At 36.2% G+C, this 65,209-nt stretch overlaps 7 protein-coding genes across 26 annotated transcripts in view; 4 read left to right on the top strand and 3 right to left on the bottom strand.

The window, feature by feature from the left end:
* Nucleotides 1–4,908: 4,908 nt before the first annotated feature.
* On the top strand, nucleotides 4,909–22,186 carry LOC147507091 (mitogen-activated protein kinase kinase SIPKK-like). Of its 2 annotated transcripts, XM_086599824.1 has the most exons (9): nucleotides 4,909–5,100; nucleotides 5,193–5,277; nucleotides 10,981–11,115; nucleotides 19,521–19,745; nucleotides 19,840–20,022; nucleotides 20,161–20,384; nucleotides 20,941–20,986; nucleotides 21,345–21,445; nucleotides 21,778–22,186. In XM_086599824.1, coding segments are annotated over exons 1-9 (1,083 nt in total). In that variant the 5' UTR covers nucleotides 4,909–5,017; the 3' UTR covers nucleotides 21,779–22,186. The 2 variants fall into 2 exon arrangements, with proteins under 2 accessions (XP_086455950.1, XP_086455951.1); XM_086599825.1 differs by lacking the exons at nucleotides 20,941–20,986; nucleotides 21,345–21,445; nucleotides 21,778–22,186 and having other exon boundaries at nucleotides 4,940–5,100; nucleotides 20,161–20,388.
* A 2,453-nt stretch (nucleotides 22,187–24,639) lies between these two features.
* On the bottom strand, nucleotides 24,640–28,708 carry LOC147507090 (CRM-domain containing factor CFM3, chloroplastic/mitochondrial-like). The gene is given in 10 exon segments (XM_086599823.1): nucleotides 24,640–24,861; nucleotides 24,942–25,025; nucleotides 25,113–25,172; nucleotides 25,284–25,576; nucleotides 25,669–25,825; nucleotides 25,937–26,287; nucleotides 26,702–26,832; nucleotides 26,920–27,397; nucleotides 27,595–27,722; nucleotides 27,725–28,708. Coding segments are annotated over 10 exon segments (2,694 nt in total). The 5' UTR covers nucleotides 28,656–28,708; the 3' UTR covers nucleotides 24,640–24,780.
* Nucleotides 28,709–28,879: 171 nt separating this feature from the next.
* Nucleotides 28,880–33,356, bottom strand: LOC147507089 (LOB domain-containing protein 19-like). The gene is made up of 2 exons (XM_086599829.1): nucleotides 32,023–33,356; nucleotides 28,880–29,281 (listed from the first exon to the last, which is right to left on the bottom strand). Exons 1-2 carry the CDS (start codon nucleotides 32,601–32,603, stop codon nucleotides 29,155–29,157), a joined length of 708 nt encoding a protein of 235 aa, XP_086455955.1. The 5' UTR covers nucleotides 32,604–33,356; the 3' UTR covers nucleotides 28,880–29,154.
* An 876-nt stretch (nucleotides 33,357–34,232) lies between these two features.
* On the bottom strand, nucleotides 34,233–39,116 carry LOC147507088 (basic helix-loop-helix (bHLH) DNA-binding family protein). Of its 2 annotated transcripts, XR_015217539.1 has the most exons (9): nucleotides 38,577–39,116; nucleotides 38,368–38,487; nucleotides 38,146–38,251; nucleotides 38,034–38,048; nucleotides 37,871–37,933; nucleotides 37,086–37,766; nucleotides 36,376–36,756; nucleotides 35,800–35,892; nucleotides 34,233–34,773 (listed from the first exon to the last, which is right to left on the bottom strand). XR_015217539.1 is itself a non-coding variant. In XM_086599822.1 (8 exons), the coding sequence occupies exons 1-8, from the start codon at nucleotides 38,690–38,692 to the stop codon at nucleotides 34,705–34,707; spliced, it is 1,551 nt and encodes a 516-aa protein (XP_086455948.1). In that variant the 5' UTR covers nucleotides 38,693–39,116; the 3' UTR covers nucleotides 34,233–34,704. The 2 variants fall into 2 exon arrangements, 1 of the variants encoding a protein (XP_086455948.1); XM_086599822.1 differs by lacking the exon at nucleotides 35,800–35,892.
* Nucleotides 39,117–40,347: 1,231 nt separating this feature from the next.
* LOC147507087 (putative pentatricopeptide repeat-containing protein At1g17630) lies at nucleotides 40,348–51,337 on the top strand. Of its 18 annotated transcripts, none has more exons than XM_086599819.1 (6): nucleotides 40,348–41,435; nucleotides 41,613–43,327; nucleotides 43,417–43,498; nucleotides 43,869–45,288; nucleotides 48,778–48,835; nucleotides 49,081–51,337. In XM_086599819.1, exons 1-2 carry the CDS (start codon nucleotides 40,556–40,558, stop codon nucleotides 42,914–42,916), a joined length of 2,184 nt encoding a protein of 727 aa, XP_086455945.1. In that variant the 5' UTR covers nucleotides 40,348–40,555; the 3' UTR covers nucleotides 42,917–43,327; nucleotides 43,417–43,498; nucleotides 43,869–45,288; nucleotides 48,778–48,835; nucleotides 49,081–51,337. The 18 variants fall into 18 exon arrangements, with proteins under 18 accessions (XP_086455945.1, XP_086455929.1, XP_086455938.1 ...); XM_086599803.1 differs by having other exon boundaries at nucleotides 40,348–43,327; nucleotides 43,869–44,026; nucleotides 45,009–45,288; XM_086599812.1 differs by having other exon boundaries at nucleotides 40,348–43,327; nucleotides 43,869–44,026; nucleotides 50,897–51,337.
* A 287-nt stretch (nucleotides 51,338–51,624) lies between these two features.
* LOC147507086 (Metallo-hydrolase/oxidoreductase superfamily protein) lies at nucleotides 51,625–56,137 on the top strand. The gene is made up of 12 exons (XM_086599820.1): nucleotides 51,625–51,860; nucleotides 52,488–52,615; nucleotides 52,759–52,871; nucleotides 52,976–53,017; nucleotides 53,272–53,327; nucleotides 53,419–53,495; nucleotides 54,068–54,187; nucleotides 54,616–54,692; nucleotides 54,803–54,866; nucleotides 55,015–55,065; nucleotides 55,151–55,199; nucleotides 55,717–56,137. The coding sequence occupies exons 1-12, from the start codon at nucleotides 51,674–51,676 to the stop codon at nucleotides 55,833–55,835; spliced, it is 1,083 nt and encodes a 360-aa protein (XP_086455946.1). The 5' UTR covers nucleotides 51,625–51,673; the 3' UTR covers nucleotides 55,836–56,137.
* A 6,554-nt stretch (nucleotides 56,138–62,691) lies between these two features.
* Nucleotides 62,692–65,209, top strand: part of LOC147507085 (protein indeterminate-domain 7-like) — a 2,782-nt gene continuing 264 nt past the window's right edge. Inside the window, exons 1-3 of the mRNA XM_086599799.1 lie at nucleotides 62,692–63,371; nucleotides 63,501–63,897; nucleotides 64,207–65,209. The exon at nucleotides 64,207–65,209 is cut by the window's right edge and continues 264 nt beyond it. Coding sequence (XP_086455925.1) covers nucleotides 63,164–63,371; nucleotides 63,501–63,897; nucleotides 64,207–65,209 — 1,608 coding nt within the window. The 5' untranslated portion in view covers nucleotides 62,692–63,163. The remainder of the gene's footprint in view (nucleotides 63,372–63,500; nucleotides 63,898–64,206) is intronic.

Below are 65,209 nucleotides of genomic sequence, written 5' to 3'. Positions count from 1 at the left end.
AGGTAGCCTTTTCCTCAGCGCCACTATCAGCCTTAAGGTTAGCAGGCTCATCAACACGTAATGCATAATCCAAATCCATACATCCAAGAACGATTAGAACATGCTCTTTCCATTTTGTAAAGTTGGAACCAGTAAGAACTGGAATACTAGTTAAATTGGCAGATATAGAAGATGTATTCACTGAACATGATACAAAAGATAACTCACATTAATACATATGCCATTTTCTTTAATGCATAGACAATAATAAACTGTAATATTATCATTCATTCATTAGTCTAAATGAAAATTAATAATCAAATAGACAAATGACAAGAAAGAAAAACATTTATAAAACTTTAGTAGTGGGCCTTAATAAGAAACCTAACACACCGTTATAATTCAAGTCTTTGGACAAGCATTTAACGTGTAAGTGGTTTTCTCTAAACACATAAGGCTAATCGACATATGTAAAACAAAGTTAGGCTTGGCCAAACAATAAGTCTTCCTTAGGGCCGACTATTGAATGCATAAGTAACTCCTAAAATTATTTTACATATATTAATTACCTTATACCGTCACTAATCCGGCCAAAATAATAAACTTCCTTTGGGCCGATTATTATTTGCATGGATTAAGACGCAACCATATACAATCTAATAAACTTTACCATTAAACCCAAATAAATTTTCCATGAAAGAGGCCACTTAGGCAGCGTATCACGTTGAACTTACCCAAATTTCATAGTTTAGATTGCTAATTTTCAAATGTTTGGAACATGCTATTATTCAATTCTAATAATTTACTTGATAATAGTAGAAAAGAAAATTTCAATAGCAAAGCTCATAAATCCAAACATGATCAAACTGAAATTTAAGTCCATCTACTTTATTGGGTCCGAAAAACTCTTCAATTTGACTATTCATGCGCCCAAAACGGACTTAAAACGAGTTATATACAACGGAAATAAGGTAATTGGGCCCAAAAAATACTAAATAGGCCCAAAACCGGGTCAAACTAGATCCAGTCAGCATGAGTCGGACCCGGTCAGCACAAGTCAAACTTTGTTTGCAAAGTCAGACCTTGCATACATGGGCCAGACCCAAGACCAATCTAATTTATGGGTCGAGTTGGACTTTGGGCTATGGAGCATACTTTAATAAAACACAATCTCTCTTTTAGTGGGCTTTAAAAGAAAAAACCCAAAAAAAAAAAAATTTATGTGGGGATCGGTTTTAAAACTCACTTGCACCAGGTGAGTTGACTTTGAGAAAAGAAACTCATCGTCACTTTCAAAGAACAGAGTGCAAAAAAAACTTCATAGTTTTCCAACCCCAAACTGCCTCCATTAATCCCATCAACTGAACGATACAAAACAAGTTTCGACCGTCAGATGTCATCTCGACCATCACACAACCCACCACACCAAATTTCAGCCCCATTGGACACTGCATCTCCGAGATACATAGATTTTAAAAACGCCAGATTCAATATAAAAAACGAGTTTTTAATCACTTTTAACATCAGTTAACGACATGAATCTGAGATCAAAACCTACAAGCCACCGTACGGATTTAAAATATGGTATAAAGAGATCAATCCTGGAAAATCTCAGCACCATACATCCAAACCCGAAGGAGATCCAAAAGTCCAAACTTGACAGAAAATACAGTTTCGGGAATTTTCGATTTCAACCTTCGACGGCGATACCCACCATAACTGGCGATCAAAACCCATCATCCACCGTTGGATATGATCCTTAGATGATGAAGTATTGACTCCACAAATCCCGACCCCAGAAAAATCCGGTCGCCGGAATCCGACGGTTCAATAACGTTGAAACCGAAAAAAAAACTGATTTTTCTCAATTTTAATTTTAATTGTATAAGAAAATAAACCGTATGTTTTCTTAATGACTAACATGTCGGCGACTGATACCAATTGTTAAGATTTCTCTATAACCCAAAATCGCATGTCAATCAATAAAGAAAACTTAATTATAATAGGACATACCTGAAGCCATAGCGTTCATAAAGCAAGTCCTATAAGCAGCAGCGGAACGTTGTTGTCTTCCACTCCAAAACCCTTTTGTTTACCATTTCAAATGGAAAACTTATGAGAATCGAATGGGGTTTGGGGTGGGGACCTCAACTTATATATTATGGGTGTATTTCATTATGGCGAAATCATCACGATAATAGAAATCTGGCTTAAGCCCAAAAGTATCTGCGCAATTACTCATTTTATACACGCGTGTCATGACTTGACACGTGTGGTTTGATACATGTAAATGGCTTCGGTCATGTTACTTTTAAGATCCGCGGTTTAGTGAGTCTTCTCAATGTCACTTTCGGGCGTAGTTCGACAATTAACAATTGTGTAATGTGTATGATCTATGTAGGTACACCTTAAAGAGAAAAGTTCTAACACATCTATCTAATATTCTAATCTAAGTGATATCAAAACTTAGTTAGATTACCATAAAAAAAAAAAAAAAAAAAAACAAAAAAAAAAAAACAAAACAAAACAAAACAAAACAAAAACAAATTATAGTGCCCAATGAGATCAACTCTAACGAATACAAACCTTCGGTCTAATTATTAATCAACTAGTCCCATCTTACAAACTAACATTGAGGTTTATGCCAACATAGCCGATCTTAAAAAGTTAAGAAGAAAATACCACGTAATTGGAGAACATAGCCGATCTAAAGCCTAGGCCCAATTTCTTCTTCCCTTTTAAAAGTTAAAACCAAAAAACATAGCCGTTTTCGTCTTCCTTCATAAAACCCCAATGTCATTTCTTCTTAAACCCCGATCTCTCATTTATTCTTCTTAAACCTCAAATCTTCAGGTATGACAATTGCATGTGTCTATCACTTTGAGTGGGGTGTGTACATGGCTACAGACACTCAATTAACTGGCGAAGGAGTAAATGAGAAAAAACCATTCAAAAGACATAGACGACTTTGCATGGACAAAGAAAAGTTGATTCAACTCAATGCCATCACATATTTGCTCTTCACAAGCGACGAAATGTCCGGTAAGACAATTGTTAACGAAATGAGAAAACTGTCTCTATAATTTGGAAAACAACAATATCCATTTCATCGCTAGTAAATTAAGTAAAATTATGCTTCGAGAAATGCATGATTCCGAAATTATAGTTTCCGGGTTTTGTACAACCCAAGGTAGTAACCGCTCTCCGGTCGATAAACCATAATAGAGCCATCTCCTTTGGTTGTATAAAAATCAAAACTATAATTTCGAATCATGTTTTTAAACCAAGCATAATTTTACTATAATTTACTTGTACAAATAAAACTATATATTGTTGTTTTTTCAAATTATAGGGCAGTTTTCTTAATTGATTTACTAGCGATAAAATGGATATTGTTGTAATCTAAGTTTTTATATCACTTAGATTAGAATATTAGATAGATGGTCCTAGTGATAACTCTCGTACAATTTATATGAGGAAAAAAAAATCATACGTATACATATAATCTAACTTAAAAAAAAAAAAAAAAAAAAAAAAAAACAAACAAACAAAATAAAACTTTATGTATAAAGTCTAATAGTTTGACACTTTAGATACATCAAATGTTCTATTCCTTTCACCGTAAACCTATGATTACAATAAATAGCAAATAACAAAAGATTAGATACTATTTTATAAAAAATAAAAATCATACTTAACAACTTTCAAATCAGATATTACGGACACAAACATAGTCATAAAACCACATCATAGCGAGACTACATACTGAGCAATAATATATTAATATTGTTAGTCTATCAAATCAGGATAGACAATATTAAGCAACAATACGCTCCGGTAAGTACATTAAAGATCTAAAATAAAGGTATTGCATTCCATGTGTATCTAAACCACAATATTTTGTAAAACCTTTTGCGATTTGCGAAACTTAATGCGATTTGCAGAATTATTTTATCATACATCTTTACTACCTTAAAAATCTTGCTCCCACCTACAATCCAGTAAATTTATAATATAAAAAAAAAAAATGTGACTCTTGGTCACTTTTTGTGTCTCTATTGTGCCCTTATAATTTTGTTATAATTACGAGTTTACCCCAACACAATATAATACCCTTTAGAAATATTTATTATCTTGACCAACCCTAGTTTGTATTTCTAGAAGTCTAACTCTAACATTCTATATCAATGCGGAGTTCTCCTGATACAGAAAATTCATTTCTAATTATCGCAATACCCAAAGAAATTTTTATATTTTTTACATTTTGTTTTAATTTTTATTTATTACACCCATCATTAACCACATAATTGGTCAACAAATATTGCTTTTGTAAGAGGTTTCTTTCTTTCTATCGACTTATTACTTTCAATTATTTCATTGGCCATGGCCTTGCCAGTTTCGCACACACAAGATTATCTATCGACTCATGACTCTTTTTCTCCATGTGTGTTGACATTACTGATAATGAGCTGGCTTACTTAGAGTGCATTCATTTATTATCACCAACGTCTGTGAGTTAGATTTGGTATTTAAGCTCGTATTATGGTTTGAGTTAGTGATAAATAAATACTCAATGATGACATTATTTTTTTTTATCAGTAAAGATAAAATTTTATTAATATTAACGTATAAAAACTACCTTATAATAGAAATGAACTACACTAACTATCATCATCATCATGACATAAAGACGACAGATAGTCCGTCACACTTTGCCCCAGGAAAAAAGCGTTTGACATTTTTTTTGTTTATTGGAGTGTAGAGGTGACTCTGAACCCAAGTTTTCACCTTTCGATTTCAACATTTTGACAGAATAATAATATGTGGGAAGGAAGTCAAAGTCAAACTATCCATTGACCAATTGACCAACAATAACGCACGTGTTATTACTTTTTGGTCCAAAATTCCACAGAAGAAAAGTCGCGCGGGTAATAATAAAACCGACCAACCTCACCACACTCACTTTCATTTTTCAAACACAGAAAGAGAGAGAGAGAGAGAGAGAGAGAGAGAGAGAGATTTGAAGGTGTAGTTGGGTATGAAGAAGAAAGGGGGTTCATCAAATCGTAAGTTGAAACTTACTGTACCATCAACAGATGAAGATTCATTTGCCAAATTCCTGTATGTTTTATATATTTTTTTTTCCAAAGATCTGATGATATTTTGTTAATGTTATGTGATTTGAATTTTATGTTGTTGTTTAATGTGTTTAGGACTCAGAGTGGGACATTTAGAGATGGTGATCTACTTGTTAACAAAGATGGGGTTCGAATTGTTTCTCAAACTCAAGAAGAAGTTGTAAGATTTAACTTTTCATTTTTATTATCTATTCTCCTGCATTCATTTTTTTTTAGTTATGATTCACTATTTATGGAGATTATTACAACCGACCTATGGTTAACTAGGGTTAGTAACTAACTATGGTTATAACTCTCAAGTTGATGGTTGAAGTGAAATACTGGATTGGAAGACAAAGGAATTGCACTTACATTGTCACAGTATAGTAGTGGTAGTTCAGACAAGTAAATGTACAAATCTTTTAAGTAACTTACGTATCCAATATAGCTCGGTGGCAGTGTAAGCAAGAGATGTGTACTCAGATTCAGTAGAGGATCTTGATACTGTTGGCTGCTTCTTTGAACTCCAACTTATAGGGCTGTTTCCATAGAAAAATACAAAAACCACTTGTTTGTGAAAAGACACCCAGCCCAATCTGTATCAGAGTAAGCTGTGATGTGTTGTGGGCCCTTGTTGAGCATGATTCCATAATAGATAGTGCCTTTTAGGAATCTGAGAATTCTTTTCACTCGACTAGGTGAGTTGTTCTGGGAGCATCAATGAACTGGCATAATAAGTTGATTGCATAAGACAAATCTGGTCTTGTCCAAAGCAAATATTGCAGAGCACCAATAAGACTTCTATGTAGTGTAGGATCAGGTAATACATCACCATCTGTGTTATTCAACTCGAGTGTTGTTGAACATGGAGTTGTACAAGGCTTAGCATCTTCCATTGAACCTCTCTGTAGAACCTCTAAAGCATACTCGCTTTGTGATCCCTTTTTCAGACCATGCTCTAGGAGCTTGCTTTAGTCCATATAAAGACTTGTGAAGCTTGCACACATGATTGGGTTTGGTGGAATCAATAAACCCAGGAGGCTGCAACATATGCACTGTCTCTTTGAGATCACCATGGAGGAAAACATTGGAAACATCCAACTGTCTTAGTGACCAGTTTTACTGGATTGCTATAGCAAGAGTGAATTTGATAGTAGTAGAACTGGCAACTGGACTAAATGTTTCAGTAAAGTTAGCTCCAGGTTGCTAGTGGTAACCTTTTGCCACCAGTTGGGCTTTGTATATTTGTCTATAGAGCCATCACCCACTTGTTTCCTACAACATGGAAAGATGGATCATAGGGATCAAGAGTCCAGGTCTTTGTATTCATCAAAGGATTGTATTCTGTAGTCATGGCTGATCTCCAATCCGCATCCTTAATTGCCTGTGTATAACATGTTGGAACGGGCTTTTGTGGTTTTGTGTTGATTAGGTAGGCAGAGATTGGATGTTTAGTTGCTGAATACACCTTCTTGAAAATGCCTTGTTTTGACCTTGTAGTCATTGAGTGCACTGGTTGGATAGATGTTGTGTGCTGTTTTGAGCGTGTAATCAAAGAGTTACTGATCTCATTTAAAACAGGCTTGCCAAAAAAAAAAAACTTGGAGTTGGAGTGATGGTAGAAGTTGGATAGTTGTTATTACTTGAGTGCAGAGGAGGATCATTTGGTGAGGTTTGGTGAGGGATTGAATTTTCTGAAAAAGGAGTGGAACTTGACCTTTCTGAAAGATGAGGGGCTAAATTTTCTGACACATGAATACACTCTGAAGTAAGAAGGTTATGAGTGGCAGTAGAATGTAAGTGAGATGATTATGAATTATGGGAGAATATAAAGGAGGAATGTACAATTTTGTAGCAGATGGTAATGATGGTATAGATGTAGGAATTGTGTTTTTAAATGGGAAAGAGTTTTCATTGAAAATCACATGCCACACATGTATTATGCCTGTGTTAAGATCCAAGCATTGTTATCCTTTGTGATCTTGACTGTAGCCAAGAAACAAACATTCTTTATTTTTTGCTTGAAGTTTATTTGTAGTGTATGGCCGTAACCATGGAAAACATGAACAACCAAAAACTTTAAGAAATGAGTAGTTAGGAGACAAATGAAAAAGTTTCTGAAGAGGTGAATGATATGAAAGTGATTTTGTAGGTAATCTGTTGATCAAGTACACACTAGTTTGAAAAACGTGAACCCAATACCTAGGGGGAACGTTACTATGAGCAATGGGGGTTCTAGCCATTTCAATGAGATGTCTATGTTTTCTCTCAGCTATGCCATTTTGCTTGGGTGTGTGAGGACATGAGTATTGAGCTGAAATGCCATGAAGTTTAAGGTTGTTTTCTAGTTTAGTACTGGTGTACTCACCCCCTCCATTTGATCTTAGAGTTTTGATTTTGGAATTCAAAAAATTTTCAACATTTGCTTTAAAAGCTTGAAACACAATGAAGAAATCTGACTTGTGAAACAAATGAAATATCCAAGTAAATCTGGAAAAGTCATTTATAAAAGAGACATAGTAAAGATAACCAACATGAGATGGAATGGTAGAGGGACCCCATAGGTCAGTATGTAGCAACTCTAATGGTTGAGAAGTCACTATTTGAGACAAAGTGAAAGGTACTTTTGTACTCTTACCAAGAGTACAAGCTGTGCAATATACAATATTATTACACTTTGTAATAGGCAACTGAAAAGTAGAAATTATTCTACTTATGACATGGCTGGAGGGATGTCCAGCTCTTTGGTGCCATACTGATGCAGGAGCTTTTTCACCAACAAGAGCAGTGAATGAAGCTTTAAGAAATGAATGACTGGAATGTGCAGGAGATGATCTTGAACCATGATTGAATTGCATTGGATAGAGTCCATGTCTGTGGCTCCCTTGGAAAGTGATTTTCCCAGTTTGATTGTCCTTAACATAGAAATCAGTTGGAGTAGAGGTAAGAGAACAATTATTGCCTTTGGTGAATTTATGAACTGATAACAAATTTTGTGAAATGGCAGGTACATGCAATGTGAGAAAATGAGTGTAGTGTGTGCATAATTGAATTTCCAACATGAGATATACACAGACCTTTGCCATTACCAATTACCACTTAACCAGCATAATCATTTGCAGTGGAGAGATTGCTTAGATTTGGTGTTAAGTGATTTGTGGCGCCAGTATCAACAATCCAGTTAGTTCTATTTTCACTGTATGAATCATTAGTATCATGATGAGAATTGTAATTGGAGTTGTGAGGATTGAAATTGTTATCAGCATTGTTGCTGTTTGGTGTGTCAGCAGTGAAGTTTGCTTGAGGAGAGGATAACCTAGATGCCATAGCCTGAACCCTTAAAGTAGGAATTCTTCCCTGGTAGCTATAGTTCATGCGATTGTAGCAGTCGATAGCTACATGACCTTGTTTGTCACAAATCTGACGGGTTGGCCTTGATTGTGTCCAACTTACTGTTGAAGAGTTCTCCTTGAATTGACCATGTGATGCAGAATTTGAGCCAGAACCTCGTATTGGATTGAAATTTGAGTATGACCCTCTTCAATAGTTGTTATTTCTTCCAGAGTTATAATGTCATCCTCATCTTCCTCTGTTGGAATAACCACCCCTTCCTCGGTTGCTATTTCCATGATTATAGTTTACCTGTGTTGCATGGGTACTGGACGGAGTGTCTGGTTTGGACACGGGTACGACGATTTGGACACGGCGAGATCTGAGAATTAGGGTCTGTTTTGCTTGTGTCCGGGTGTCTGTGTCCGTGTCCGTGTCCGTACCAGTGTCCGCAGGACACGGGTACGAGATACAGAGGAAATTAGGGCGTACCCATGCAACAGAGTAGTTTACTGCAAATGCTTGTGGAGTGGTTTCAAGTAATGCTTGTTGTCTTGATAGAATGTTGATCTCCTCACTTAGTAACAATCCATATAGTTCAGCAAAGTTTACTTCTGTTTTGAGTCTTATAGAAGTGTTGAATGCATCATATTCATGAGACAGCCCATTTAAGACATGGTGCACTAAATCTCGATCATTAACAGGATTTCCAGCAGCCATAAGTGAATCAGCAATTTCTTTAACTTTTTGTAAGAAATCAAACATTGTAGAGTTACCTTTTGTGATGGATTGTAGTCTTGAGTTGAGTTGATGAATATGAGGCCTTGTAGAAGCAGAAAACCGTCTCTCTAACACGAGCCAGAGATCTCTATATGTAGAAGCTCTAATTACATAAAGGTGGAATGCTTTCTGAAATGGTTGCATTGAGCCAGATGCGTAGTGTTTGATCATTACGTTGCCAGTTAACAAAATCAGGATTGATCAATTTGTTTCAAGTCGAGTCGATGATAAATTGCGGTGGAGAAGCACTTGTTCCATCAATGAAACACATCAGATTGTTGCTTCGAAGAACAGGCATGAATAAAGATTTCCATAGTAAGAAATTTTCTTTTGTTAGTTTGATTGGGACAAAATGTGTGATGTTAATCGAATTCATTGTTGGAGATTGATTTGTAGAAGAAAAAGCTTGGGAGTGGGATTCTAAAGTCATTTTGATTTCAAAGTTTTGAAATCTTGTCTAGAATTTCGATGATTGATAGAAGATTTAGACAAGAATTGAAACGAACAGAGTGAGAAATTGGTTTAAAGAGAGAAGGATTGATTGAAAGAATTGAGAAATGAGAAGTAGAAATGAAGAAAACGTAGCTTGTTGAAGCTTAAAGTTCATCTCTAATGGCGGAAGTGAGCTTCTTTGAAGCTTTATTGGAGGATCAAGAAGCTTAAGAGCGAAGGCTCTAATACCATGAACAATTTCTAAATGAAATGAGTTTATTTACATGATCTCATTCTGTTACATGTTCTCTATTTATAGAGATTACAGCCGACCTATGGTTAACTAGAGTTAGTAACTAACTATGATTAATTACAGACAATTGTCAACTAGAGTTAGTTAAGTAACTGCTAATTTGTTATAACTAATTCTGCTGATGTGCCTTCTTTGTCTTGTGCTGACTTGGAGTATAACTCAGTAACTCTCTGATTATTTGGGACTTTGGGGTAGTAAAAAAGTTGCTTGTTATCTGATTTTGAATCATTATCATTGGTTTACCTTCCGCCAAATCACGTCCATATGGCCTGAAATCACTCTTTAGTACTGTCAAAAGATGATTATTGTTACCTGAATCAACCGAAGAGTCACCGAAGATGATGACTGCTGGAACTTTTGCTCTGATTTGAAAAATTAGTAATAAGAATTGGGTTAAAAAGAGCCATGGCATGGTGCAATAATGTGCCATATATATTTTGAAATCTCAAATGATATTTATGGAAGTAAATTTACTAGGAAATGCACTAAACTTTTCTTGCAATTCAATGCCATAATATATTTTTATGGCATTTTCCTTATGTGATCAAGGTTTTGCCGTGCTTGATAAACTAAAACAAAATGTGCTACTAAGGGAGTTTGTCTTTTGTAATACCTTTGTGACCAATGACTCCTCATTTGATAACATCATCACAGCAATTGTTACACACATTACTAATGTGTTTGCTTGATAGGAAATTTCTCCTGCAAAACATAATTCCATAAAGAAAAATATAACTGCTTTCAACGTGATTTTTTGGAACTAACGAGCAATTGTAGTAGTACCGAGCATGCACACCTCAAATAAATACTTAAGAGATTACTTATGTGATTAAGTATGATATTAACAATGGATTAATTTTGTGATTAAGTATTGCTATCTGTCTCATGCTATATACTACTAAAAGAAGAGAATTGGTTAAAACCAGTAGGTGAATTTGATTATCTCACTTTCAAGCGGAGATTGATTTCTTTTCTGTAACTGCATTACACATTTGGCCTTACCATCTTCTGGATTGTTTTTGCGTTCAGCCACCTCCTATACAACCAACTGACAACCAGTTGTGCCTGGGGGACATGGATGTAATCAAAGTAGTAGGAAAGGGTAGTAGCGGGACTGTACAACTGGTGCAACACAAATGGACGGGCCAATTTTTTGCTCTTAAGGTATTGTATAACACAGCCCTTTTTACCCTCTTTCAACTGTTTCTCTGTACCTAATTCAGTAGCTGTACTCATGGAAATCATAAACTTGTCTGTCATTAGATGTACTCAAGACAATCATAAAAAATGGTCCATCAAAATCTTTAATAAAACTTCTTAGTTCTCCATTGTATGTACTAGTTGGTTAAGGTTCTATAATCATGTAAATGTAGGCTTCAGGGTAAGACTTAAGAGATATACTGAGTAGGACCCCCTGTATGAAACTTATTCAGCCACTACATCTGCAGACGTGTGTGTAAAGACTTATAGTCTGGTGAAATCACTCGTACTTTTTCAGGTGGATAAACATTAGTAAAACAGAACTTAAAACAAACTCTTATCTCACTAGATATTTGAATCTCCTGAGCTAGTTACGCATCCTTAGGGATGTGATCTTGATTTGGTCTAACACCCCCGGTCAAGTTAAGCACGAGTGGGCGAATGGTTAACTTGTCTCGCAATTTCTGAAACTGTGGTGCTCCCAAGCCCTTGGTAAAAATGTCAGCTAGCTGGTCCTTTGTGGAGATAAACTGGACATTGAACTTCATTTGGGCAATCCATTCTCGCACAAAATGATAGTCGATTTCAATATGTTTTGTGTGAAAGGCAGGATTGGCTGTGAGATATGTAGCAGTTATCACACCGTGGTGTTGGAGCAGAATGAGAGATGCCAAGTTCAGACAACAATGATTGAATCCAGATCACTTCAGCTGTAGCAATAGCCAGGCCATGGTATCCAGCCTCTGCTTGAACGAGAGACAGTTTTCTGCTTGCGAGCACTCCACGAAACTAAATTCCCACCAAGAAATACACAATACCCACTAGTGGAACGCCTATCATCCGGGCAGCCAGCCGAATCGGCGTCAGAGTAGGCATGAAGTTGTAAGGTAGATGGGTGATGAAGAACCAATCCATAGTCTGCTGTACTTTTCAGATACCGTAGGATTCGTTTAACTGCAGTCCAATGATCATCTGTTGGGTCATGCATAAACTGACAGACTTTATTTACAATGACCGAAATGTCAGGTCTTGTAAATGTAAGGTACTGCAAGGCGCCAACTACACTTCGGTAAAGTGTCGGATCTGAAAACTTATAGCTCCCTTCCTTTGTTAATTGAGTGTTAGCAGCTAGAGGAGTATGAATAAGCTTTACCCCATCAAGTTTTGTGCAGCATAAGAGTTCAACAACATATTTGCGCTGTGATAAGAATAAGCCGTCATTGTGAGAGATAGCCTCAACACCCAAGAAATAGTGTAAGCTGCCCAAGTCCTTGATAGCAAATTCAGAATGTAGTTGAATAATCAACTCATCAATAAGCTTAGAGTCAGACCCAGTAACAAGAATATCATCAACGTAGATACGAATATAGCATTCGGAGTATGTCTTATAAGAAGTGAGGTATCTGCTTTAGAAATCTCAAAACCAAGGCTAGTGAGATATGTACTATGTCGAGAATACCATGTACGAGGGGCCTGTTTCAGGTCATAAAGTGATTTGTGGAGTTGGCATACATGAGTTGGGTACCTTTTATCAACATAGCCTGATGGTTGCTGCATGTAGACCTCTTCATTCAATATGCCATGCAAGAAATCATTTTGGACATCGAGTTACCGAATTGGCCACTTGTTCATTAGTGCAATTGATAAGACAATGTGAATAGTGCAAGGCTTGACACCCGGGCTAAATGTTTCACCATAGTCTATACCTGGCAGCTGATTGAAGTCTTTTGCAACTAGACGTGCCTTATGTTTATCAATAGACCCGTCAACCCGTCAACCTTACGTTTGAGTGGAAAAACCCACTTGTTTTTCACAATATTCATATTTGCCTGAGACGGTACTAGTGTCCATGTTCCATTCCTGATAAGTGCATTCATTTCATTATCCATTGCACGACGCCAATGTGGATTAATGGAAGCTTGTGTGAAGCAAGTAGGTTCATCAGTGTCACCAGCCTGCGAAGGATACATAGTAGCAGTTAAAAACAATAGTGGTGGAGGTGGGACAAGGTTTTGTATTGGTTCTGTAGGAAATGGTTGGATGTCAAGGGAGTGTGCTGGTGAGGAGTTGGGTTGAGACGTGTTAATGTTTGACAAGGGCAATGGTATGGGAGAGGATGATGTAGTGTCTGATTGGTTATTGTCATGTGTTGGAGTAGGCATGGGTACGGGTAATGTGGGTGAAGAACTAGGTAAAGGCTTAATAGAGTGGGGTGGTGGGGATTTAATCAAATGTGATACTGGTGAGGATAAAGGGAGTGTATATGGACTATTAGACTCATCTGCAAAAGGGAAGGTCGTCTCTACGAATCGAACATGCTGAGAGAGGTAAACCCGATGTGTAGGACGATAATAACACAAGTAACCTTTATGAGCATTACAATAACCAATAAACACACAAGGAAGAGATCTAGGGGCCAACTTATGAGGACTGTATGGTCTTAAGTGTGGGTAACATAGACATCCAAACACCCTAAGTGAGTTGTAATCAGGTTTTGTACCAAAGAAAAGCTCAAGTGGAGACTTTTGTACAGACAGAGACATTGGTAGGCGATTAATTAAAAAACATGCTGCTGTAAAACTTTCAACCCAAAAACTCAAGGGGACTGAAGCATGATTTAAGAGGGATATTCTAGTTTCAACAATGTGCCTATGACGGCGTTCTGCTAGCCCATTTTGTTTTGATGTATGGGACATGAGAAACTGTGAAAAATTTCTTGACCATCAAGGTATGGGGAGAATTTCTTGTATTCCCCACCATTGTCTGACTGATTTTTTTTTATTTTACGTCCAGTGAGATTTTTGATTTTAAATGTGATAAAAGTTAGTAAAACATCAGATTTTTTTGCAAGCAGATAAATCCAAGTATAATGAGTGTGAACATCCATAAGTAGCAAGTAATAACGAAAACCATCTCTAGATAATATTGGGGAAGGACCCTATAAGTCTGAGACAATTAAACTTAAAGGTTTATTATATAAAGTGGAACTGGAAGGAAAAGAGAGTGTTTAACTCTTACTAACATGACATGAATGACAAAATGTAAACAACTTGCTAGACACTGGTAAAAAGCTAGACTTAACAATTTTATTGACTGTCTTAATCATCGGGTGTCCTAAACGTTGATTCCAAAGCGGAAGAGACACTGAGAGGTGGGCTGAAGGAGATGAAACCGGGTTTCGCAACTCACAAGCATGATCGAAACTGTAAAGACCTCTCCTATTCTGGCCTTGTAGAAGCACCTTCCTTGTGCGGCACTCCACAACAAAAATATTTGGGTGAAATTCAAAGAACACATTATTATCTTTGGAGAACTGGAAACTGAAAGAAGTTTTGCAGATATATTTGGAGCATGATAAAGTTTATTTAAATGGAATTTTTTGGAGTTATAAGTAAAAGAGGCAGTACCAATGTTTGCAATGGGAAGGATGGGAAGGTTTGTACCATTACCGACTCGAACTTGGTCAAGACCATCATACTCTGTAGGGAGATGGAGATTATTGAAGTCTGAGGTGAGATGATTATTAGCTCTTGTATCTGGTATCCATTCTCCATTTGCAATAGATCCAGGTGCAGCAACACATGCTACTGAGTTAGAAGAGGAGGCTTGAAACTTCCTGTCAAAACGATACCAACAATCAAGGGCAACATGATTTCGCCTACCACACATTTGGCATGGGCCAGTTGCATTTTGCACAGGTTGAGGACGATTCTGAGGTCGGCTGATGTTTCTCTGACCTCAATTTCGATATTGATTGCCATAATTTGGACGAGATCTGTTTTGGTTTGATCTAGGCTGTGTGGGCAAATTGCGATACTGAGCTGCAACATTAGCAACAGTTTGCTGCTGTAGTAGTGCAATTTGGGCTTCAAGTCGCATATCAAAAGCTAAAAAATGAGTGAAGAAGTCCTCCATGTTGATATCAAACATTCTAGCAGTAAGTGTGGTAACAATAGCCTCATACACAACATTGAGACCACCAAGAATAATTTGTTGAAGATCTTCTTCATGTTCTGGGTGTCCTGAAGCGGCAAGACTGTCAGCCAATTGTTTGGCATGCAGAAAATACTCTTGCATAGATTTGGAGCCTCTGCACAAGGTTTGTAACTCGCGTCGAAGCTGCATAATTCTTGCTCGTGATGTTGAAGCGTAATGCTTCTCTAGAGCCACCCAAACTTCACGAGATGTATTCAATCCAACAACCTAAGCAAGAACTGCTTTCGAAAGAGAAGACAACAACCATCCAAGGAGAACCTGATCTTGTTTCTGCCATTGTAGATAGGCTGGCTTGATGGTAGAATCAGTTGCAGATAGAGTACAAGGAGGACATGCCAGCGTCCCATCAACATACCCTTCAAGGTCATAGCCTTTCAATAGTCGCCTAAACTGTGTAAGCCATAGTAAGTAGTTACTGTTGTCAGGTTTCACTGATATGAGATGATGAATGTGAGCTGTTTGGAGAGCAGTATTATTGGAAGATGAGTTTGAAGCCATTGTAGCAAACAAGTTAAGTGAAAATTGTTGATTAGGATCAACGGCCTGATACCATGTAAAGACCTATAGTCTGGTGAAATCACTCGTACCTTTTCAGGTGGGAGTGAGAGTCTGTTTATACTTGAATTATTGTTACACATGGTTTTGGATAAACATCAGTAAAACAGAATTTAAAACAAACTCTTATCTCACTAGATGTTTGAATCTCCTGAGCTAGTTACGCATCCTTGGGGATGTGATCTTGACTTAGTGTCACACTCCGAATTTCGACAGAATTCGGAAAAACAATATTTGTTTCCGACTCTTCGATTTTCGAGGTGTGATGCACTCTCCACTCCCAAAAACCCATAATCAGTTTAAATACGCAGATAATTAAAAACCAATAAAAATTTCAAATTAACAAAAGTCCTCTTCATTATAAAAATTCACAAAACTGATTAAATTATAAATATAACTGAAAATATAAAACAACATTTGTCTCAACAAAAAATCTATTACACCTTAAAGGAAAACAAAACATATCCTGAATACGACGCTAATGCAAACCACAAGCAACAACCAATCTTTTTCAACATGAAATATGTCAAGACTTATCAACTATGTTCATTTAATGAACACGCCCGATAAGCAAACATGCAAATCGGTCAGCATTATAAACAATGCTGGTGTGAGTAGCTCTAAAATACAATATATATTTATACATATACATACACAATCCATAAAGCAGTTAGTTCCTCCACCGAGACGCCTTAACTTCTAACAACTAATACAACATTCTTAACTACAATAAATAAGGCAGGTAGTTCCTCCACTGAGGCGCCTTAACTTTCCACTAACCACACAACAAACTATACGCATAATAAATAAGGCATGTAGTTCCTCCATCGAGGCCTTTAGGTTCTAACTAAACAAATAACCAACCAAACATATTATATCCGTACCGCATTTCATGCTCAATTACAGAGTGGGTCGTCTCTGCCCAAGTAATTAGTTTGACCCACCTTTTTGCAAAGCCATATACAATAATATATTTAAAGATATATAGTTAACCAACATATTACTATAATTATATTATTTAAGGTTTTCTTTGCGTGTCCCTAAAATCACGTCGTATCTATGTCTTACCTAGTTTGACTACCATAATCGCTTCCCAACGCCGAACATGTACATCCACATGCCTCCCTTCACATAATGAACCACTCCGTGCGTAATTATCCTGAGCGGGATGCCACACACCAGGTAACCCTCACACGAAAGCCATTATGTGAGTACTGCCATTATACGGTATAAAATATTGCGCGTCTCGATCAAATTTTGCGAACGGAATAATCAAGCCACTATTCGGCTACGCCAGAAGGGCCAATCATATCACATACGCCCATCACCAAGGCAAATCCCATGAGTTGTGGTAGCTAGGTTCTAGAATTTTCGTTACGTAATTTATTCAAGTGTCAGACATATATATCTCAGAATAATTTTTATTCTATCCCATGCCAGTATATTTAATTGTACTGAAGCTCAACGTTTCTCGTTATAATACAATCCACATTATCATGTGCCAATACTATTCATTGCACGATATCCAAATATCTCTATATCAAATTTCGAAACTTATTATTTCACGTGTCAATTATATATTGCACCATACTATATGGAATATCTCAAGCCTTCATAAATACTACAATTTATTTAAGTAGCAACTCATAATAGTAATCAATCATGTAACGTATTCGTTTAATATATTTATGTGAACTCAAGTCACCATCAAAACCCAATACTAAAGTCCATGAATCTAAGTCTGTATATAATTTAATTATCATAAAAACGTATATATCTAAGTCTTATTATTAGAATTTTCCTCTTGTTACGTGCCAATATATTATATGTTTTACACACTACTCAAGTCAAATCTTAATTAGATAATGACAAACAAGGTTATACAATCTCGACAATATTTTATTACTACATTTGTTCTTATTCTTAAATATGTGAAAATCTATAAAAAATCAACATTCAACGGTCAACGGACAACTATCAATGGTCAACGGTCAAAATAAAAGTCAACACATCATTTTCATGTTCAACAAGTTCATGGTCATAGCCATGGTTCACGGCTAAAGTCAAAGGTGTATGGCTCATGGGCTTATGACTAAAGTAACGGTTCGGACCTAACTAGCCGAGCCCAAACCCCAAACCTTAGAACCCGGCCCCAAAACAAACTTGAAACTGACCCAAAACTTTAGTTGGTTCGGCCCAAAGAAAACTAAAGTGGTCTGACCCAAGAACAAAATAGAACTGGCCCAACCAAACAACCAAAATTGGGCCCAAAGAAACAAAATAGAACTGGCCCAACCAAAAGATTTATTTCGGCCTAAAACAGAAAATTAGATTCCGGCCCAAGTCCCACGAACTAAACAGATTTAATGAACTTAAAATACATCCGGGAGCACCGGATCGCACTCTCTTTCTTCTTCCTCCAGCAGATCCCTCCACCACCGGATCGACCACCACAGGTTCCACCCACCGGCACTCCTAATCTATCCAAAATTGCTCAGGGGAAAAACTCCAACGACTTTAACAAAAACAAAAACTCGATTAGTTAAAACCATCCCCTTCCTCCAAATTAGATCTGGACCGTCTGCCATTAATGGCTTCTACCACCTCCGACAGCCCCCACCCAATCCAGCAATCACTCAAACCTCAACAATCAACAATCCATTCAAAAACACAACAACAAAAACAGTTCAACTAAATATTTACTGGCGGTTTTCTCCAGCCGCCATTACTAACTGGTCAAGCATTCTCCAAGCTTCAACAGCCCACCCATTCAATCCTCAACTGCCAAACATAAAAGCCCTTACTCCCCCCGACATCAATCCTTCTTTAGAAATCAACCAAAAACCACAACACTAACAGTTCACGCCACATGCTGGAACAGGCTTGCAACCCCATTAACGACTTCTTCGAGTCTTCCAACAGCACCCACACCACCGTCAATAACCAATCATCAAGCATTTGACCCCGACATCAACCAATACAAACCCACCGCAACAGAAAAAGTTCAAACAACAATAAGGTAGTAAGGCAGGACAATTCCCTTATCTTGGGCTCGCAACGACGCCATTAACAGGCCAATCAAACTTCGACAGTTAAATGTCGATTTCAAAGTTTTCAACATAATTTAACAATAACGACAAACGACGAGGAAGAACGAACAGTAAAAAATGAGTGAAAAACATTGAACATTAAGGCTGTTTCCGTATACACGTGAAGTAGAAAAACTAACTACTCACCTGTATTAACAGCTCCTACGAATTCATCATAGTTCGAATCGTCGCGCTCCAACATTCTAGCAATCCAGCTTCTATCTCTGCCTTCATTTTTATTATATTTTATTATCTAAGAACCCTATTCTCCAGAACAATACGAATATATACTTGGGTTTGAAACCCAAGCCCAACACAGACTCGGGCCCAGAAACCAAGCCCACATATCCCAAATCCAATCCAATCAAATTTTAAATAAATAAATTAATAAATAAATAAATACGTATTTTAAATACGGGTGTTACACTTAGTCTAACAGTGTGAACTATGCTAATCATTGGCTGCAGTCTTGTTCTTTATGAGTTATACTTTACATCCTAAATACCTAAGTAAATGTTGGCAGAAATTATGTTCCGGGGCTAGGTCCCACTTCCTGAATAATTTTCCAGTTGTCCGTGACAAGTTTAAACTAATCCTGATCCTTATTTATTGAAGGGTATGTTACGAAGTTTGTGTATAATTAGCCAATATATATTAGCTTTATACCTATTATTAACTCTGGAATCTGGATAGATACTTCTATTTTATGAAGCTCCCCTATACGTGCAGGCTATCCAAGTAAATTTTCAAGAGGAGCTTGTTAGACATATCGCCCAGGAACTGAAGATTAATCAATCTGCACATTGTCCTTATGTTGCTGTGTGTTACCAGTCGTTCTATGACAACGGCGTCATATCAATCATCTTGGAGTACATGGATGGTGGCTCCCTTTCAGATTTTTTAAAGAAAGTCAACTCAATTCCGGAGAAATATCTTGCTTCCATCACTAAGCAGGCAAGTCTTAGTTTGATATGAAAACATTCACTAAAATTGTTCATCCAATAAGAAATTTTTTGGTGCTAAGTCAGTTGTTTTCTCGTATATACAGGTTCTGAAGGGATTGTTGTATCTTCATCATGAAAAACATATAATCCATAGGGACATGAAACCTTCTAATTTGTTGATCAATCACAGAGGAGAAGTCAAGATAACTGATTTTGGTGTGAGTGCTATACTAGCAACTACCTCAGCTGAGAGAAATACCTTTGTCGGCACGTACAACTATATGTCTGTGAGTACATTCACTGATCTATCAACTACTTAATTTCTTCTCTTCACTGCGTGGATCAATGTACACCTACTTTTGAATTCCAACCACATAAGAAATATGTCGATTAAAGTCAGTCATGTTGGAATTTTTGTTTAATAGCCAGAGAGAATCAGTGGCGAAGCATATAGTTACAAAAGTGACATTTGGAGCTTGGGGCTAGTATTACTCGAGTGTGCAACGGGGCGTTTTCCTTATTCTTCTCCAGAACAAGTGGAAGGATGGACTAATTGTTATGAGCTAATGGAAGCAGTTGTTGATCAACCTCCGCCTCAAGCATCGGCACACCAATTTTCTCCAGAGTTTTGCTCATTTATTTCCGCCTGGTAAAAATTGCATTCTGCAAAATTGTGAACATTTGTATGTGTTTAATTCCTCTCCCCTCTCCCATCAACCTCCGCCTCAAGCATCGGCACACCAATTTTCTCCAGAGTTTTGCTCATTTATTTCCGCCTGGTAAAAATTGCATTCTGCAAAATTGTGAACATTTGTATGTGTTTAATTCTCCTCCCCCCCCCCCCCTCCCCCCCTTCCCCCTCCCTTTTAACACTGGAATGATGTTCCCTTACTTGATTTCTTATCATTGTAACCTCATAAGCCCTAAACCCCCTTTACTTTGAGACGACAGACACTTGAATTAAAGTGACAATGAAGAGTCCCTTTCTTTCCCTTCTTCACTCTGGCTTGTTCAATGTGATTCAGTTCTTTATTCTAATTGTGTCTTGTACTTTTAGTCTTGGATGGCATACTTGACAATTGACATTGCACGTCCTTGTTATACATTTCTGATGTACAGTACCTCAGTTTCTGTCATATTTCTTTTTGTTGATATCTTATTATATTTTTTTCCTGACAAGGAATTGTTGATCTACTTTTCTGCAGTTTGCAGAAAGACCCCAAAGCTAGACAGACAGCCCATGAACTTATGGTGAGGATACTTAACACCTTTTATATCTATTACTGTGAATGAGAAGTTGTTTGGTTTTGGGTCGCTTCCAAATCTTTATGCCAAATAAATGAGAGTGAAAAGTGGAATTGAAGTGAAGAAATTCAACCTTAACACTAACAATCCATGATTTGGATCAAATTACAATTAAAATTAAGTTTGCTGGGATGATGGACCCAGGGAAGCTTCATTCGATTATTAAGCATGTATTCTCTGAGTGTTTTCCTCTCTCCTTTTGCCTCTGAATTCTAATTCAGTTGGTCGGGCACATCATGATTGAGTTGGTTCTATCTCTCTGGACATTTTCAGCTGATTATTTACTTTTCATGTGAAAAACCAGGAACATCGCTTCATTAGAATGTATGAGGACTTGAACGTTGATCTTGCGGCTTACTTCACCAATGCAGGGTCTCCACTAGCGACCTTTTCAGCTCCTATTTGGTATATCCTTTACTTCCACATGAAGCATTTGTGAACTTTCGTAGAAATTTGTGGTCTGAGTAATTTGTTTTAGTCAACACTGTCCATGACAGTGCTATTACTCACCCTGTGGGTATCAAATGGATTGATACCTTACCATAAGCTGCATTATGCAAGTGGATTTCCATATGCATTTTTCACACACTCAATGATCTGGACCATTCTATGACCCAATCTTTAAAATAATTTGCAGTGAAGCAATTGATTCTAAGTGTAGAATCACTGAAACTTGTATATTAAGTGGATCATGAATTTCTAAACTGCGACTCAGAAGCTCTTTTTTTTTGTTCCAGATTTTTGTCAGAAAGCATTCGGAAGCGTAAAGAAAAGAAACATTGATAGGAAATGACTTTTCTATGATCATTGGTATCACTACATATTTAATCAGTTGTAGGAAAGAAAGGTTTTTGTGAAGTCTTAAGAGTCAACAGAGTGATGTTTGGAAGGAACCAGAAGCATCAATAATGCATGGCAACAGTACATCTTTCCAAAGCTCGAAGAGGTCTTTGTTTTTCTTCAACAAGTGTGAGAAACACATGCCAACGTATGAGGGAGAAAATTGCAAGTCTTTTCAGAAAGTAATTAGGGTTTGAGATGAGGGAAAAGTTGTTTTAGTTATTGGCAAGTGAACTGCCCTCCTTCTGTTTGGTTTGATAGAAGTTATTATAAAAACTGAACAGCACTAGTCTTAGTTTTTCAAAAGAGGTATATAGATACAACTAGATAACTGCCAAGCAGTGGGGGCGTGAGCGGAGGGTGGAGAAGAGAGAGGGAGAGATGGGTTTGTGGGTTAGGAGAGAGAGAGTTAGGATTTGGTTGAGAGGGAGAGGGAGAGACTAACCAACTTAGTTTTTGTCCACATAACCCCCTTCTCGCCTAGATCATTCTCTCCACTCATTTGATTATTGCTTAAGTAACGGGCTGAGAAATCATTCCCCCCAGGTGAACGATGCAAACAAGAGTAGCAAACGAAATGTTCGAAATAACAAAATTCCATTTCAGGTTAGGACATAGTATTAAACAAAATTTCAAGACATGATTGGCTTCCCTTGAAGCCGTCATCTCTTTTTTCCTTGAGAAGCTCAATTTCGATCCCAAATTATTTCTTAATAGAGGCAATCGCCTAAAAAGCCAAATAACCTCTATTTTCTATATATTAAAGAAGAGTACATCTGAACAGAAACTTCTCCAGGTCTATTAAACGTGGAGCAAGTTGAAGCTCTCTAATTGTAGTTGAACCTTTAACTCTTTAATTGAGTAAAGAAAGGAAAAGTTTAGATCAACAAGGAATTAAATCCAATAAGAAAACTTATAACCGGGATGTTAAATCAATTAGCCACTAACCAAATATGATCCTAATCTATCTACTTCTAAAGCAAAGTGCGAGAAACTCCTTTAAGGTCACCTCTACCAATTGACAATATCACAGAAGTTCCTATGCACATTCTATGAAGGTAGAAATCTATGCTTTCTGCCTTCAAATGGGAATTAGCACGTAAAAATTGGATGAACGACCAAAGAAAAAGTCTCCATGAAGATCTACTGAGACTATTGAAAAGTTTCACTCTGAATATTTGTCAATCAAAGAGGTTAAGTCTTTAGGAGTTCTGCTTGTAAACATATTTTTTTTATGATAGAGTTGTTTGCTTGCGGGGTCTGGAGCAACTTAACTATTGTTGGTCCTTTCTCTCAACTTTACAATATAATTAATAGAAGACAATCTCCCCACATCCACATAATTAATAGAAGACATAGTGCCGCGACTTATTTCGTATTCTGATTACATTCAATTCGGTTTCTTTCAGTGATGGAGATCCACCATGCATACTGAAAAAACCTACTAAGGTACCATGCAGCTGCCATGCATGCCTGATGCTACCAAGCGACAATCTCGTCATTGTGATTTTTTCAGTCTCATTGTGATAATAGAAGATGAACCTTCAATGGCTTAATTACCTACACAAATTTCTTTACGATTTTTCCTGGTGATCAGCTGTATCAGATCCTTGTTGAAGTTGTTCAGCTGAGCAATGGATTCCAAAGGGAAGTTGGAAAATTGTACCGCTGGGCAAAGGGTACTTTATGATTAGACTCACATGTGAAGAGGACTTTGTTAAAATATGGAGTGGTGGTCCATGGAAATTTGAGAACCAAATTCTCATATTGTCGAAATGGGATCCAGACTTTGATCCAGATGTTCAGCTAGCGCATTTCTCACGCTATGGTTTGGGTAAAATTTCCCAAGCTAAAGCAACAATATTGGGATTATGAGATACTAATGTCTATGGGTAGATGCGTGGAATATCCTATCGCCATAGACAAACCGACAGCAGAGGGGGAATATGGGTTCTGTGCTAGTGTTTTGGTGGATTTAGATTTATCAAAACACATCCCAAATCAGATCCTTGTTGAAGTTCCAAATGGCGTGGATTTTATGCAGGAGATTGAGCTCTCAAAACTCCCAAAATTTTATGTTCACTGCAAGTCCCTTGGACACTTGATGAGTGAATGTAAATCACTACAAAAAGAGATGAGAACTGAGAAGGACCCAAACCTGATAAGGAGAAGAGGTCTGAAAATCAAAACAACACTGAAGCTACACATGGAAGAAAAAGAGGTACAGAAACAGGAAGAATAGAAACAAAGAATCCGGGGCATGTGGAACCAAGGACTCACAAGGCATGCCCATCTCTACTAGCTCTGTTATTGAGGATGTGAATGGGAATGTAGTGTCTGAAGTAACACCGGCAACTCTAACAGACTGCAACCAAGAAGCAAGTATACTTACTAGTTACTGCCACAGCCCTCAGGTTGCCACAATGCTTGAAATTGAGCCCACATTAGTCGAGGTGATTGAGCAAGCTGCATTTCCTGTTGCAAAACCTACAATTGCAACTACAGCAATGACCCAAGATACAACAGCAGCGACCCACGCTACAGTTTCTGCAATAGTGGAGAAGGAAGCTCATATGTCGGGCACCATCGGCCATCTTGAAACTGCCATAGCTGGCAACGAGAATGCATTCCCAGACAAAGACTTGAATGCAAAACCAGTTGTTGAGAATCTGGGTTCTCCAAACTATTAGCAAATTATTACTACTGGGGTGCACGCGTGGCTTTGTCAGTGAAAACTGGAAATCGGCTCATTGAACATGTTTTAGTGGTTGTTCATAAGATTAAGTAACTCTAAATTAAAAAGGAAGTTCAAGGTTACAATGAAAAGAATATCTTGCTCCACTCATGAATCTCTAGTTGTCTCTAACTCGCTAAGACTCTAACAGACATTCCAAGAACTTCTAGTGAGGTTCTTGGATTGTGGTGCCTTCTTCCTCGTCACCATTGTTGTATGTTTGCATATATACCTCTTCACCTTCATCCTGATAAAAGAAGTAAAAAGTTTCAGTTAAGGTTGCTATATAATAAGACGTCTACAATGGAAATGAACATGCTCACACACCTCAAAATCATCGTCAGACAAGCAGATCCCCTCCAACTTTGTTTGAAGTTCTTCACCCACTTCTTTAGCATCTTCCACTTGATCCTGTACAATTCAAAAATCGGGATAGTTGTGCGTGCAATTCTTGGCATTTTGACATTCAAATAATTTGCAAGAGATGCAAAATCATACCAGTCCAGATCTTAGTAGCTCAATTCTCTCATGAAGATCAGAAATATGATGAATTAGTGCCTGCAGATTTATAGATGGTGGAAATTACAGGAAGGATTCCCAAAAGCAAGCAAAATAAAGTATCAGCGTCAGAAGAAAGCAATGACGAACATAATAACATTAAGATGTTACCTCCCGTCTCTGAAGCTCGATCGAACGTGCTAATGCCTGCCTCTTTGTCAGTAGATTCTTGGGCCTTATTGCACGCGGACGTTGATAATTTTTTCCACGATAAAAGACGATGGCATAGCCTTTGGTGGTTTTATCCACAGATATTAATATTCCACCACTCTCAGCCTCAAGAGAGATTGCTATGTGCTTCGCCTGGGGGAAATTCCTCCCCCTCACAATTATCTTGACCAGTTCACGATGCTTCCAATGCAAATGCATATTCTCCACCGTCCCATCAAAAACTTCCCTCCTCCCTGTATTACATTATCAGTTTTTTATCTTGTCAGCTATCTGTTAAGAGTCAAGACTGGCAGATGATTACATGTTAATGAGAGAAAGAGATTACCTACAAGCAAGAAAGGCTTCATACTCAAACCCATCTTACGAAACAAAACCCTCTCCTCGTCTGTTATGGTTTCTAAGTCACATGGAAGTTCTGTTGGATTAAGAAACTCCTGAACTTTTCGCAAAGCCTTTTCAGCTTTCTTCACTTTATCCTGCGCCTGTATTTACGCAGAGGAGGGCGTTCAAAAGCAAAAAGTCCGAAGTAACAAAAGATTACTTTATTTCTTCAATCTACAAAGAATTACTCACTCTGATGGAAATGAACTTACACGGGCAAGTTTCTTCTCGAAGTATCTGACTAATGAAGCATGTCTAACCAAAGCAAACTCTCTTTTCATTTTCTCTAGATCCTCACAGCTTGGTTCATTTCCCCAGCACGACTTTGCAGCAAGAGTTTCCGCCAGGGTACCAGCCACCAATGGACCTTTAGCAGCTTTGGCTTTTAAAACGAACAAAGTAGAAGCTCGGTCTCGTGCTATCTCTTCTTCTTCTTGTTGGACCTCTACTAGTTTCTGCCTTTCGAGCAAGACCTCTGTTACAGGAGGTGACAAGAAGTCATTACCCCTGTAAAAGACAATATATTCCTTGTTTCTAGACAGAAGTGTTCCCCCTGTTAATTTCTGCGTCGAATAAAAACTACGGGTCATAAACGGGTAGAACAAGTAGGTTATTACACAAACCGGGGAGCGGAGCAACTACAACATTGGCAAAGAGGAAGGGTGAAAGTCCAAATCATTTCAAACTTGTAACAATAACGACAAGTGTTCTGGCGGGCAAGGTTATGGAGGTCTAGACTAGTGAAACTTTTCTGAACTGAAACATGAGAATCCGACCAGTGCAAAGGGCTTCAAATGGAAAATTGCAAGATAGTGAAGTGTTCGTGTTACATAGATTTCAAGTTAAATATATACCACACGTTTGAATATTAGCATTTAATACAATGTACTTATCTTGTTTTACATTGTGATTGCAGGTGAACAGTATTCACAATTGACACTCCTAGAATACCTAAATAAAATATGATATGGTATAACCTTAAGTTCTTCTGCCATTCTCTCGTTATTGGTATTCAGCACGCCTCGTTTGATGGCAATTTTTGCAATTGCATTTCGTTCCCATAGCTTCACCATAGCAATAGCCAATCCTTGTAGTTCTCTGCTTCTTCCTGTAGGAATTAAATCCTCTTAGAAAGTGACTCTTTAAAAGAAAAAACTATATAAATACAGATAAATTCACAGTGATTAATAAATACCGAGGGCAAAATGAGGAGGCATTGTTCTAGCAAGTCTACGGTATAACGTCGTTCGCGTGTTTCCAAGAACAGGCCTTACTCTATAAGGAAGTATTCTGAATGGAGGTGTGTAACCAGGAATCAGAGAAGGAAGAAGATCTGCGTCAACTGGCAGTGGTTCAGGGCCGGACCAATCTACAAATCGTGGACCCAACTCATCCAGCAGATCATTAAGTTTACCCATAGCCATCAATTCTTTAGATGTATCTTTATATGATTTTGCAGCTCTAGTACATAGAGACCCTTGACTATTAGCTGCATCATTTAATCCTCTATTGTCAACAACATCAGTTGTTGAGTTTTTGAAGGGACTAGTGACATTTCGATTAGCTTGAGTCAGTTTACTGTATTGTTGCACACATGCAAGCATGTAAGTCATTCCCCTGTACAACACAAGTGAACTGCCAGACCTCCAGATCACCAGACCTCCGGTTCTAGTCTGTTAGCATATAAAGGTGATCCGTGTCAGAATTATGGTAACATACAGATAAGTTACGCCAAGGGAAGCTGAGTAATAATTAAACATGGAAAGTCAGAAGTATGAGAATCAACCATTCAACTGTCTCCATGTAAACTACATAGTGTACTACAAACATATAGAGAATATAGCAAAATAATATCAATAAGTAAAATTACCTCTAAGGTATCATGAGTCCTCCTCATGTTAAAGGCAGGAGGTCCTTCAAATTTTAACTTCACCACTTCTTCCTCTCTCCATTTCTCATGGATTCTATCAACCAATGCTTGTGTAACACCTGCTGCTCGACTTTCATTCTTTCCTTCATCCTCAACGAAATATTCCTAAGCCTCCTCAATTCAGTTTCAGGAATCATTTTCTCCGCAACCACAGCTTTATTCCTCCTCCACTTACTTCCATCCACAGAATCATTCCTACTCTCCCATGGTAATTCAATTGAGTCATCTTTTGTACTAAAACCCAAAAAACTACCACCCTCTTCACTGGAATCATCAAATTCTTCATCAAACTCCTCCCTCTTTTCTTCCGTTAATCCCGATGGGCATTCACTGACCTCAACAGATGAACTGGAAATCCTCTCAATTCTCTCTTCCTCCTCAAACTCTCCATCAATGTTACTCGCCCCTTTTCTCGATTCTTCGCAAATTTCACTAGTACTACTTCTTTCCCCAAGTTCATTTCTGGATTTATACTCTCCATTAAAATAACTAACCCCTCTCAAACTTTTCGACACTTTGCGAAATTCATTAACTACATTTTCAGGCTTGGAAACAAACTGAGGTTTTGTTAAACTAGTTCTACTTACCCAAGGAGCTGAACTTAAATGATTTCTCAAAGATAAACTTACATGGTCATCAAGCATTGGAGTCTCCTCATTTTCCTCAGAACACTCAACACACTCTTCTTCTTCCTCTTTCAAATTCTCTACTTCTTCTTCTTCTTGCACTTGCCATGGAAACTTTTTTCTCTGTGACTCAAGTTTAACAGACCACTTGTCACGAACTTGTTCATAAAAATTTGGTCTAAGCTTCTGCTTCTTTTTCACTCTCTTGGGCTCTTCTTCTGTTTGATAAGAAGTTGAAGAACAAGAGGTTTTGAGGTTAAGAGTTTTGAAACTGTTTATAGTTTGAAGGTATAGAAATGAAACACATGGAGAGAAAGAAGAAGAAAGTGTGTTAAAAGAAGGTGATGGATTGTAAGAAGTGGAAGAAAGATGCATTTTTTAGCTCACTCCATTAAACTTCAGTTTTGTTATCTGAAAAAAAAAAAAAAACCGATATTTTAGTAACACATGTTTCCGATATATCGGACCACTGGTTTCACGATTTTAATTATAGTAGCGAAATGTTGTAGAAATATCAGAAGGAAAAATTTGCGGCCAATACACATTTTGCATAGAGGAAAAAGGATGGATACGAGCATTTTTTTTCACACAAATTAAGCTGGCTAAATGAATTCTACATCATAATTTCAGTAAAATGTGTACTGTACAGTAAAGCAAACTCGAAAAGTCTTGTCGAGTACTCGAGTCTAAGAAAAATTGCAAACCACTAAACCTATCAGTTAATTCTTATATTTTTCTTTCCTGTTTGTACTAGTTCGAGTACAATGTTACATTATCCATAATAAATTCCTACACATGAATTCTACTCACATGAATTAACTACATGCATGCTCTAAACAAATGGAAAATTAGAAGAAGAAAACGCCTACTACATCTAGCAGTTTGTAAGTGTAAATTGAGAAACAACTTCTTTTAGTTCATGTTCAGGAAAATTCTCCTGTGGGACTGTCTCCTCTCTTAGGACTAGATCCTCAGTCTCTTCTCCATCAATTATTTTGTTCCTGCAAAAAAAAAAAAAATAAAAATAGATCCAATTAGTCCCTCGTAAATATACTATTATCTAAATTAGTTTTGTTTCCCTGTGTATTTTTGTACAGTAATATAAATGCTAGGCAAAGCGATCAAAACATTTGCTTTGGGCCCAAACCAAAACAAAAAATATGGGCCTATTATAGGCACAAAACAATAAATTTTATAATAAAGAGTTCAATTAGTTGCCACTTATTTATGACAAAAAAATAAACCAACCATATTTAAGAAAAAACTAAACACACGATTTCAATTAATCCATCAATACCTGAGAACCCAATCTTTATATTAAAACTCTTTGACAATATTTACCCCAAATAAAACTCTTCTATCAAATAACAAAATCACTCACAATTCCCGATAATCCAAATACTCTTTAAAAATAAAAAATATTAAACTTTAAAACCAACTCACAATTAAAAAACCTTGAAACCTCACAATTAAAACCCAAACTCTTATCTATATATAAAAAATAAATAAAACTCATTAAAAACAAAAACTTACAATCCCTAAAACCAACTCCTTATTAAATTATTTGGCAATACTTATCCCACTCCCACTCATTACAAACAATTAAAAAAAAAAAAAAACACTAAACCAACTCATAATTAAAAAAATCTAAAATTTTTTCTATATTTAAAAAAACAAATAAAACGTATTTGACAAATAACAAAATCACTTACAATCCCCAAGAACCCAGCTCCTTATTAAACTCTTTGGCAATACTTACCCTACTTGTTACAAACAATTAAAAAAAAACAAAAAACATTAAACCAACTCACAATTAAAAAATCCAAACTTTTATCTATATCTAAAAAAAACAAATAAAACTCTTTTGTCAAATAACAAAATCACTCATAATCCCCAAACTCTTTGACAATACTTGCCCCACTCGTTATAAACAATTAAAAAAAAAACACACTAAACCAACTCACAATTAAAAAACCTAAATTTTTATCTATATCTAAAAAAACAAATAAAACTCATCTGCAAAATAACAAAATCACTCACAATCCCCGAGAACCCAACTCCTTATTTAACTCTTTAGCAATACTTACCCCACTTCCATTCGTTACAAACAATTAAAAAAAAAAAAAACACTAAATCAAGTCACAATTAAAAAACCCAAAATTTTATTTATATCTAAAAAAATAAATAAAACTCATTTGACAAATAACAAAATCACTTACAATCCCCGAGAACCCAACTCCTTATTAAACTATTTAGCAATACTTACCCCACTCCCACTTGTTACAAACAATTAAAAAAAAAACACTAAACCAACTGACAATTAAAAAATCCAAACTTTTATCTATATCTAAAAAAACAAATAAAACTTATCTGCCAAATAACAAAATCACTCACAATCCCCGAGAACCCAACTCCTTATTAAACTCTTTCGCAATACTTATCCCCACTCATTACAAACAATTAAAAAAATATATTAAACCAACTCACAATTAAAAAATCCAAACTTTTATCTATATCTAAAAAAACAAATAAAACTCTTCTGTCAAATAACAAAATCACTTCACTCGCTCTCTCTTGGATTATATTGAATAACACAAGTTTAAAAAAAAAAAAAAAGTAACATTAACGCATATAAGGCTACATTCTATTGTTTTGTTTTAGGCCACCAAAATGTCAGGGCCGACACTCGGTAATGTACTACAGTGAATTTAATCTTGCGCACAAGGCAATTACCATATCCTACAACAAGTGGTGCCTTTTATTCTAAGTTCCATCCAGAATTTTGGTACCTTCTCCCGAAAAAAGTTGCTAGATAAATCGTAACTAATCTTTACTACGTGTTTGCAGCCTCATCATTGTGAACATTTTTCATCTTTACTACGTGTTTGCAGCCTCATCATTGTGAACATTTTCTCATCTTTACTACGTGTTTGCAGCCTCATCATTATGAACATTTTCTCTCCTAATATCATGGGTGTAGCACCCTAATCTTATATCTGTCCAACATTCTACACATCTACATTGAGGGAGTGGAAACTGGACAGCTCTGTTTTCGAGTACGGAGAAATTGTAAAAGAAAAAACGAGGAAAAAACTGTACAAGATGGTGAGGATAACTCATAACTAAACAAAACGTCAACTAAATCTCAAATAGACAAAACGTCAACTAAATCTCAAATAGCAGTACGCCACAAGAGTTTCATCTTCTTCTAAGCCAGCACCATTTATATTACTATCTATTTTTATTTTTTTGGCTGTTAATATTATGGATATAACCTAAAACATTCATCTTTTTAATAAGATAAAGAAAACCTTATCCAAAATACACCATAAATACAATTTATTTGTGAACCTAGTTGATACAATTTATGTAGTTTAATAACCATCATGAACAAAAAAAAAAAATTTTCAATATTAACGTACCCTTTCTAAAGATTCAAAAATTATGAACATTTTCTCTCCTAATATTATGGGCGTAGCACCCGTAATCTTATATCTGTCCAACATTTTACATATCTAAATTGAGTGGAAACTTGGAAACTGAACCCTATTTCGATATAAAAACGAGTTTGGTGAATAACTCATAGCTAAACAAAACGTCAACCAAATCAATACCCTACTGTTTGATATAACCTAAAACATTCATCTTTTTAATAAGATAATAAAACCTTAAATACACAATGTGGTATAAAAAATGAGCAAAAATATCTAGTTGAGTCCCTTTTCAATATTAACGTACGTACCTGCATTCTAAAGCAAGAGCTTGATCAAACATTCCTATAAATGAAGAAGAACACGATCCATCCGCGGCAGGACTAATCATAATTGGATCTGATTCTTGTAGAACCAATGAAGTATATCCTTGATTAGGACTATCATTAATAAAAAATGGTGTCATCTGTTCTTCATACTGATCAGGAGAAACAAATAAAGGAACATCCATTTTTTCTTCATTCATTTGAACTTGCTCGCGGCATCTGGCTAATTGATGAAGAACAAGCTCAAGCTCAGATTGGTAGCAAGCAATCTGATGGTGAAAATTACGGATAATCATATGAGACCCTCCAACTGGATCTTTTCCACGAGCATCTGCTTCATATATCATACTCTGCATGGCTTCATCTTTTTCATACCGACTATTAAGACTACGAAGAACCTTTAATATGTTGCTTACGCCAAAAAGCTTATGAACATTGAGAAATTGTGTTTGATGAGTGGGAGGAAAATATGGTGCTAAGGTACAATCAGGTTGGCATTTTCTTCTTTGATATTTGCATGCAGCACAAGCTTGTGTTCCACTGTTACTGTTTCTGGGTACATTCATGAATGAAAGATTTTATTCTTTTTTCTCTGTTTTTTCGCTGGTTGTGGTGGGATTTTCGGCAGGGTTTCCGGTATGATGTTGATTATTGCTTTCATGAAGGAAAAAAAGAAGAGAAAAAAATGAGGAAACATGTGAGATATATTTTGATATTAGCTGCTAGGTGCCAAGGTGTTGCTATGAAGGGTCACATTACCATTGATGTTATTGATATATGAGTATCTCTATGAGATTAAGTTTCACATTCATTGAGATGTTCAAAACAAATCGAATCTATGGTGTGAAATTTTTAATTAAAATGTGATAAGAAGAGAAGTTTCCTACAGAGACATTCATATATTTTGGTTAAAATGAAGAGTCCGGTTTCCCAGTTTCCAAGTTTAGCAGATCTCTAACAGATCAATTTTAGATTCGTAGAATATAAGCTTGTTAAAGGCTTAAAGCATATGGATTATCCAATATACTGGGACCATCAATTTTTAGACATCTAAATTAGCCCCAAAAAAACGGTATAATTATCTCACCCCGAAATAACATCATTTTAGCTAACGAAATCTGGTTCATGTCTGGAAATATAATGACCACCTCTTTTAATATGGTGTGGCTTCTCCCAATTTTTGAGTACAGCACAAGATTATAAAGCGTGTGGCAAGCACAAGCTTAATTGTTAGATACTTAGATCCAAGTTTAGTCTAAAACTCTAAATTCAAGTCTGTCTAAATCTTCAGTTTGTTACATCACAAATCTATGAATGTAAATATATGAAAATTCAATGTAGATTTGGAATGAGATATATCTATTTTGATGCAAATATATCAATTGCTCAATTGTCCCTTAGCCCATCCGTGGTATGTCCCTGCTGAAAAATGTAATCTCCAAAACATGTACTCTGAAACTTCAACAAATTGTAATGCAAAAACCGAAATTCCAATATATTCCAACTAAACTTGGGAAGTTATATTTTTTTCAACCCGAAATATTTGACAAAATTTTAAAATTCCGTTTAAAATCACGGACTATGATAAAGACTGAGAATATAAGTGCACGACCAAATAATCTAGGGTGTGTTTCGCAACTAAGATTTTCGGGTAGAATTCATAATATATTTCCGAAAATTAAAAATCACCCTGTTTGGCAATCTTTTATGCACTATAATGGAAACCTCAAATATCCAAAATCAAGAAATTGTAAGTTTCTATAGAAACAAAAACTTAAGATTTATATATATTCAAGAATTTTAACTACTTGAGATTGTAAGTATTAGAATTATATTTTCAATTCCAATTCCAAAAGAAAACTTCCAAACATACTCTCTAAATACTTCAAAAAAAAAAATGCATTCGGGACAAAAACCAATAATGCTACACAAACATGCTAATTTGACCTATTTAACCGACCAAAATTCTATAACAACACACACTTTTGAACCGAATGAGTGAACAAACTGATGTGACACTCATCAGGCAGGAGTGCGTGTGTATTTTTCCAAAAGTACTGCAAATCAAGATCTCTCTACTTGCCACGTCAGTGTGTTCACAAATTTCGGTTTATTTTTTGTGTTGGTGTATAGAAAGACTTTTTAACCGAACCTACTATTTTGACCTACTTAACCAACTTACGTATCCATATGTATTAGAATGCAAAAGTAGGTCTGTGTACACTACGCACTAAACAATGTAGCGGTTACATAGGTAATCTTCTACTAATCATATACAAGTACTACATTAAACCAGATTAAAATATTGGTCAAACATGCCGTCTCATTTGCAATGGTTACTTCATTTCTTCAGCCATAAGAAGTTGGAAGTTGGAAGGAAGGATATATACGATGATGTGGCTGTTGGAAGTTGGAAGGATATATATGATGATGTGGCTGAATGAGTACGTGTAGGTGCACACAAAGAAAAAAAGTATAATGCCCGAAGACTAGTTTAGTTGGTAGTCTTGGATTTGGTAGGTAGCATACATCGAACGAAATTTGAAAGTTGGCCTTATTTGAATTATTTCTTCTTCAAAATGAGCAGTCAATTCGGGCTATTGGGGTCATGTGATGTTAGAACTTAAAAACATATATATATATGATTACTGGTGCACGATACATCTGCTATATTGTGGCATCAGCGACAATTCTTGTCATAGCTTCTTGGAAGGCTGGTCTGTCCCATTCACTTTCCTACAAAATGATACAAAAACATTTAAGCATACAATCTTCCTGCTGGTTTCCATAAAAGTGTTTTTTTCTTTAATTTTATTTTCATGAGAACCACCAACCATATTTTGTGATTCCGAATGAAAACTTCGAATTCCATCTGAAATTTTAGTTTTTCAAAAAAATAGAATTCCAAATATAAAATTGAAATATCCGAATGTGATAGAAGTCGAAATTTAATAAATTTCACATTTTGAATTTATCAAAATTCCAAAATTTTCAAAATTCCAAACTATGCCACCAACTAATTCCTTCAAAATTAATATCTTACACTGCAATTTGAAATGAGTTGAATAAAAATAAAATGAGTCATGCACTCATCATAAATGCAGTAGATTTAGTCTTTTTAATTTTTTTTCTTTGTTTTCTCTCTAAAAGACTAGTATATTAAGTATCCTGCCCGTTATATAAACTACACTTATATGAACTCCAAAAAATCTCCACCCTCTACAGCCATGAATTAGAAGTTTATTTTTGGAGGAGATGTTCTCCCCACAATATAGATGAAAAAAATCAACACATTTTGAAGATGTGTCAAAATTAGCTTACAATGTTATAAAATTATCCAACTGTCCAGATTTTTCAAATTTCAAAACAACTTTTAATAAGATTAAATATTTTTTGTAGAAAGATTATCCATTATGAGAAGACTATTTTCACCAAAAATCAGTCCTCAATTTATCTTATAAATTCACTTTTGGTGGTGGAATTCATATAACGGGCTCGATTAAGTCTTGTTCGTCTTTTTTTTTGTTCTTTGAATTGAAAATGACCAACATTTTTTGCTACAAATATTTTTGAAATGTCTGGTATATTATATATGCTTTTTGAATAATGTGTTAAATAGGGATATTGGAATCAAATGGTTTTGGATAACTAGAGACCAAACATTCTGACAGCAAAAAAACATTCTAGTTACATGATTATTTATTTATTTATTTAAACTAACAAATCTTTTAAACTATGTCTTTGATGGGAAATTGTATATACCTTTTCTTATTCAGTATTAGACCGATGCTAGACAAATGATTTGAGGATCGACTATACGATAGACGGAACAATTGCAAATGCACGATAAAAGAACTGCAATCGATGGATATATATCATGTTACTTAACAATTCGAATCGAAGGGAAAAAAAAATAGTTTATGTAAAACAAATAAAAATGTAGTTTAGTAGCTAGGTTTCAATATTTCACAAGTATTTATTAATATATAATAAGATTTTTTTGTTTTTGGCCCATGTGATAATAGAGTAATTAGACTTTGATCCATCCTTAATTTAATATTAGGTTTTGGCCCATTGAAAATTTCTCACCATCACTTCTCAAAGTTTCTTAATGGTCAACAAGATGGAAGGTTTGTCAATGTGCCAAGACTTAATATTGAATTAAGGGTGGGCCAAAGTCTAATTACCTATTATCACGCACATCGACCAAAAACACAAAAGCCCTATATATCATGTAGTTTGAGTAGCTAGTTGAAGTTGTTCAAATTTTATAATTATGTAGTAATTAGTTAACTCTATATGATTGATCATCTTACTCATGTGTCCATGTATACATACCTTTAGTTTCAGTCTTAAGATAATTCGGTTGGTCGAGCTAGTCTGTATCCCCGCGGCGTCTGCATTCATGAATACCAAGCTAACTTCCTTCATCAGCTTAAGAAATTCTAGTATGTCAATAATCAAATCCACAATGTTGCAGTTTCCCCTGATAGTCACCCGTAGGTCGATCTCTTGCTCTTGAGATGTCGATTCAGAGACTTGAATGATCTGAACATCAAAATTTTCATTCAAAGAACCTGTTACAGCTTCTTCACTGGCACCTACTGCATGCAGTGCTCTTGCTTCTAACAAATTATTCTTTTTCTTGAGCTCCAAAACTTCATTTTTCAGACCGCTTAAGTAATCGAGAGTACTAGAGAGCACTGACGCCTTATCTTTCTGCGAAATTAAATAAACAATATTACGATGTGAGTAAATCATATCAGCATCGCTGTTCAAGCTGTTAATTTATGTTATAGTGGCACATTCACCATAACCGCCATTGGAGCAAGAACAATAATATGGTACACTATAACACTATAATAAGTTTTCAGGGACACATGCATTAGATTATCAGAAGGAAGGTTTCGTATCACACAAAGCCTAAACTCTTTGTACAGAAGACTAATTAAGTGAATACCAAGTCTAGCGTGTTATCCTTTTGATTTTATCCAAGAAGTTTATAAGAGTAAAGTTAGTGTCACAAAGATAGTGTTTTGATCCTCTACCTTGGAACCAGGAGGAAGTAGTGACCTCAATTCCTGAAAGCTTTCGTTAAGCTTCTCCCTTCGCTTGCGCTCTGAAAGTTTATGGTGCAACTGAGAGCTTGACTGATGAGGGATTCCCTGTGCTAATTCTTGTCTCCAACCTAGATCAATGTTTCTCATGATAGAAATTGCGCGCTTAATCATGTTCTGCTTACCTGAATTCACTTTCGTTGGAATATTTGGGCCTAGAGATGAGGTATATTCCTTGAAAGCACCTGTTTTTGGACTAGCATTATGGGAGTTGTAGATATTAGTTTGTATAGGTTGACTATAAGATGAAGATGAAGATGAAGGAGAAGACATAACGGCAAGCATAGCTCTAGCCATTGCCGCATTATCACTCTCTGGATTTAGATATTGTGTACGAAGAGGATTGTAGACTTCCATGGCTGGCAGCTGGTGTGGTAGCATTGCAGTGGATGTGGGTCTTATTGGTTGCTCAATCTGTACTCCCTTGATGAATTCGGGTGTGTAAGAAGTGCTTGGCATGTTGAGAAAAAGAGGTGAACTCTCTGGACTACCTACTGATAATGATCTCAATGATGAAGAGGACGATGAGGGCTTGTCCTGATCTGGTGGGAGAGGAAGCTCTTTAGACTGAAATTGTTGGAACCAGTTGTTTATCTCCATTTTCATGTTAACCTGCTCAGTAAGCAGCCATTTTGAGAAAAAAATATTACCACATAACTCAGAATGATTATATTCAATGGTATGGCAAAAATAAGTACTATAAAAGATAATTGTACCGGAATCATCATGGGCATGCCTATTTCAATCTCTCCATTTCTGCAGCTCAAGAATGCTATACTCTAGTACATTAAATGTTTAAGATCGACATTCAATAAAAACCTCGAATACAAATACAGTACACTAACTAGATTGTAAAGATATCATTTGATTTGAACAAACCTTGATCCTTGCTTCCTGCGCAATTAGAAGAACACAAGCTGATCGATAAGCATTTGTTCATTTATAAACAAGCCCCTTTAATCATGGAAACACTTTGTTATACATGTAATACCTGATAGAATCGTCGCTGATATTCATTTGAAGTTCTTCTCCGAAGTTCTAGTTCATGTAGCTCTAAATAAGGAATCCCCTCCTTAAAAGCAAGACCAGGGACAAAACTGAAACGATATAACAAGTTTATTAAGCATATTTATATACATGCATCATCAACTAACTAAAAGGAAAAAACAAAATATATATATGGTTCTCAAAACTAAGAAAAGTTCATCAATACCCATTATCAATACTGTGTAGTGTTTGCCTATAAGCATTGAATAGCGTTTGAGTAAAACTTCCTGAAGAGGATGAAGAGCTGCTTTCCTCCTTATACCAACCGTCGATGGAGAATAGACGACTAACAAAAATAACCAAGTTATACAAAGATTAACTTAGATGAACAAGAGAGCTAGACAGAGTGAAAAAGAAATAAGAATGGAAGTGTACTCTGGTAAGAGAGGAACATAGGACCATAAGCACATATAACTACAACCAATACTTTGAGCCAGGGTTTTAACAAAGTGGGAGCGTGCTTCTACGTCAAGGCAGAAAACAGCATCCATATGTGGTAGAGTATAGTATCTCTAACGCTACAGCATGAGATTTTTCATGAACTCCTTGAATCTCTAGTCCATCTCTTTGTCTTTGTTTATTTCTATATGTTCTATGTCATGGAATAATAATCTGTGTAAAGTTGGTAGAGACATAGAGGAATAAGTCTTGTATGAAGAGAGATCGAATGATGTGGAGATGCAAAGAGTCTAGAGATTATGTGGCAAAGAGGGGACTGTTGAAAATTACTTCCAAGAGAAGAATATTTAGCTAGAGGGTAGGGTTGTATACTTGTATTGAATTCTAGATGAGAGAAGGCATTCATAGACAGGAAAGTGAAGAGTCAAAGTCTAGGCTGGGGAAGATTCGAACTTGAAGAATCGTCAAAGGAGGAGGCCAAGGGGACGTGACATCTCTCAATTTTCTACCCTTTCCATTTTGTCCTTTCCAAGGTTCTAAAACTTGACTGATTGTATTTAGCAACTTCCATGTTCCAAGATTTCGAATTCAGAATAAATTTGTGGACAAGCAACTGTTTGCTGTCCACAAGACCTCAGCATTTTATTGGGGGAGTGGCTGCCCAAAAAACCTGTACCTACTGCCCCAAAAAACTGTTAACCAATAGAAATGTGCTGAGTCTGTCCACAAATTCGAACTCTTTCGAATTGGCTGAAAAACCAAAACCCACAATTTTGGACCTCACCAGAATATCAAATTATTAATGTCGAAGTTTATAGTATGTCTCCTCATATACTGGAACTCTCAAGTACCATAGTATCCCACAAATTTGCAAAATATGTTAAACTTTGCTAGTTTGTTTGTCACTGACTAATTCGGCTAATTCATAAGCAGCCAAGACTGAGTCGCTTAAAAATCGATCAAGACTATTCCATTGCGACTCAAATTTTCCTAGTTAACATTTATGATTGTTGTCACTTCTCACCTTTGTTCTTCTCCAACTTTGTTCATTTTGATACCTCTAACCCCTAGCTTCCTACAGGCTACTCATGTATGAGCCTGTGGGCATGAATAAAGTCCTAAACCTTCCAAGGTCTTGCCAGTAGACCATTGACATGCTCTCCTGTCACCTAAATTGATTGCTAAATTGATTGTCGCTAGCTCATATATGAATATGATTGTTGATGGCAGTTGATGTCTCACATTCTTTAGGACGTATCTGAAAAAGTCCGTTCTACCAGTACGGATGGGATTGTCCCATGCAATATGTATCTTTCATTGCCTTGTCAAAAATGATCATCTACCAAGTACCAACTAGGAAACTACCATCACCACCTACTTTAATTCAAGGCCCAAAATATTGCCGATATATATTGTTTTTTGGTACACTGATATTGATATATCTGATATATATCCACTTAATATTGAATCTTTTTTTTCGATATATATTGGAATTTCTAATATAACGATATATATCGACCGATATATACGATATAAATTGTTGATTTTGACCGATATTGTTGATTTTAACCAAATATTGTTGACTTTGATCGATATATTGACGATATTTTTAATATAATCGACGATATTTCCGATATATCAACATACAAAACAAAATTTTGACTAGTCAACAAAAAAAAATATTTCCGATATATTTGATATATATCGGATATATTTGATATATATCGGTTTTTTTACACCAAAATATTCACCGAATTCGATATTTTGGGCCTTGCTTCAATTAAGCTCCATCGTTTGTCGAGCCCATTGGGCCAAAGCCCAATCCAAATAGCCCTAACAAAAGATACCGGCATAATCACGAGATTTCAACTACTATATAAACATACCTTTGATTTCATTCCCGCCAGAAAAACCATTTAATTTACAGTTAAACGCTCTCCTTCCCTTCATGCTTCATGCTTCATGCTTCTCCAAGCCGTGTCCTCATTTCTCTACCACCACATATTCTTCATCACCGCCACTTGTTTCCATCTCACTTCATTCGCACCATCACTTCAAACCAAGAAACAAACACTCTTGACCATTTACTTCAAACTTGTTCCACTATTCACCAATGCAAACAAACCCACACTCAAATCATCCAAACTGGAAACATTTCATCTGGGTTTCTATCTGCGCGTCTTATTTCAGTTTACGCGCAGTTTAATCTACTCCACGACGCGCAAAATGTGTTTAAACACATGCCCATTGAGTCTAAATATAATATTTTGCTGTGGAACTCGATATTGAGAGCTAATGTATATCATGGGCATTTTGAAAACGTTTTGAAAATTTATGGTGAAATGAGAAATCTTGGTTTTTTTCCTGATGGGTTTAGTTATCCACTTGTTATAAGAGCATGTGGTTCATTGGGTAGTTTAGAGTTGTGTAAGATTGTTCATTGTCGTGTTGTTGTTTCAGGGTTTGGATATAATCTTCATGTTGGTAATGAAGTAGTTGGTATGTATGGTAAGATTGGATGTATGGAGTTATCTGTGAAAGTGTTTGATAGAATGCCTAGTAGAACTCATATATCTTGGAATACTGTTATTTCGGGGTTTTCGCAGAATTATGATTGCGAGGGTGCTGTTAAGATTTATGAGAGAATGAAATTGGAAGGGTTTGAACCTACTCTTGTGACTTGGACGTCGCTGTCATCATCCCATGCTCGATGTGGGCAGCATGAGAAAGCTATGCAGTTTTTTCTTGAGATGAGGAGGAAAGGAATTGGGGCAACTGCTGAGGCAGTTGCGGTTGGTTTATCTGTTTGTGCAGATGTCGGTGCAGTATCAAAAGGTAAGGAGATTCATGGTTATGTAATAAGTGCTGGTTTTCATGATTACATTTTTGTAAATAATTCACTAATCTCGATGTATGGCAAGCACAAATTTATAAATGAAGCGAAGAGTTTGTTTTCCGACATCAAGATAAAGAGCTTAGTTAGTTGGAATGCGTTGATGTCTTCTTTTGCAGAAGCTGATTTGTGTGATGAGGCTTTTGAGCTTTTCTCTCGGTTGGAAAAATCAGCACAATCGATGATGAGACCCAATGTTGTAAGTTGGAGCACAGTCATTGGGGCATTTGCAAATAAGGGGAGGACTGATGAATGTCTAGAACTCTTCCGTAAGATGCAATGTGTCAAGGTTGAGCCTAATGCAGTCACAATCACCAGCGTCCTATCAGTATGTGCGGAACTGGCAGCGTTGAACTTGGGCAGGGAAATCCATGGCCATGTGGTTAGGGGTAATATGGATAAGAACATATTGGTAGGGAATGGACTGATTCATATGTACACAAAGTGTGGTAATCTCAAAACTGGGCGTTTAGTATTTGATAGGATAAATGGCAAGGATTTAATCTCTTGGAACTCGATTATTACAGGGTTTGGGCTGCATGGACTTGGTGAGGATGCTCTAACCTGCTTTCATGAAATGATTAGAGCAGGAATGGAGCCAGACGGAATCACATTTGTCGGAGTTCTTTCCGCATGTAGCCATGCTGGGCTTGTCATTGAGGGGAAAAGACTGTTTGATCAGATGACCAGTGAGTATTTGATCACACCTCAGATAGAACACTATGCTTGTATTGTGGATCTTCTTGGGCGAGCTGGATTACTACAAGAAGCGAGCGAGATTGCAAAGATGATGCCATTTGAGTCGGATCCTTGTGTCTCAGGAGCTTTACTGAATTCATGCAGGATGTATAAAAACACAGAAGTGGCAGAACAAACTGCCTCACACATTTTTAACCTTAAATCAAATTCTACTGGGAGCTATATGTTGCTCTCAAATATCTATGCAGCAAACAAGAGATGGGAGGATTCTGCAAAGGTAAGAATGTTAGCAAAGACGAAAGGCTTAAAGAAGAACCCAGGTCGGAGTTGGATTGAAGTGAAGAAAAAGGTGTACACGTTCTCAGCTGGGAGCACCTTGCAACAGGGTCTGGAACAAGTCCATGAAATTCTTAGAGATTTATGTCTCAGAATGGAAATTGAAGGCTACATACCAGATAAGAGTTTTGTGTTGCAAGATGTGGGTGAAGAAGAGAAGAAGCAGATACTATATGGACATAGTGAGAAGCTAGCAATTGCATTTGGTCATGCTAATATCCCTACCGGCATGCCAATCCGAGTCATGAAAAACCTCCGTGTCTGTGGAGATTGCCATAACTGGACAAAGTTCTTCTCTAAGATGACTAATCGTCAAGTTATTGTTAGAGATGGTCGTCGATTCCATCATTTCATCGATGGAACTTGTTCTTGCAAAGATTATTGGTAGTTCTCTTTAGTCAAGTGAGCGGAGCAAACATTCTGGGCCGAGGGGAGGAGGGGGCCCAAAATGTGATTTGGTTGGTTTTTGTCTGTCTGTCCTCATTCTCACACAAACTTCTCCTAATTTCTCTGCACTCGTTCTCTCGCGCCAGGAACTCATTCCCTCTTTCTCTTTCTCTCGTGCCAGGAACTCATGCCTCTTCTCTTTCTCCTCACTCGATAACTCCTCTCTCTCAACTCCATAGTTTTTTTTTATTTCTCACTGGGAGAGTAATAATTTATTCTATGGTTTATTCAAAATAAATTTCTGATTGACATAGATACACACTCATATGCTATGAGTGTTTCACTGTCCAAGCCACTTTCAACTAAGCCACTTTCAACTACGCAAAGAGGAAGGCATGAAGTGAATAAGAAGGTTTGGCTTACATTATTTAATTATAACGATTGAATTTGGTTTACATTATTCAGTTTAAGGATTTATTGTTTACTTTTGTTGTAGTGTAGGCACCGTTCAAACTCTACATTGAAGTGAGGCAAGAAAATTTAAATATACAATCTACAAAAGTTTTGAAGGACTCCCAAGCTTGTAAGCTCTTCATAACTCCCAGGAATCTGTATGCACTTTTGTATGTTTGCGGGTTTTCAAATTGGGTTTACTTAAATTGTATCCCCCCCCCCCCTATAAAACTGGGTTTTTAAAAGCTTTTCCAAAGGATTTGTTTTTTCTATCATTACTTGTCCCTGTTTTTGTTTCTTTATATTTCTTAAAAAGTTGTATTCTTATTTTCTTATCGTTTTAAGTGATAAGTGTCTTCTTGGGAACGCTGGATTATGAAATTTATCCTTGATACTGTTATCTTTTTAGTACTATTTTTTGCTAACAAAAACTTTTCTTATACCAAAATCTAGAAACATATATATTATGTACTTTTTGTTTTTTATCTAATGGTTTTCAGAAAAAAGAAGAAGGAGAAGCTGTAAGTAACCAATGTCATTGTCGGAACGCTGGATTGTGACATTTGGTTTACAATTTATCAAAACAGTGATGGGCTGGTTTGGCCAATGCTTGTGCAACCTATATGCCTATTGCCTAAACTGGATTATTGGCACCCAGGTTCTTGCTTACTTTAGGATAAGAACTATTACTTTTGTGAGTTTTGCTTTAGCTTTTATGTAAGTTAAATTGACACGGAGACAAAGTGTCTGACACGGGAAAATAGAACATGAGGTATATCACACAATGTGTCTGGGTTGGACAAGTCAGGGGCGGCTAAAAAAAATTGAGGCCCTTTGATGCACCCAGGGTTCTTGGATGGTATGCTTACCTTAGGATAAGAACTATTTCATAGACTTTTACTGGTCAGGGAAATAGGTGGAGGCTTCTGATTTCCTAGCAAACACCCTGATCTGTTTGTAACTTTGGCCCACTTCTTTGCGCCATGTGTCATGTGTGGTAAGTTGGTATCAAATTTGTTTTCCTTGTTCTCTTTCTTCTGGTGAGAATAATATAATATCTTTTGTCCATTGATATTGCAAGGCTGTGAAGTCCTGTCTAGATATTAGTTAATGTGACTTTGACAGGGAATGTAAGTGTTAAAGGAGCCCGGCTTGAGCTAGCCGAGCTTGATCTAGCCATAATAAAATTGAGCTCGAGTAGCTCAACTTGTTGACCAATTCTAATTGGCAACACCATATTACAATATCTCACACATTAAGCAAACTACAGCTACATAGACGATGAACTATTTTAGAGTCCGAGGGGACCATTAGCAAGTGTGTGTTGCCTGAATGATCATGTTACGTCTCAGTAGATTGTTCGTGAAAGCATGTTGAGAATATATATTTGCGTCAGGGTACGTCATTTCATTTATGTAAGTATTCTTTTGACTTTTAACTGGTCTTTGACATTATACATAGATGATTGATGTCATCTAAAACTGTGTGAAATGAGGGATCATCATACCAAAATGATTAAGCTTGGGGTGATATCACATCTTTGTATCTGTGAGACTTGCTCAAACCAGAAAGTATTTATCAAATTTTGAAGATTTTTTATTTTATTTTGTTAAGTGTATTTTACACTTATGTCATTTCAGATGAATATAATAAATACTGGGCATGTGAGGTCATCTACAACTAGCTGCTTGAGGGATTATAATCCACTTGGTCGCATGTTCTAAGTGAATAAGTTCTCAGTATATTTTGTAACTGAATTTTAATAAGTGACTGTCAGACTTATCATGGTTTCATGCACGTTACATCTATGATGAAATTCATAATTTTTGAACCTATGGGATTGGCCGTGAGTTGGGCCGCGGTGCTGCCTGAGGGATCATCTCACATTTCAGTTTGCTGTTGTTGACAGAAAACGAAAAGGTTTGTTTTCATGATTTTTCAGTCATCCTTTTAAATTTGACTTTGAGTTTCATACGTCTCATTTCCGCGTGGTTTCATCCTCCATTTACATAGATGATGAAACTCTTTAGTTTTGACTTTTGAGGCTGTAGGATGACTGTGTCTACTGTGTGAGTGATCATCTATCGTTTCATGAGATTGTACGTTAGTGGTTATCTCACTCTTAAATGGTGCCTGGTGGCCTGTTAAAATCTGCTGTATTTGTATTTGTAAACTTTATAGTGGTTCGTACTCTAAGATTTCGTGGTCAGTTGATAATGTGTTATATGGAATCTGTTGAATTTGCGCTTGCCAGGTTTTTGCTTAGGCAATTAGGGGTCTTCTGAGTGACTTATATGTTGTTGGTGCATTTGCCAAGATTGGGTTGTTCAAGACGGCAAATATTATTTTTAGAGAGATGGGGGGTCAATGAATGGATGAGTAGAAGCAACATAAATTTGTCGACGGCAAATATTATAATTGACTTATATGTTGTTGGTGCATTGGTTGATGCATTTGCCAAGTTTGGGTTGCTCAAGACGGCAAATATTATTTTTAGAGAGATGGGTGGTCAATGAATGGATGAGTAGAAGCAACATTAATTTGTCGAGAGACAAGGGACTTGGTTAGGAACTTAGGATACATTATGATTATTATGTGGTTATTTAAATTATGATTCAAAGAGATTCAGTAGTTAAAAATCAGTTAAATGATGTTAAGGTTTTTGAAGCTAGAGTTTCTATACGATATAAGTCAGGGTTGTAGCTGCAGTAGAAAGACTTGCCAGAAAAAACCGGTTGGGTTTGTCTCACCAAGAGAAGCCCGACCCCCGCTTATTTCTTGATTTGTTACTGGCAATCGGCGTAGGAGGAGTGCCCCACTACCCCCCATGCAACAATGTAAAACTTTATACGAACTGTCGTTATCGGGGGCTATTGGGATTCTGTCACTATTGGGATTCAACTAGGGAAGCCTGACCCCGCTTATTTCTTGATGACCCCCGCTTATTTCTTGATTTGTTACCGGCAATCGGTGTAGAAGGAGTGCCCCACTACCCCCCATGCAACAATGTAAGACTTTATACGAACTGTCGCTATCGGGAGCTATCAGGATTTAGCATTTAGTCAGGGGGTTATCCTAGACGGTGGGGTGCATGTATGAGCACAATCCCTATTCTTTATCTATCTTGTACTTCTATTTAGGGAAGCTCAGGAAAAAGAAACCAAAGGACACTCCCCTGTAGGCTTTCTCTTATTATTATTAGATGAAAAAAAAATATGTTCATTATAAGCTTGTTTTGTTTTTATTTTTTATTTTTTTTATCGGTAAGCGAGATTTTTAGAGAGGTTCCTTACCCCTTATTATTAATAAAATAAAAATCTTGTTATATTATCACATAATGTTTACCCCCGAGCATCATCATAAATGATTTTCTTGACATCTTCAGAAAATGAGCTCGGGATTAACTCTATATAATTAACAGTAGAGATATTGCTAACTAAAGTATCGGCTAGTTTTTCAGTTTTCCTATACACATAAATAATATTAAAAAACTCATATGCTTCCTTCATGTGCTCATTAGTTCTTTTCATCTTCTCTGCTTGCTAAAGATGTTTGCTCTTCTTTGTGATAAATGCAACTATTGCCAAGGCATCAGTTTGTACTATAATTTTCTTGCTGCCATGTCTCGATGCCATGCCCATATCATGTGCCACTGCTCGCAGTTCAACTGACGAGCCATGACTTGCTGCTATACCCTTACCTTTGTCATTGCGTAGTGCTGCAGCCCAGCCACCCACTAATCCTTGTAGCGGCCCATTAGTGTGGACCCCCGTTTCTCCCTTTTCCCACTTACTGAGCTGGTTTTCCTTCTTCTTGAACTGAGCCTCTAAGTTCCAAGTTTCTTCTAGCTGTTGTGTACCCATCCATTTTATCTCGTCTTGCCACGAAATACCCAAAGATTTGTATCCCATTCTCTGCCAACGTGTACTCCATACTGCCTTTGAAACATTGCATGTATGAATAAGGTATTCTTCTGTTTCAGTCTCTCTCCAACTTAACCCACATAGATCATTTACTACTACCGTCCACCAAGTAATTGCCATCCTCCTGTTACATCCTATCTTTTTCATTAACAGAATTGCTTTGTTGCAACCCCTCATATTCCAGCAGGCGAGGTGTGTCAGATGTTGAAAACCCCTCATCTTCCAGCAAGCATAATCAATCATTTATGGATATGAGGGTGTATAAACTGCCTTGCTTTAGGTCCTTCATCACTGCTGCTGCTGCCCTTTGTATTCCTTGTCAGAGTTTCTCTGCTTCCTTATGTTCTTGGGTTCATGCCATCACTAATCACTGCATTCCTCCCTTCACTCTCATCAGCATCCATAAATAAGTGCCTAAATCTATTATTTCCATGTTGCAACAGTAGAAGTCTCTTTTTATCATTTTCCGCATCTTCCTTTGTTCACTCTAATGGCAAGGTTCCATCTGCAACACTACCACTTCCAGTGCTCTTGTTAGTTGTCACTTGAGTTCCTTCCTCATATGACTCATTATCCAAACTTCTGTTTCTATCTTTGGAGCTGTTTTTCCTTTTCGGAGATTGCCACCCTTTGTCTTCACGAACTGCATGCACTTCATGTATTTCTGGGTCAGTTTTCATAACTGCTTCAGTTGGTTTGCCCCTCCTAGGCTCTCCTCCTGACATTGTGTTTGTAGTTTCAGCTTTGCTTACTTTTTGAAGCCATACTTTCTTCATAGTCACTGCTGGAAATGGTTTTTTTGGGTAGTGTAGGTCCGTATGCCCAAAAAAAAACCTTGCAAGCACTGCAGCATGGTGGTTTCCAATTGTACTTGAAGGATACCTTGTATGCTCTTCTCTGATCTAACACAACAAGAATGTTTTCTGGATAAGGGCACGTTGCATCTATCTCTATACACATGCTTGCATATGTTGTTCTAGTCATATTCTCCATTAGTTGATCTGTAAACATCGGTATTCCTATAGCACTCCCCACCTAACTAAATCCATCCTTATTCTACATCTCCATTGGTAGGCCTTTCACTACAACCCAAATCGATATCGTTTTTAATTCTCTTGTTTCCGCCTCTACAAAGAGTTTCCAAGGACGTATCACAAAAAAATTGTTTGCAATATGAAACGATCCAATGTCGAGTACTACTTTACAATCGTCTTCTTTCTCAAACTTAAAAGTAAACATGGTGTCCCCATATGGTTTCATTGTGAAGTTCTTGAGGCCCCATGTTCTACTGACAACCTCCTTAACATACTTATAATTTAATCTTCTCCCCACGAAAGAACCAACCACCAACCACCAAATTTTCAAACTTTTTGTTATAAGCTGTGAACTGCGCACTTTTGACATGTATAATTGGCTTACCGTTCTCTATAGTTGGTGGTACATAACTCAGCTCTTCTCTTCCTGCTACTCTTTTATGTCCTTGCAGGTGCAATTTTTTTGTTCCAAGTCTTTATGTTTTATGGAAAACATTTAAGCCGCAAGAGGTATGTCTTCATTTGAATTTGTTCTAATCCCAATCTTAGAACAAATATTTAATTGGGCTCTAACTAACGTGATTGTCGAATGTAATGTCTTATAGTAATTCATGCATTCATTGTGTGTTATTATTATATATCTTAAGCAAAACATTTTTTTTTTAATTAATAAGTATTCATCATTTGCGAGTCCACTAGCCGTTTCCATTACAGTATATTCCCAAAGCTAACAATTATTTGTTTTATCCTTGCAGGATCAGTTCTGTTGGTCTTTTTTGGTTCTAAGTCTTTATGTTTCTTGGAAAAATTTGAATCGAAATAGATATGTCTTCATTCGAATTTGTTAATGATGTAAACCATTTGATAGTTATGGAACTTGAAAGTATATATTTAATATGTGTTTTCGGTAATGGCTTTGTATGAGGTGCTTGGATGATCTAGTATTACTCGATACATTTAAGTTCTTTGGTGTACTAAGTCCTAGTGTTGCAGTGATCTCATTTTTTAAACCGGTTATTTAACTGCTCTGGCATTCGTCGAGACGGTTAAGTAGTTAGGTTAATCAATGAGAAGTATATTGTTTTAAATTTTCAGGTTATGACAAATTTTATATTTATGAAATGTCAAAAATACAGAAGAGGTTGTTTAAATTTTTCTGAAAAGTCACGTACTTTAAGTTTACAATTGTTCGAGTTTTGAGGCGTTGGACTCAAAAGTATATATTTAATATGTGTTTTCAGTAATGACTTTGTACGAGGTGCTTGGATGATCTGACATTAGTGGAGACATTCAAGTTCTTTGGTGCACTAAGTCCCAGTGTTGCAGTGATCTCATTTTTTAAACCGGTTATTTAACTACTCTAGTATTCGTCGAGACGATTAAGTAGTTGGGTTAATCAATGAGAAATATATTGTTTTAAATTTTCAGATTATGATAGGTTTTATATTTATGAAATGTCAAAAATACATAGGAGACTGTCGAAATTTTTCTGAAAAGTCACCTACTTTAGATATATAATTGTTCGAGTTTTGGGGCGTTACAAGGTAACCATTATTTGTTTTGTCCTTGCAGGATCAATTCTATTGGTCTTTTTTGGTTCTAAGTTTTTAGGTTTTTTGGAAAAAATTGAGCCGAAAGAGATATGTCTTCATTCGAATTTGATTTGCTCCTTATTCAAATTTGTACAAATGATTGGGACTACTATATTGAGGTCGTGTTGAGTATTATCCGTTTACTAAACTTTTCCCTTAGTTAACTTCCCATGAGATAAAAGGAATAAAAACTCTAAGCAAACATAAAACTTTTTAATGGTCCAATTTGCCAAATGTGTAGGTATTACAATTGAACTGGTGGAAGAAGAGTTGCCACTCGTCCCTCTTTTTCTCGTCTCGATGTTTGAATACCCAATAGAAGTGGTGGAATGAGGTTTACTAGTATAAGTACACCGAATTGTTGTATGATGCTATGGTTAGGAACCAATCCCTACCCGTTGTTCTTTTAAAGTTTCAATTTTATGAAAATAATTTCTCTTACCTCATGAAATATATGATGGTTATGTTGTAAAAGATGTCAAGGGACAAGTAGCTTAGCTAGGGCAGTGTGTATATGTTGAGAGACAAGTAGCTAGCTCACTGTCTCTGGTGAATCCAGTTTATGAAGTGTTTGACAGGAGATTTTGTGTCTGAAGGTATTGTTTTTGGTTAAGATAGTGGTTTTATGAGCACTAATGGTACTTACTTTTATTTATTGTATTTGTCTTTTGGTGGGAAATGGTGTTTGTTGTATTTTGGGGGTTGTTTGTCTGCATTGTTTCATTTGTTTGTGTTTAAGAAGGAAATGATGCAAATAATGGTTTTGGATGTTGCAATATTTGCCAGACTTGCATTTATATTGTAATAATGATGCTTGTTGGTGACTCCTTGTGTGATTCTTAAGAAGAAAACATGTTGAAAAGTATTTGCTGTAGAATTCAATCAGTTGTCTCTTTTTGGATTTTGCCTCGTCATTCTTAATTTTACTTTTAGCTTCTATTGATATATGCACTTGTCTTTTATTATGTGACTAGTGCAGGAAAATGCATATTGATAGACCACAGGAGAATGCATATTGACAGATGCATACAAGCTTTCCAAAATATGCTCTGTGGGTTACTTCCTGTTATGATTGAGCTCATGCTCCTGATGTAAATGACCACCTGTTGTCAAGAGTGGAAAGAAGATATTTCAATGATAAATAGCTGAGAGCCATGCTCCTGGTTGTTCATGGGGGGAGTTCCAACACTTCTACGGTGGGCATATGCATAGGAGGAACTGAAAAGTTTGTTCCGTAAAAACTGTGATAAACCATAAGTCCATAACAGAGTTGACATGTTTTACTTTTTGTTATGCCAATTATCATTGGTCAATTAGACTACTATACGGAGGTTCATTCTATTATCAAAATGTTGTGATTGTAAATGTAAACATAGGTAGAATCAAATAGCAATACATTTGAGTAAACATTTTTTATTAATCCAAGAGTTTCAAGCACTTCTCCACTGAATCCACACACTTTAGCAACTGCACAATGTAAAACGCATTAAGGTTTTTTTCAATTGAACAAAAAATTATTGTAAAATATTTAACGAAAAACCTTTTACTCCGCTCACGCCCCCACTGCAATGCAGTATACTAGTATTTACTCCTCAAAACACGAAACATAGTCAACAGTATATATCAATATCTGTGGGCTCTATTGTGTCGGTATATTGTGAAATTTTCGATATATATTCTTCAAGCTGCTAGAAGCCTATTATTAATTGTCAACTCAATAATCATATTTTTTTTTGTACATTCTGATTGATATTCAATGGTTCCACTTCTGGGTGCAATTCGTTCGTTTTCCATTTATGCCCCTTCTTCGTTAGCTTCTTTTGCTCGTTTCAGAGGACTAAAATGGTCATCTACAACAACAACTTCTTTCTCCTCCTACCCTTCATTCCCAATTTGTAGACGCAGCAAAGGGTCTCTTTCTCTTCGACCTTCTTTCCATTCAAGTATGTTTTTTTATTCATGTTTTCTTGACTTGTTTTAAGGAATTGTGTTTGTGTTTACTTATTATAAGCCTCATTTTGACGACTTTTAATTAGCTGCAAAGTTTGAGTTGTCATTGTGAAGAATGTGGATGAGCCTATAATTCTGGTCAATAAATCCATGTGGTGATTAGCTTTCCATTATTTTGACACAATGGGATTGAGAAGTATTGGCTACTTCTTAATAATTTAAACACCAAATTCAAGGTTTGAGTTGTTAAATTCTTGGTCAAGTAACTATCTTTATACATGTTGGGCTTTTGGGTAGTATTGGTTGGTTCTTAACACAAGTACACGACTGTGCACACACTGTTATAATAATCGTATGAAGCTATAGCTTGGGTTTTTACTTTGATTGAAATGGATTCAGAGCAACAGTATTTATCTTTAAGTTCCAAAATAATCTGGTTCTACAATTTGTGTTGGTTTTATATTCAAATAATTTCGTATTCGGATGATATTCAAATAAATTTGATGACATAGTGGAAGGATGTCCTGTGGTTGACCAGTAAAAGAAACAAATAGTGATTAGCTTTATGTCAATTGAATCCATTTTCGTTCTATTGTGAATCTTTGCTCCAATGTAAACAGACTCTCTCAATGCGGATGACGAGGCACAAAAGCCAGTGGAGGAATCTGAGATTATCTTTATGGGCACAGGAACCAGTGAAGGTATCCCACGTGTGAGCTGCCTTACTAATCCCTTGAAGAAATGCGCGGTATGATTGTGGAGCTTCTGGTCATGAGTAATTTGTGATCGGTATACATTGAACTATGTTCCTATGCGTTTGGCTACAGTATTGTGCAGTTGCTTATTGCTGCTACCATATTTGTAATGCTTCCTCTTTGTTGGCTTCTACAGGTTTGCTCAAAAGCAGTAGAACCTGGTAATAAGAACAAGAGACTTAATACAAGCATACTTATTCGATATGCCAAGTCCTCTGAAAGATACAATATTCTTATAGATGCTGGAAAGTATGTACAAAACCGATACGTATTTTGGAAACAGTCCTTTTAGTATTTCATTCTTGTACCATATTGTCTGAACTCTGAATCTCCATTTCCATTTTATGGTGCAGGTTTTTCTATCATAGTGCTCTTCGATGGTTTCCGGAGTTTGGGTAAGGGTCCATTATGTTATATGCCTCTCACTACCTCCTGAACATTTTATGTATCTCAAATTGTTCTGGGTTTGTTCCCTGAATCAAAAGAAAGATATCTCTGGTCAGTAGCCCTTTAATCTTTTCCATGTTCACTTAGTGGTATATCTTTCTTGAATGCTTAGAAGGCACTCTTGTGAGTGGAAATCTGTGTTTCTTTGGTAGATACAGCATGATTGTTGATTCTACGTCTATTATTTTCATGTTTCTGTCAGGTTAAGAACAATTGATGCGGCTGTTATTACACATTCTCACGCTGATGCAATTGGAGGTGTGAAACTTTTTCAATATTAGTGAGATTAAAGTAACATCTGCTTCTAAAAAGCTCGTGCCAGTTAAAGATAATAATTGTTTTTGTGCAGGCCTTGATGATCTCCGTGATTGGACGAATAATGTTCATCCCACCATCCCAATTTATGTGGCAAATCGCGATTTTGAGGTCCTAAGGAAATTCTTTTTCATGTTAACACATAATACTAGTGTTTCGTTTCCTGTGCATCACTTTTATTCAACAATGACCAGATCAGGAGCCCTGACAGCTTTTTAAATCTTATTCTTCTTCAATAAAAAAGAAAGAAAGTGCTCCTGAAGATTATGTCACTTGAGCCACCAGCGAAATGTTTTTATTGGATGTTTTATAATGATACATATCCATTGGGAACATGACTTTAATTTGGGCATTTGGACCTTGTATTTTGATCAGAGACATTAGATGGGTAAGTACTTTTTAGAACGGCATCTTGGTTGGAACCTACTGGGTGATTATATTCATCCTCCATCAGGAGCACATGTTATTGAAAACAATTTCCATTGTAATTCTACCGTTGTTTATGTTATGACTACCTATTACCTTCATTAATCTTCCGAAATTGTTATGGACACCCCAATCTGATTTTTGCAAGTTACAAGTGTTGACGTGTTGTCGATCTAGCATGTATGAGATTATGTGCTCCTGAATTGAAGACTATTTCTCTGTCTGACAAGTTTATAATTGTTGGTGAATATTTTCAGGTGATGAAGAAGACTCATTATTATCTAGTAGATACAAGTGTAGTCACACCTGGTGCTGCAGTCTCTGCCTTGCAGTTTAATATCATAAAGGAGGAACCATTCATCATTAATGATCTCAAGGTCATTAACTCCCTAATCTCATTACAAAGTTGAATTTTCTTCAGATCTAGATTGTGATTTCAATGTGTATCATTTTGCTACCTCTAAAAAATAAAATGTTATATCTTAGAACTGTGCAACAGTTAATTTGGGTAAATCAAGTTCAATTGACTTTATCATAATTTGTTATTATAGGTGTGTAAAAAAATAGTTTTGTTTCATTTTAGAAACATTCTTCTGCAACATATGTTCTTAGACTGGGAAATCATATTCTGTTATAGCTATTCTAATATGGGAAGGCAGACTTTTATTCTTTTTCACAAAATCCAGGATATGAAATTATGGCTGTCAATCGAACTTATGGAGTTGTGAAATAAGGCTCACCCATATTTTCTCTTTTCTTTACAAATAGGTTCTGAATCTGAATTTGGTGTCGTATTTTGTTTCAGTTTACTCCTTTACCAGTATGGCATGGGCAAGGTTATCGTTCCCTTGGTTTTCGTTTTGGAAATGTTTGCTACATTAGGTAATTACCTTAGCTTTATTGGCCTCAGAAAATTTATTGTGGGTTTAGCTTGTATTCTCTTGAAAATTAATGAAGTTTTTTGAGTGAGTACAATCTATTTACGTGTGCAGCGACGCGAGTGAGATACCTGAAGAAACATATCCGCTCCTGAAGGACTGTGAATTACTAATTTTGGTTGCTTCTGTTTTCTTTTTTGTGTTTTATTTTATCCCCTAACTTACACTAGAATCCTGTTCTTTTAACACAGTTCTGTATACGAAAATGTGGGTCATATTCCATCAGACTTCTAATATGCATATTTTGTTACTCTAATTTTATTCAGGATGCGTTAAGACCAGATCGATCTTCATCAACGCATTTTGGGCTTCCCAAGGTAAAGGAGTTCTTAGATATCCCTAATTATTAATTAGTTTACTAGTGTTGGTTTCAAGCTTTGGTTATACTTACTTTTGTCACAGGCCCTGGAGGAAGTTAGGAAAATTCGACCAAGACGAACACTTTTCACTGGTATGTCTTGAGCCTCTTTTTCCAGTTATCTGTAGGGGGAAGACCACTTGGGCCCAATGGCACTACAATGACAGCCAAACTCTATAAAAGCCTCTTCTGAGCTCTACCTAGACGATAATAATGTTATGGCCTGTATGGTAAGAGCTGAGCGTTTGCAATGTTTGCCAAATGCCAACTATGTTTTGGGAAGTCTCCATTCACCCAATGCTGCTTTGCTGTTGTACTTTATGGCATTGAGTCCAAAACATCATCCAAAAAACTCATTTTTTATAAGAATGGGCATGGAGATCATTTCATCATGCTACTTTTGGGTGGGGGAGATCCACAAACTTGGTCTATTCTAGGTTACAACTTGCAACTGTTGCGAGACGCATTATTTCCATAACTATTGTCTCATGCTCTCCTTAGGCAGTATCCTGGTTAAAAATTTCATTGCTGCCTTGGTCTTGAAAGAGGTCAATTATGTTGCGGGTAAAGCTTTTATGCATAAACTAAGATGTCCTTTATTGGTATTTAGGTATGATGCATCTAATGGATCATGATAAAGTGAATGAAGGTCTTGCAAAGCTGAAGGACAGTGATGGCCTTGATATCGAATTGAGCTATGATGGCCTTCGTATACCTGTAAAGCTTTAGCTGCTTATATCAACTCAACTCGTAACGGGGCTATTATTTTCTCAATTGATGGAAGTCGTGAACAAGCCATTGAATATATTCTTTTGTTTATTAACAAAGTTATGAACTACAATGGGTCAAGCGAGTACCCAAAAGTTGGAGGGTAGAATCATTCAACAAAATTTTCTTCTCAATAATTTTTGTTGTTTTTGTAAACAATAATGGTGATCACAAATTGATCATCTTCTCGAACTTCATTTGTGTGTCATTCTGCTCCCCAACCCCTCCCTTCCATTTTTTATAAATGAACTTTTATCCTGTCATTCTGGCATTGATACCATTCTGACTGTGCTTGGAAAATATTGTTTTTTATTGGTGTTCAACTCTTCATAATTCACTTGTTTTCTGTAATCTGTAGTTGTGTCCTTCCTCACGCTGAAACCGACGTGGTCATCGACTCGAACTTGACTTCGAGTTTAATATTGGGCTTAAGCTTGACTCGGCTCAACTCATTTTACACTACGAGCTCAAGTTCAGTTATGCTTTATTGAACACGAATTCGAGCTCAGACTCCAAGAGACGTGTATAAAACATGGGGAGCGGTATAAATGGGACTAGCACCCTTTTGGAAAAAATAAATAAAACAATAATAGTTATTTCTTATATGTTCTTTTACACCTCATATGCCCATAGTTTTACGGTATCGGGTTGTCTCGAGATCTCATATTCCACGGCAAGCAGTTGCCACGAGATCGCATAATCTACAACATCGGGTTGCCAATGCCGGAGATTCCATATCTCCACGGCAGACAGTTGCCGCGACATATTTTTTTTTTTTTTTTTTTCATTTCAAATTTTGTGTATTGAACACAAAACATATAGATATCTCATTTTGTTTTTTAAAGTTTCTTTATACACTCCAAGAACAACACCAAAACCATGACAAAAAATGTACAATTGAGCCATCGAGCCATATAGTGGCAAATATTTTCATATGTTATAAGAAAATTTTGTGATCAAATTAATGAAGAAGAGTTTTGATAATTAATACAAAAAAAAATAAAAATAAAAAATGCAGGTGCCGACTATCAAAGTCGGTAAATTTTTTGGGTGATGATACTAGAGGTCTGGGGCTCGAACCCCACAAGCATAAAAAAAGGCTTATCAATAAAAATAATAATAATTAACACAAACAAAGAATCTATTTTAGTAAACACAATCATCTCGCGATAACTAACTTTTTTTACGGTGGCTATTAAAAAAAATTAAAATAAAAAAGGATCCACGGCAACCTGATGCCGTAGATTGTGCATTCTCGTGACAACTGTTTTGCCGTCAGTGTTTTTTGTGTGATTAATGGAGGGGTGCTAGTACTTTTAAATTGGTCAAATAAGTGCTAGTACTATTTATAGGGGTGTCAATACCGCGGCCCTAAAACATTAAAATGCGTATAAATTGTAAATTATAGTTGGGTATAAAATATAAAAGAGTATAAATTATATATTGGGTATGGGTTTATAGACGAGTAGGAGTTACTCGAGTTACTCGCTATGTAGAACGAGCTTTAAATTAAACGCAAACTTGACTCATACTTTTGCACAGACAAGTTTGAGTCCCGCCTTGTCGAGCTCGATGACCAGCCCTAGAGACCGTATCAGGTTTTTCTCTAAAAAAATTGATCGGAATCATGGACACGGAGTACCCCGTATCGCGTTGACGGTGGGTCAGTAGCTTTGGTCCTGTTATTGCATCCCTGAAAGCTCCAAAGTTCAACACTAAAACATAGTATAGATCAAGATTCCTCAAGTTCCAATGCATTGGGAAACCACACGAGGGGATTGCATGAATAAGTTTACTTTAATCCTTTTGGGTATTTAGTCAGCATTAATCTTCAAAGTTAGGCTTAACTTAAAGATAATCAATTAACAAAGGTATCAGCACTTCACCACATGCTTCTCCTGTTTTAGTTTTGTTATCCTATTCTGGATCCAAATTTTGGTATGTCAAATTTCATTGTTGGGTGGTGCTTCGTGCATGGTTTGTCCATGCACGACTATTCCATGATCCTACAACTCCTACAAGACTGCCAAGGAGAAAACCCGTTAAAGCGTTGCACCGTGCTAACCTTGATGTCGTACACAATGGTATCAAGTTCCAATCCTAATTGGTGGACTAATTGGATGGACTCAATCAAAATACTTTTCAACATTCGAAAGCTTCACAGCTTAGCATATTCCAATAGAAAATGACAGGGTATGAAACTGATATTTTTGTGGCGAGTACGAGTGGTAGGAGATTATCCATATAAAACTTTCAAACGTAAATCTCCAATATTAATGTAATTACATATTATTATCCAACCATTCACTGTACATGTACTTGTGTAGTGTTGACTGTTGAGTGTACTCTAATAGTAATCTGGTAGGTGTGTACGTGCCTAGCTGACTGGCTGACTGCATCTGGAATTCTGGATAGATGCTGGCTTGTCAATTGTTGAACTTGTTTACGATTTATGATTTATTCACCTTGAACTTTATGAGCAATCTAAAACTTGTTACTAGCCTGAACTTTGAACTTTTTAACTTACCTTCATGTTAGGTGTTTCTATATCTTTGTCAATTTTAATCTGTGAAGATATATTTATAGTTTCAACTGTATGAAAAACTATATTTTAGACTTGGGCATACTTCTTAGATCTATTAAATATTTTGTGTGTTGAAAAGACTTTATAAAATGTCTCACTCAAATTTTCGAATCAGAATATATTTTTATTGAAAATAAACTGAAATACATTAATTATCAGCAATTATGGTGAATACGTACTTGGAAACTAAGGACCAAATTGAGATAGTCTCTTCACTTTGTGGTTTAGGATATTAATTTGTAATTTTCAAATGGAATTATCTTAAACTCGATCTAACTTGTATAATAGTTTTCTTAGATTTATGGTGATTTAACTGTAAATCATCACCGCTCAGTTTACGTACTAATGTGTACAAATCACTAAAATATCTATCAAATCACTAAAACAGATTGATTGTTTCCATATCCTCAAAAAATATAATACTCCCACTTGAAAAAAATTATCACATGAATGTATTCTACGATAAATTGATGAATACAAAAAAAATATATTTCAAAAAAATGCGTTCACCTACTTAGAATACTCCCCAAAGTATTTTCTCTTTTTCTAGGTGATTGTTTGTATACATGCAAAATATTCTTATTCAATTCCAACATGAATAACAAAGAATATCATGTCGTTCTATGTCTTTCGTCAATGTGAACATGTCAAAGTGTTAACGTAAGATTGGATGGGTAAAATAAATAATGACCATTAATTTTCTGATTTGAATAATCTAATAATCAAATGAATGGAAAAAGAGTGTGCCTTTTAAATAACATTTTCTTCCCAAATTTGAACACACACACTTTGAACTTACAATAAAATGTTCAAATATTCCATTTTATTCCACATTTTTCCTTATTTCTTATAATAGATTTATCGATTCTCAATGTTTCTGCAAGCACATTGCAAAACAAAGTTCGGATGAAAAAATAGTACCACAAAGTTCTTCCAATATTGCACTAATGTTGAAAGGGTTAAGTTTGATGGTATCAATAAAGTGCCACAAAAATAAGTATAACAATAATTCACACAAACACTCTTCACTCTTTTGGACCAAATAATTATCATCCATCAATTATCAGTAGAACACTCGTAAGAATTTTTAAGCTTCGATATATTTTACTCTAAAATTATTTAAATTCCTACAACCAAAAAATATTTAGGTGGCTCTCTTTGCAACCAAAATTTGTTGCGTATCGAATAAAGGTTGTTGAGTTATTGCAAGTTCAATTGTAGTTCCATCCCATTGCTTTGAAATGCTCATTACAATGCAAAATCAATAATAGCTTTCTTATGTAATACCAAGAGTAGCTCATATAAGACATCATATTATTATACAACTTGGCAAGATCCTACTCCATAATGATATGGACATTCTATAAGCATCCACACCTATTTATGAAGTTAGAGGGGTGAAACATACTTGGCAGGATCCTACTCTAATATATGGACATTCTATAAGCATCATGACCCATATCTTTTAGCACTATCACATTTTTCTGCACTCAGAATGAGCACAAATTTTGAAAATTTATTTTTAGCACTATCCTATATTTCTGTACTCGGGGGAAAAAAAACAAAACTTGGGAAACCAAAGGTATCCGCCTCGATTAGTTAATTTAATCCTCACTCCTGAATGAAGTGATTTCACTCACCGTATCTTGTATTTGTTATAAGAGTCAGTTCTAATTTATGTTCCAGGAGCTGAAATGAAATGTAAGAAGGTTGTATATATTCAGTTCAAAGAAAGCCAGTGTATTGTTTATAAATAAAATTAGTTAAGTACATATACTTAAGGTTTTGCTTACCATTTGGGCCATAAAAGAAACTGTCCCTAGTGTCAAATACAATTTTGCTTTTGAGTTCATTTGTGTTTTCCGATGATATCCGAATACAAAATCTAGATTGTTATAATTAGCTCTTATTGTGATGGAAAAAACTCTATGGATTCACATGTAAACGTACTCTATTGATCTATATACATTGAATAGAAAAACAACATCACATGCATAACCATACATTACATCTATATGTCTTCCAAATATAATTATCGGTGATCGTTCAATCCTTTCATAGTGTTTTTAAATCGATAGAAACACAGTTCTCTACATTAATAAGAAAGAACTTGGGAGAGTTTGCATCTTGGCATTTGATCTCGTGTTAATTTTGACATTTTTTGAATCGGGTGTTCGAGTGTATGTATGTTAGAGGTTGTGTTTGGATGATTATTAGATATATCATTAGATTGTCTAAAGAAACAATACCATACAAAAAAATATAAATCAGATGTGTAAATAAAAGCACCCTTTTATAATAAGCGGTGTTCTTTTTACAGGTCTAGACTTTCAATGTGTATTATCATATTGTAGCCTCTGCATGTATTTGAAAATCAGAATGAGATCAAAGAAAGAAAATCGAAAATGAAGAAAAGTGCATATCTTAAAAATGTGAGAGTGCGTGATGGGTATTCGGACACTTACTCGGGAAGTATATTGGTCTACTTCTTAAGAAGTTAATAACCAACAACAAATGCAAATTCCAGGTATATGAAAGGGTTATGCGAATAATATTTTGAGTATTCTAATTCGGTATATATCACATAATCCTTAGAGAATGTGGGGAATCGTCGAAAGCTGATTTTACAACCTATAATAAGTTATTAACTGAAGAATATGTATTATTTTTTAGATCGCGTTAAGGATATATTCGAAATAAGTCGGTGCTTTATCATAGACACACTAAAAGTCTATGATTTGTAATAAGGAATTAGCTTCTACAAATCACTTATTTTTTAGCATTTTTTTTTTATTTGATCAAATATATATAAAAATTGAAACACTAAAAATGTTTGATTCGTAATATGAAATACATTCTACAACTCAGCTATTTTTTAGTAATTTTATTATTTGATCAAATATATAAGAATTGGAAATACATTTAAATTCTCTAAATATAAGAATTAGAAATACACTCAAACTCTCTAAATATAAGAATTAGAAATATACTCAAATTCTCAAAAGAAATTCTATATGGGATTGCAGGTTTTAAAAAAATACTATCTTTCATATTAGAGTGGCACGTAGAAAAGAGAAAATGCTATCTCTCATATTAAAGTGTTACATAAGAGGAAAAAAAAATCTCTTTTAGAATTTTCTGCTTTAGTATATAAAAATAATAAATATCTTCGTGGCACAACTAAAACAAATCTAGAGGGACTTCATTCTCCTCTAGTCGGTTTCACCCCAGAGTCCATAGGAGAATGGGTCCCATCGATCTCATTTTAGAAAAGAAAAAACTATACTTTTAAGAGCATGTCTTCGTGCACATGATGTATGGATACGCAGGAATGAGGGCCTTTGGATCAGTACTTCTTTATTGAAATACACCTTCACTTCTGTGTGTGAGTGGCCCAGATTCATCCTCACTTTCTCTCTCCTGCACACCTAGATTTACCCTACTTTTAATCAGCCGAAGTTACTATACGCGTGTCATAGACTCATAGTAAGATAAGGAAAATATGGTGCTAATTTATCACTGATTGATGTTTAAGCATGTTAAGAAGTTGATGAAGGTAATTATAACTCGTTAAAGTGATGTAACACCACCAAGCAGATTGTTCATATGAAACATCATTTTTGTAAAGTAATAGATCAAGTTTGAGTACAGATCCACTAAGGTCTAGGCGATCTGGTTTTTGAAAAAGGATATTATCATATAAAACTCTATTGGCCTGTGATCGAGATACTATTTAGATTATTAAGTATCGATATATGTTTAAAAAAATAAAGTTACATAGAGAACTGGTTTCTTGAGCATGTATTCCTGGATTCATTGCTCATTTAATAGGAGAATCTTTGCCAGAATTCAATCAATGATCCAATCATGTTTGGTTAAATACAAAAAGCTGTAAGAAGTTGCCTTTTAAGTTTTAACTCTACTATATGCTAGTGTAAAACAAGAAAATCCAACAGCTTATAATTTTATCCGTGTATGTGTGTGTGCAACTCATATTATCTTTTCACTTGGTTGCTTTACTTCTACTTTATAAGAGAAGGGAAAGGAGGTGAGAGAGATTAGTAAATCATTAAAAAACCAATTATATTGAAAAAGCAAATAGAGAATTGAAGTGTTTTATATGGTTTTGGGAAGAGAACAAAGGAAAAGACAGAAAGTGCACTGTCAGTGTATGCCCTGTTGGGTCATGGGTATATGCTATTGAATAAGTGATCCACATCTCCCTTCCTCTCCATACCTTTCCTTTTTATTTTCATTTGTCCTTTTTTCTTGCCTCCCTTTTTTTGGTTTTTCTTACTTAGATCTCTTTCTTTCATCAATTTTTTGGAGCTTTTAGTACTTTGGTCAGCTTGAGTTTTTCGTTTAGTGTGTTTTTGCCCAGTTTTCATGGCTTTAATTAGCAAGAAAGGATTCGTTGACAGTTAACATGGAGGAAAGTGGTTGATGCATGAAGGGTTTTGCGCTGTTTGTTTTGTTATTCTTTCCCTTCTTTTAAATTTCATGATAATGGTTTGAGACAAACTGCTACTCTGGTGGTGCTTTTTCTTAGTCCTTTTTGTCTTTCTGTAAAATGGTGTTGTCTTTATATTAGATCCTTGCAACTGTAGAGCTCTTTGATGTATATATATATAAGATCTGTGTGAGTCTGAGCAAACTATAGAATTCCTATCATCTCCCACCAAACCCTATAGTAGTACCCGTATTCATGATGTTGAATAACTTGTTAATCCAGCCACACTCAGTCATGGATGAAAACATGTCTTCTAATTTGACTTGTACATCTGATGAACCACTTGCTTCATCAGGCAGTAGAGCTGATGCTGGCACTATGTGTCGCCAGCAACCCTTGGCTTCACCACATCAAACTCAGACATCAGTAGTTAAGAGGAAGAGAAACCTTCCTGGAAACCCAGGTATCAGATTAACAACTAATGGTCTTTTTTGTTATTTTGCTTTCAATGGTATTCATATATTGCTTTTCCTTTCTTTCTTTTTTGTGCTGTTGTTGAACTGTTTTTTTTTTTTTTTGGAATTTGATTCAGACCCGACTGCAGAAGTGATAGCTTTGTCTCCAAAAACTCTTATGGCTACAAATAGGTTTTTGTGTGAGATCTGTAACAAAGGGTTTCAAAGAGATCAGAACCTTCAGCTTCATAGGAGAGGACATAACTTGCCGTGGAAGTTAAAGCAAAGAACAAGTAAAGAGATCAGAAAGAGAGTGTATGTCTGCCCAGAGCCAAGTTGTGTGCACCATGATCCATCAAGAGCACTTGGAGACCTTACAGGGATCAAGAAGCACTTTTTCAGAAAACATGGAGAGAAGAAGTGGAAGTGTGACAAGTGCTCCAAAAAATATGCAGTTCAATCAGATTGGAAAGCTCACTCTAAAACTTGTGGCACTAGAGAGTACAAATGTGACTGTGGAACCCTTTTCTCAAGGTAACAACATTCAAGACAGGCTAAACATATATAGAGTTAGAAACCAGAGAAATAAAAAGGTTAATTAAACAGGCGCAACAATATTCATGCTGCACAATATACATGTTTGTAATTGTATACAAAAAATCCCATCAAGCTGCACAATTATATAGATATAGATGACTAGTTACAGTAACATCTATTGATATTATATGCTGTCTTTTGTCCATATGGGGAAAAAAAGATAAAACAATTACAAGAGACAGAATGCTTTAGCATTATTGATTTAACTCATTGTGACATTTTAACTTTGTCTTGTTCGGGTTGCAGGAGGGATAGTTTCATCACTCACAGAGCTTTTTGTGATGCTTTAGCAGAAGAGAGTGCAAGAGCAGTCACTGTGAACCCACTCATCTCTACTCAGTCTGGAAACTCAGCACCACACATGAACCTACAAGCCCAGTTCAGCATACATGACTTTCAAGGAGTTCAAATTAAAAGAGAGCAACAGCAACCTCAAAATGAGAGACCAGAAGTACCACAGTGGTTAGCTTCTGCACCTACACTAGGTGGTGGTCCAGGCCCACCTCATATAGATCTCTCTCAAACAATCTTTCAAAGGTTTGAACATGAATTCTCACAAAACCAACAAACCTCATCAACTCATGAAAACTCCAACTTAAATCCAACTCCCTCTTTTCCCCCTTACAATCCATCATCATATCCACATATGTCAGCCACTGCATTACTTCAAAAAGCAGCTCAAATGGGTTCAACCATGAGCCATTCATCGACTGGCACGCTGATCAGACCTCAAAATAGTCACATGTCTGCAAATACTGGTAACCCTACTGCGGCTACAGCATGTGGTTTTGGCTTGGGTTTGTCTTCACACGAAGAGTTGGAAAGTGGGCTGATGCATACCTTGACTGCTTTTGGGAATAAAACTAGTACTATTCCTTCAGGTCTCATGGGCCACCTCACTGGTGCATCAACTTCACCAAGGGCTTCACTACTTCAAGAAATGAGTTGTCTCACTTCTGACAGTGGGTTTGATGGTTCTTCATTTGAAGAGGCTTTTGGAGGTATGTTGGACACAAAAAGCGAGAGAAACCCTACTCAGAATCCAAAAACAACGGAAAGGACAACAAAGCTACCTTGCAGAAATGGTGAAATTGGTGGTGGTGGGAATGATGGATTAACTAGAGACTTCTTGGGTCTTAGAGCATTTCCTCGTAGAGATTTTCTAAACATAGCTGGACTAGACCAGCGCATAGGCTCTGCAGTGCCTTATGAGCAGCAGAATCAAAACCAAAAACCATGGCAAGGTTAG

Source organism: Coptis chinensis, chromosome 3, assembly GCF_015680905.1.
Source record: "Coptis chinensis isolate HL-2020 chromosome 3, ASM1568090v1, whole genome shotgun sequence".
Lineage (NCBI taxonomy): Eukaryota > Viridiplantae > Streptophyta > Magnoliopsida > Ranunculales > Ranunculaceae > Coptis > Coptis chinensis.
This window is presented reverse-complemented; position numbering and strand designations above follow the sequence as displayed.

Coding starts and splice junctions, on each gene's coding strand:
- LOC147507089 (XM_086599829.1), bottom strand. CDS start 32,603: ATGAATGTACCCAGAAACAGTAACAGTGGAACACAAGCTTGTGCTGCA. Junction 29,282..32,022: donor GCTCTTGCTTTAGAATGCAG/GTACGTACGTTA, acceptor TTTTTTTTGCAG/GAACAAAATAATTGATGGAG.
- LOC147507087 (XM_086599816.1), top strand. CDS start 40,556: ATGCTTCATGCTTCTCCAAGCCGTGTCCTCATTTCTCTACCACCACAT.
- LOC147507088 (XM_086599822.1), bottom strand. CDS start 38,692: ATGGATGCTGTTTTCTGCCTTGACGTAGAAGCACGCTCCCACTTTGTT. Junction 38,252..38,367: donor CTACACAGTATTGATAATGG/GTATTGATGAAC, acceptor ATATCGTTTCAG/TTTTGTCCCTGGTCTTGCTT. Junction 34,774..36,375: donor TCTTAAGACTGAAACTAAAG/GTATGTATACAT, acceptor ATCATTTTGTAG/GAAAGTGAATGGGACAGACC.
- LOC147507086 (XM_086599820.1), top strand. CDS start 51,674: ATGGTTCCACTTCTGGGTGCAATTCGTTCGTTTTCCATTTATGCCCCT. Junction 54,188..54,615: donor TCATCATTAATGATCTCAAG/GTCATTAACTCC, acceptor ATTTTGTTTCAG/TTTACTCCTTTACCAGTATG. Junction 54,867..55,014: donor ACTGTGAATTACTAATTTTG/GTTGCTTCTGTT, acceptor AATTTTATTCAG/GATGCGTTAAGACCAGATCG.
- LOC147507091 (XM_086599824.1), top strand. CDS start 5,018: ATGAAGAAGAAAGGGGGTTCATCAAATCGTAAGTTGAAACTTACTGTA. Junction 5,101..5,192: donor GATTCATTTGCCAAATTCCT/GTATGTTTTATA, acceptor TAATGTGTTTAG/GACTCAGAGTGGGACATTTA. Junction 20,987..21,344: donor AGACAGCCCATGAACTTATG/GTGAGGATACTT, acceptor GTGAAAAACCAG/GAACATCGCTTCATTAGAAT.